The sequence below is a fragment of the Andrographis paniculata genome, unplaced genomic scaffold (assembly GCF_009805555.1).
Source record: "Andrographis paniculata isolate CXL003 unplaced genomic scaffold, ASM980555v1 Contig5END, whole genome shotgun sequence".
Lineage (NCBI taxonomy): Eukaryota > Viridiplantae > Streptophyta > Magnoliopsida > Lamiales > Acanthaceae > Andrographis > Andrographis paniculata.
The window spans coordinates 2,837,877-2,909,965 of NW_026137595.1; the positions used below are offsets into that span (position 1 = coordinate 2,837,877).

The 72,089-nt window shown below is 33.1% G+C and overlaps 6 protein-coding genes and 1 pseudogene across 10 annotated transcripts in view; 3 read left to right on the top strand and 4 right to left on the bottom strand.

The window, feature by feature from the left end:
- LOC127258810 (protein TIC 62, chloroplastic) overlaps window positions 1-464 on the top strand; it is a 5,952-nt gene extending 5,488 nt beyond the window's left edge. For both annotated transcript variants that reach the window (XM_051285813.1, XM_051285814.1), the window contains one exon: window positions 222-464. In XM_051285813.1, the coding sequence (XP_051141770.1) occupies window positions 222-290 (69 nt within the window). In that variant the 3' untranslated portion in view covers window positions 291-464. The remainder of the gene's footprint in view (window positions 1-221) is intronic.
- A 4,903-nt stretch (window positions 465-5,367) lies between these two features.
- On the top strand, window positions 5,368-7,451 carry LOC127258693 (uncharacterized). Its single transcript, XM_051285637.1, has 3 exons — window positions 5,368-5,546; window positions 5,890-5,927; window positions 7,133-7,451. Exons 1-3 carry the CDS (start codon window positions 5,474-5,476, stop codon window positions 7,244-7,246), a joined length of 225 nt encoding a protein of 74 aa, XP_051141594.1. The 5' UTR covers window positions 5,368-5,473; the 3' UTR covers window positions 7,247-7,451.
- Window positions 7,452-11,694: 4,243 nt separating this feature from the next.
- Window positions 11,695-21,404, bottom strand: LOC127258697 (PH, RCC1 and FYVE domains-containing protein 1-like). Its single transcript, XM_051285641.1, has 9 exons — window positions 20,879-21,404; window positions 19,153-19,239; window positions 18,173-18,262; window positions 17,156-17,236; window positions 16,869-17,063; window positions 14,609-16,738; window positions 14,101-14,247; window positions 12,790-13,175; window positions 11,695-12,281 (listed from the first exon to the last, which is right to left on the bottom strand). The coding sequence occupies exons 1-9, from the start codon at window positions 20,954-20,956 to the stop codon at window positions 12,149-12,151; spliced, it is 3,327 nt and encodes a 1,108-aa protein (XP_051141598.1). The 5' UTR covers window positions 20,957-21,404; the 3' UTR covers window positions 11,695-12,148.
- Window positions 21,405-31,733: 10,329 nt separating this feature from the next.
- Window positions 31,734-36,259, bottom strand: LOC127258699 (uncharacterized). Its single transcript, XM_051285645.1, has 4 exons — window positions 36,144-36,259; window positions 32,918-33,079; window positions 32,633-32,766; window positions 31,734-31,953 (listed from the first exon to the last, which is right to left on the bottom strand). The coding sequence occupies exons 1-4, from the start codon at window positions 36,178-36,180 to the stop codon at window positions 31,930-31,932; spliced, it is 357 nt and encodes a 118-aa protein (XP_051141602.1). The 5' UTR covers window positions 36,181-36,259; the 3' UTR covers window positions 31,734-31,929.
- A 1,365-nt stretch (window positions 36,260-37,624) lies between these two features.
- Window positions 37,625-53,938, bottom strand: LOC127258698 (uncharacterized). Of its 2 annotated transcripts, XM_051285644.1 has the most exons (11): window positions 53,700-53,938; window positions 53,421-53,459; window positions 52,581-53,000; window positions 52,434-52,496; window positions 52,253-52,352; window positions 52,015-52,147; window positions 51,452-51,519; window positions 50,011-50,068; window positions 49,435-49,509; window positions 37,929-38,608; window positions 37,625-37,705 (listed from the first exon to the last, which is right to left on the bottom strand). In XM_051285644.1, exons 1-5 carry the CDS (start codon window positions 53,880-53,882, stop codon window positions 52,254-52,256), a joined length of 804 nt encoding a protein of 267 aa, XP_051141601.1. In that variant the 5' UTR covers window positions 53,883-53,938; the 3' UTR covers window positions 37,625-37,705; window positions 37,929-38,608; window positions 49,435-49,509; window positions 50,011-50,068; window positions 51,452-51,519; window positions 52,015-52,147; window position 52,253. The 2 variants fall into 2 exon arrangements, with proteins under 2 accessions (XP_051141601.1, XP_051141600.1); XM_051285643.1 differs by lacking the exons at window positions 37,625-37,705; window positions 37,929-38,608 and having other exon boundaries at window positions 49,282-49,509.
- A 7,978-nt stretch (window positions 53,939-61,916) lies between these two features.
- Window positions 61,917-63,809, bottom strand: LOC127259123 (methyl-CpG-binding domain-containing protein 7-like; annotated as a pseudogene).
- Window positions 63,810-69,873: 6,064 nt separating this feature from the next.
- Window positions 69,874-72,089, top strand: part of LOC127259006 (uncharacterized) — a 4,466-nt gene continuing 2,250 nt past the window's right edge. The window contains exons 1-4 of one of the 3 annotated variants that reach the window (XM_051286122.1): window positions 69,874-70,134; window positions 70,253-70,344; window positions 71,712-71,834; window positions 71,922-72,089. The exon at window positions 71,922-72,089 is cut by the window's right edge and continues 363 nt beyond it. In XM_051286122.1, the coding sequence (XP_051142079.1) occupies window positions 71,738-71,834; window positions 71,922-72,089 (265 nt within the window). In that variant the 5' untranslated portion in view covers window positions 69,874-70,134; window positions 70,253-70,344; window positions 71,712-71,737. The other 2 variants (XM_051286121.1, XM_051286120.1) reach the window with 2 other exon arrangements.

Genomic DNA, 72,089 nt, shown 5'->3' on the forward strand with positions numbered 1-72,089 from the left:
ATATATATATTTATTATATGTAGCCCCCTGCATCAGAAAATAATTTATCGATCACCCGGCCTCATCCCAGATACTCAATGCACTTTATTGAGTAAAATGTTGATCTCTCATGCAATATGCTTTACCCCACCCCGCAATTTTTTCGACAGTATTTTTCATTACTTGTGATTCAAGAAGGTGTTGATTGCTGATCATCTTGCCTGAAAATAATAATGATGCAGGGAGATGGACCTGGGAAAGATCCACAAAAATGGCAAGAATTATTCGAAGCTGCACATAGGCCCTCCTGATCTCTAAAGTCATGATACAAATTGAAACATGTAAGCATTTTGAGTTTTTTTTTTTTTTTTTTTTTTTTTTTTCTTTTGAATGTTATGTCTTTTGGTATAGAAAAGGGCTTGTCTTTACTGTACATGCAGATTTTATTATAATGAGAAAAATCAGTCCATTGATTGGTGTGAAAAGTCAATTGTTCGTTTTTATTTTTCTTTTAGGTTTTTTTTTTTTTTTTTTTTTTTTTTTTTTTTTTGTTACGATTTTGTGTGAATAATAATAATGGGTTGGGTGTTATGTTTTGCAAGTGTTGAACTAAAGAAAAAGTTTAGTCAAAAATCTCGTGCTTTCATTGTATTTTTTTTTTTTTTTTTTATAATTTGGAAATTCGCGGCCACTATCAGAAAGTAGGTGCACTCTTAGTAAACTTCGATCGAGCCTAATAGTCTGGCCCGAATTGAAGTGAAGTAGGATAATTTTATTAGAATTCCTTATTGCGCTTTAGGTAAATTATGTGTGACAGACAAAATCTAGAGGCTTCCAAGTTCACAAGCCAGGCCATCCTTTGTGGGAGTGCTCGTGCTTTCATTGTTGAAACAATGGGAAATGGTTCGAGATATTTTATAGAAAACTAGTTCTTTTGAGGGTTTGAATTTTGTACTTGATTTGAATAATAAAAATTTTGAATTTGAAAAATTATATGATGCAGAAATAAATTGGTGTGGCTTAATATTTTGAATATAAAATTAAATTTTATTATTATATAGAAAATATAAAAAAAGAATTTAATTTGATATTTTTGAAAAAATTTGATAAACAATAAAAATTTTGGTAAAAACTTTCAATATAAGATAGTGTTTTTTTTTTTTTTTTGCAAATTATTTTTCTAGTTCGGATTTTGTTAATTTAAAGCGGAACTAAAAAATAATTTACAAGATAAAGAAAATGACAATAGTTGTATAACATAAAATTTGAAACCAAACTTCAAAATAACACATCTTTTGTATTTTTGTTATTTTTTTGTGTTTTATTCTATCGTATTTAAAGTAAAATCGATATTGAATATTATTAAATATAATATTTTTTGCAATAAATTTTAAGAGTATTTGATATTGAAAAAATTATATCTAGAGAAATCACATATATATGTGTTTGTTTTATATTTTTGGATTAACCTATTATTATAGGTAACGTATAAAAATAATATTTTATTTTAATTTGTTGATCTTTTATAAATTGATTATATTATATATAATTATGTTTGGGTTTTTTTAAAAAGAATTTTCTTAAAAAAAATCATGTATGTGGAAAATAGTTGGATGAACACATCTATGATCTATCTAGGTATAATTCATTTTTTGTTATTATTGAATGTATTTTAAAATTTTTGTTAATTTTTCTTTAATCACATAATATCCCCTCTATCATGAATTAATGGATACAAAATTCTTTTCGATCGGTTTCACATACATTTTTATTTTTAGTAAATTATATATACTAAAATATAGGAAAAAAATCAATTTTGATCCCAATATGACTAAAATTTATCAATTTTGGTCTCAATATAAAAAACTCATTAAGTTTAGCCCAAATATAAACAATTTCGATCAATTTTGGTCCAATTATAAACAATTTTAATCAATTTTGATCCCACTGTTAAAAAACTAACGGAAATTGCTAACGTAGACGTGACGAAGGTGACGTGGCAGTTGACCTGAAAAGTACACGGCCATGTACAATTATACACGGCCATGTTGTTACATGGTCATGTATATTTCAGTGTATAATTATACATGGTCATGTTGTTACACGACCATGTATAATTATACATGGTCATGTACATTTCTATTTTAGTTTAAAATTTTATTTTTTTTGTTATATTTTTTTTAAAAAAAATTATTTTGAATTTAAAATAGTTAATATAGTTAAAATGGACAAAATCAATAGTAATTATAATATAATTAAAATTTATCAATTTTAATTCAAATATAAAAAATTATAAGATACATTCTTTGAAATGTTTTGTCTAAAATTTTATTATTCAAAAAAAAAAAAAAAAAATTCTCTTACAAACATCCAATTACACAACTATTTTTTTTAAATTTTGTATATTATAGTAGTATTAAAAATTAATTTATTATTTCAATACATTAATTGGATGTTTGTAAGAATTTTTTTTTGTTAAATAGTATAATTTTAGACAAAATCTTCCAAAAGAGCATACTCGATAAATACTTATATTTGAACTAAAATTGATATATTTTAATTATATTATGATTATTATTGATTTTTTTTTCATTTTAATTACATCAACTATTCTAAATTCAAAAAAAATTTAAAAAATATAACAAAAATTTAAAATTTTAAACCGAAACAGAAAAGTACACGGCCGTGTAGAATTATACATGGCCGTGTATCAATATGGTCATGTATAATTATACACTGAAATATACATGATCATGTAATAACATGGCCGTGTATAATTGTACATGGTCGTGTACTTTCCAGGTCAACTGACACGTCACCTCCGTCACGTCCACGTCAGCAATTTTCGTTAGTTTTTTAAAGGTTGAATCAAAATTGATTAAAATTGTTTATAATGGGATCAAAATTGATTGAAATTGTTTATATTGGAACTAAAATTGTTGAGTTTTTTATATTGTAACAAAAATTGATAAATTTTGATTATATTGGGACCAAAATTGATTTTTTCCCTAAAACATATTACAAATATAAAAATTTAGTTAATCATATGACATATAATATCATACATCAAATGTACTACATTCAAAATTTCAATTTTAATTCAATACATAAATATTTTTTATTTATATTTAAAATTTTATATTTTTTTAATAAAATTAATCTATATTTGTAATATTATTTTATGAAATTTGAAAAATTGGATTATTTTTCATAATATTTTATATATAGGCATCATAGACTCAAATTATAACAACATGATAAAATCAAATTTTAAAACAACTAAATTTAATATAAAATTCAATTAACTCAAATATTTCAACAATATTAATCATTTTATTTATTTATTTATATTATGTCAAATTTTATTTTATATAAATTATATTTATACTAAGCATATAACATGTGCTATACATGGCTAATAATGTAGTGTGATATTTAAAATGTGATTAAAGTATCTAATTATATTTGAAAAAATGACAAATTACAACGGACATAAATATTAATAGCGAACAAATTAAATGGGACGAAAAAAAAGAATATAATATATATAACTATTATTTTAATACGGACAAAAATAATAAAATAAAATAATTATTTTAAACGAATGATATATAATAAAGATAATATACAACTATTATAATTAAATAAATAAATAAACCCATCATTATTTTGGGCTCAAATTAATGATGGGTTTAATTTGAAGTCATCAATTGTGATAATTTATTTTTTTAACAAATTTTAATTATTCAAAAAATAATACTATAACTTTTTTTTAATAAAAAAATTCCAAAAAATTGTGATTACGGGATTAGCTGATAACTAACTGTCAGCTGTTGGCTGATTTGAGTAGCTGTTAGCTGATTCAATTAGTTGGTTTGACTAGCTGATTCGATTATCTGTTTGTATTTAAGTGTTTGGTAAAATAACGGTTTGATATTAGTTGTTTATACGTAAAATAACAATTGGAGATATTTTATATTTTATTTTCAAAATATTTAGTTGAGTATTTTTTTTCTGTGGTAGATTTTTTTAAATTTTATTATTAATTTTAAAAATTAGAAAAATTTTAGTAAGATATTTATTTTTATTATTTTAAAAATATTTTGTAAAGAATCAATGCAAGTTTATTGAAAAATATATATATTTTTTTTATTACAAATAGTATAAATATAAAAGAGCAAAAATTATTGACATATGTATTTTTATTATATTAATTTTAAATTAATATATATTTACATTAAATTTATAATTTTAAATAAATATATTTATTTTTGTTAAAAATATTATGTGATAAAAAATGCTATATAATTGATTCAATAATATTAATATTTTTATATTATTTTTATTCTAAAAAATTTTAAAAAATTATAAATAAGATAATTGACCTATAAAAAAATAATTATTTTAAATTTATAAATATGAAATTATAAAATATTAGAAAAAAATATATCTAAATAATTAATAAATAGTGTAATAAAAAAATATATGAATATATGTAAAAGAATTAATTAATTTTATATATAATTTTTTCAAAATTAGTTTTTTAGACTCAAACTAATTGAAAACGCTAATTTATCGAACACTAAAATTACCTGATTTATTGCTTTTGAAAAAATTGTTTATCAAACACCCTCTTATTTCAGCTAGAATCATGTTTTTTTTTTTCTTTAATTAAATTTATGAACAATTATTTTAAAAATAATTTTATCCAATCATAAATTTATTACCTTTGTAGTTAGTTTTGAGTAATAGTTTAGGATGTAGTTGTTTTGTGACATATACCAAATCTAAAATTCATTATATTCATTTTCTATCGTGCAGTTGTTTGGTGAAATAGTTTGAAAAAATATTTTTTTATATAAAATAAAATTTTTTTATAGATAATATAGAAATAATAAATATATATAATATATTAATTTTTTTCAAAAAATATGTATTATTGTTTTTTTTAGAAAATGCACTCTTAAAAATTCCTACTTAATTTATTTAAATAATATTTTTTTGTTATAGTAGATACGTCTGATCAATTACATTATAATAAATGATTTTTAATAAACGAAATGATAGTAAATTATAATACTATTAGTTTATTACTACAATTTTTTTTAATTTTAAAATAAAAATTAATATATATAATTAATATAAATTTATAATATATATTTAAATTTTTTAAATAATATATTTTAATAAACTATATATACAATATTAATATTACTATGTAAAGAATAAAATTTTATATAGTACAAATAAATTTATTTATAATTAATATAATTTTATAAAAATTGTGAATTTTAATAAATTAATTAATATATATTTAAATGCTTAATTAACCTATAATTTGTTAGCTATATGCATAAATATAAATATGAGATATATTTTTGAGGTAAACAGAGCCAGTGTAAAATTTTCCTTGCAGGGGAGGGGAGGGTTGCAGAGAGCAGTCTGATACTGATCGGTAGACCCTAGATTGGGAGAGAAGATAAGAGGATTTGAGATGCCGAGAGACAGCTGTTTAGCGCGGGTCACGGCTGGATTCGCTGTTGGTGGTGCCGTCGGAGGCGCTGTAGGTAACAATGTTCCAAATTTTCTTAAACCCTAGAGACAAAACTTTTACCGATTTTTTCCTGTGTTTCCAAGTGATAATTGCTCCTTCTTATATCTGAACACAAAATCATGGTGATATTGGCCTTTGAGTGCAAAAAAGTGATAGCAATATCAAATATCTTGTTGGAAGGGATAACGATTTGTCGCCTGTTCACGAGTCCTTGAGCATGATTTTAAGGACTCTGATATGATTACCGGTTGTTTGTTTGGATTAGAAATTTTTTATTTATTTATTTTTAAAAGAATTGCCTTCTTTTATATTGGATGATGTTCTTTGAACTGTGTTCGCTGTGGTGTCATGTGCAGGTGCTGTTTATGGAACCTATGAGGCTATAAGATACAAGGTAAAGTTTTCACCTGTTTATGAGCTTTGATTCTTAGCCTTTGGCCAGCATTTAGTTTGATGGGTTGCATGAGTGAAGATAATACAATATGTTGTTTGATCCATTTAAAGTAAATCTAACCAATTTCATCGAATTCTCAATCTACTCCACTTAAAGATGTTTCCTGCATGTTGAGAGAGGGCAATGAGAATCCCTCACCCTTGTTAATACCAATATACCCTTTTTCCGTGCCTGTGACTTCAAGCATGAATCGTGGCTGGATCTTAGTTACTTTGTGGTTGATGGGAATTTGATAAACTTTCCCATTATAAATTTAGCAATCATAAGTATTTAAGTTACACTAATTTTTGTCAAATTTATAAATATAGCGGTCAGAAACTTGCATGGAAACTAGTAATATTCTGCAAAACTTCATTCGCAAATGAAAATATTACCCTGCCTGCATATTGCAATATATGCATGAAATTTCACAATCTTGGCTGTTGAGAATAGCTTTTATTTAGATTGTATGACTTGGGGTCGGGGGTCTAGTTGATTTTGTGATACATGTATAGAGAATGTACCGCGCATCAGAAATGCTCTCAAACAGATTTAAAAATAATAAATAAATAATAATAACAAGTGAGGAGCATGTAATCTAACGCTAGATAGCTCGATGCATATTTCAGTATAATTGATGGTATGGATACTTTCCATTCGATTGCCAATACTCTTGGGATTGTTTGTTTGTTTGTTTTTTTCATTATATTTACTATTCAAATTTTCAGTTTCCTTAAAAAAATATCACATCTAACACTCATTTCACCTCAAAACATTAAAATGAAAATCAAAAAATTGTGAAAAAATAATTAAACACAAGCAGTATATTTGTATGCTAGGTGTGCTGCTTCTGAGGCCTTTTAAATTTTCTTGATTTTACACGCTTCGAAGTAAATACTGATTCACCCTAATTCCTTTTTTGGGCTATAATCTACAGTTTATTAAATCTGAGAAAATTTACCTGCAATTACACTTGTTATAAGAAAAAACTGTTATAAAGAACCTTAATTGTATTTTGTGCACTTCTATTTCTTTTCTATGTAACCAGATCCTTACATTGCCCAATTCTAGTTGGGCTCAGTGATCATCGTCTGCTGAATAACAACATAGACGTGAAACTGCTATGATTGAACTATCTGGTAAAAAATTTCCTTCTCAAATTGCAGGTTCCCGGGCTTCTAAAAGTACGATACATTGGACAAACAACACTGGGAAGTGCCGCTGTTTTCGGACTTTTTCTTGGAGCTGGAAGCTTGATTCATTGCGGCAAATCATATTAGGTTCATTTACTACATTCAGGTCAAGTTTAAGCAAACTTTTAGTCATTTTGAGAAGTTTCGGAATCGAATTATATTTATTTGTGTAGATGCTGCTCATTAATTTGGTTGGCCATTTCTGCTGAGGTTCGTGTTTTGCTTTTACATAACTAAGAATGCACCGTGGTTTGTTTTGAGGTCGTGCTGAAATAATATGCTTAAGATGACATTTCCTTCTGATTCAAAACACTTTATGTTCATAGAAATTTGAAGATTGCAATGCTATATTTTTAGATTTGGATGTCAATTTCAATGAGAGCTATTAGTTATGCGTGCATATTGTTGCCCCTTTTGACTAAAAACGAAATTATTTATCTTAGGATTTGGCCACCTCGACACTAAGAATGATATTGTCTCTTCCGAATCGGTATGAATTTGTTTCTGGACTTTTCCAAAAAGCTTGGTACTAGTGAAGTTATATTCGAGGTGGAATTTGGATTTGCATCCAATATAATCTTGATTTTATAATGCGTCTATATATATTAATTAGAGATATATTGGAAAGATATATTTTAAATTACTAGTTTGTTTCAAAACCAAAAAAAGTAAAATTGTGTTGTAACCTTCGTTGACATATAGTTCTAGCGCTTTCTATGGCTTATTATTATTATTATTATTATTTCCCATTTTTAGTCAAGAATATTATCTTTCAAATATAGGGTTTAATTGTTATTAAAAAATATGGGTATGCTCATTCGTGGGTTTTGAGTTTTGGATTTTGGGTTTATGAATAGTAAAAAGTTGAATTTGAATAGTTGTTTGATGTGTTATAAATAGATATCGAATTTGAATGTAAAATAAATTTGTAATATAATATAAAAAAAAATGAAATTTTTTGATTTGATATTTTTTTTAGGAAAGAAGAATTTAAATAGTAAAAGGCTGTGTTTAAATTCACAAAAGAAAACAATCATAGGGTTTAATTTACTTTTAGATTTACCATTATTATTATTTTCACTTTTTTCTGCTACCATGATTTATATATACATACCATATAAATATATTTTCAGCCCACAAAATTTATGCATATTTTTCTATGTTTGCTCACACAAAATATACATTCATTTATAGCAATAAAATAAAATAAAATCTTGTACTTACAATGGTGTGTTTGTTTGGGGGATTTTTTCAAATTATATTATTCATTAATTTTTTTTTTTAAAAAACAACAAATTAAACATCTAATTTTTTATTTTTTAATTATATTAAAAATCAATGTTATATTTAAAATATTATATTAACACCTATTATATGACATTATGACACGACTATTTGAATTCAAAATTTTTACTATTTAAATTCTAATTCAAAATCCAAACCCCTGAAAAAAGACACCTAGATTATGCTTTCAATTTTACATTTATTTATAATTTTATCATAATTAAAATTATACTATCTCCGTCCGGCTCTAAGGGTCTAATTGATCTTTAAATATTAATTATCATATAAAAATGAAGTACAAATTAACGGAAAAAGACATATTTTTATTAGTGTCTTATAATTGATATTTGTGCAAAAAATTATACAAATATAAAGATATTTTTAATGTTAAAGTACTTAAATGGACCCTTAGAGTCGGACAAAGTGAGTACTTTATATTCAAAATTTTCTTATATTGAAATATTCTTTTTACAAAATATTGTAGTACAAAATATTATATCCAACTAGCTATTTACATATGTTATATGTATATAGAGTGAGTTCATTTTGTTTTTTTTTTTTTTTTTTTTTTTAAGTGTATTTTTTATGTTAAATATGAAAAATTATATTGGTAATATAAAAGATAATAATTTATATTGAAGTATTAATTTTTTGTAAATATATTATACTCCCTCCGTCCAGCTAGAAAGTATACATATTTCTATTTTGGGACGTCTAATTACAAAGTAACCATTTCATTAAATACCCCATTTTTTCCACAAATACCCCTACTTTACATCACATCATTACTTTTATATCAAAAAAAATAAGACAAAAATGTCATTTTACTACTTTTACCTACACACTATAATTAAAATATTATTATTCTTTAATCTCCGCACCAAAAATAAAGGTATACTTTTAGCTTGGAGGGAGGGAATATATTGTATTATCGTGTGTGTGTGTGTGTGTGTGTATATATATATTATAATATTGGTAGGAAATTTGCTATTAAAAAATTTATAGGTTGGACAATCTATAAAGTCAGCTCACTAAATTAAACAAGGCTGAGGAAGATAGTTTGGTTGGTTCTCTTAATTTTTTGTCAAATAATTTCTCATAAATATTACTATCCTTATCCTTAACTAAAATATTATTTCTATTACTGTTATATTATGATACAAATGCAAAAAACAAATGGACTAATACCTCTTTTAGTTTTACATATGAAATATTATACATATATAAAAATATTTTTAAAGTTAAATACAATAATGTAAAAAATAAATAAATATTTTGTTAAAAAACCAAAAAAAGTATTTTAAGAAAACAATATATATACATTATTATAATATATATTTTATTAATTTATAAAAAACAACATTGAGCTGATATATCAATAATATAAAAATTAATTATTTTATATTGACTTATTAATTTTTGAGAAAACAAATATATGTACGTATGTACACACAAATAAAACAAATATGCATAGAACTGAGGATGTTTGTTGCTAGCATAACTTGCCTTATGAACTTAGTTGGTAAGTTATTAGAATTAGTTGAAAATTTATCGAAAATATACTAGAAGAATAGCAACTATAAATTAAAATACTTTTAAGTATATTTGTATTAGAGCTGTCAAAACGGGTTAATGGGGCGGATTGGCCCACAATTCACCATAACCCGCAAATAGACGGGTTGTTTGCGGGCCAACCCGCGACGGGGCGGATCAAAATTTCATCAACTCAATCCAATCCACCGGCGGGTGGCGAGCTAAGCGGACTAGCAAACGGGTTTTTTTTTTAAAAAATAATATTATAAATAATTTCGTAATTAATATTTAAAAATAGTTAAAAATAATTTTATTGTAAAATCTAAATAATAAATATTTTAAAATAAATAAAAAAATTTCAATTCTAAATAGTATTAGTTAGTGTGTTTAAAAAAATTAATAATAAGAAATATTTTACAAATAAATCATAATTAATTTTATGAAACTGTAGATTTTAAAATAAAAAAATATTATAAAATAATAAAATGGAAGGCGAATTTGTTGAAAAATCGAAATAAATAAAAGTGACAAAGTTAGAAAACAAAAGCAACGTGTAGACAATATTGATTAATTTATTTAAGCTAATTTTATTGTCTTAACTAAGAATATATCTTAGATTAAAAAGAATAATATATTATTTATTAAATAAAATGTACATGATGATTTTGATATTTTTTTCTCTTTGTACGGTTATTTATAAATTAATTGTATTTATAATGGTATATTTGGAATTTAAATAAAATTAAAATATATTCTGATATTAATATTTGATTACTTTTATTAAATTTTTTTAATATGACAGTAAAAAATACTTAAAAAGATATTTAGTTGATACAGGTCAATACTAATTATTATTTTTACTTCACCGCGGGCTAACGTGTCCCACTCTCAACCGACAACCCACATGGATTGGCCTATTTAGGCCCGCATTTTAACGGGCTTACAAAATCACAACCCAATCCTCCTAAAAAGTGCGGCGGGACGGGCCAACCGACAGGTTCAATCCATTTTGACGGCTCTAATTTATTATGATGTTAATATAAAAAAATTATTTAACATAACATATATTATTTGTATTTATACCGTTTAGTAACTGGCTTCATATCTATTTATACACTATTACTATTACTTAATTTATAGAAGATTATAAAAAAAATTATATATATAAAGTGGAGGAGATTAAAAAAAATACTTCCTCCGTCCTCCATTTTCCCGTCTCAAAATAAATATACCATTTCCTAATTTAGTAAACCTAACAATACCCAATAAAGATATTTTCGTCGTTTTTATTACAACCCAATATAATAATATTAAAAAATTTACCTAAAAAAACAAACATTACTCTTCGTATGGGAGGATAAAATGATATTGCAAATAAATTCTATTTAACATATATATATATATATATAAATTCTACAAAAAACAAACGTTTACTTGTCAGGTTTTACACCTGATTTTACTATTCAAACTTTTTTTTCCTCCAAAAATATTAAATCAAAACACCTAATTTTTATTTATTTTATTACACTGAAATCTAATTTTACATTCAAAATATCATATTTATTTCACATCAAACAACTATTTCAATTCAAAATTTTAATATTCAAAATCAAAATCAAAATCCAAAACTAAAACACACCCGCCGCCTAGACTCCAACAGCAAAACAAACAGACCAAACATTTGCTCTATAAGTGTCTGTTACTTCAACACTCGGAAATGCATGAGTATGATATAATCACAATTCACATCCATCCTTCATTTACACAAACCAAATCTCAACTAATATCACATCACATTCATCTATTCAAAACTAACATTAAACCACAAATCCCACAAATCAAAAGTCTCAATATGCTATTTAGTACAAATCTGAATATGCATTTTTCTTGCCTAAAAAACTAGAGCCAGGAAGGAAGAATTTACATTTCTTACCCTCAAACTCCGAGCGATCGGTGCAACAATCAATAACAAAGCATAGCAAGAGATGTAGGACTGCTAGTCGGCTAGAAAGCCCGGAAGATAGAAAAAAAATAATCTGGAGGTTTAGAGAATCCTCTCTACTAGATCTCGGCAACCATTGTCCCACACCGGCTACCAACCTGCTTAGTCAAATACCATTTGACGAACCGGAAGGAGAAAAACTCATATACATGAAATATGATCAGCTGCTGTCAATGTGCCAAGTCCTCGCTGGCTGTCCCGACACTGGACCTGTCAACCATCCGAACATTGTACTGTTCATACACTCTTGCTCGGTTCTCTGCCCACCATTGCTCTGCTTGCCTCTCGCTGAATCGCTTACGGCTGCAATCAACAATATCAAACATGGCTCATTTGGAATAATAGGATTAATTGTGATGAAGATAAGAGAATGATGTGGTCCAATGTATATACATGTTTGGTAAAAAATGAAACCTCTAGACGTATACTCCAAATATTTCTATACAGATTTAGGCATACTTAATAAAGACGTGCGTAAAAACCCTGTATATAAGGACAGTGCATATAATGCCTTGACTTATGAAGCTACAATGCATTGATTAGATACGAAAAAAGGAATTGAAATCAGATCTGTGCAAATTTGATATTTTCAAAGATGATTGTGACATTGAAATGTGGATCTGGAAACTATAGACACGTGCTGAATTGTTAAAATATTTGTAAATCTAGATCACACCCGATGCTCTAGATTGTATGTTGCTCTTATATAATGGCTACACGATTATATCCAAATATCTCGGAATGTATAAAGAATGTAGCCAAGATGCCGCAAAAAAAATAGTAGCGAATGCTGAATTTCAAAACAACATACCTGAAGCGCACTCTCTTCAAATCTTTCAGCCCTCCAGGTAAGGAGGTCAAAGTAATATAAACACCTGGCTCATCTTGCTCAACCCATTCATTTTCGTTACGAGGTTCCGTTTCTCTTGCTCTATTTCCATTTCTCATTGGTGTTTCTGCATAGCCTTGCCTGCTGCTACCCAAACTGCGATTGCTTGCAGTGCTGGACCCATTAGAAAGCAACAGGTTATTTGCCTCATTTGATTCCAGTTCTTGGCCATTTACTTGACCATTCATTTGATCGATCGAAGTATTGGTAACATCATTGGTTATTGAAGGTGGACCAAGTGATGTGAACGGAGGAGATTTGGTGCTTCTAGAAGAACCCACAGGAAGCCTTTCAGCCATTTCCTTCAGCTACAGCACAAAATATGACATCCCAAAAAGGAGTACCATATGGTTAGATAGCATCATACAAACCCATTGGAGTGCACAGATTTCAGTGTCACATGAGACTATCAAACTAAATAAACTACACGAGCATTGACTCCAATTAGTATCTGATACCATGTTACACTTCCCACCTTGTCATTGGAAGCTGGGAAATACAACGCAGAGCCAGAAATGCTATATAGCCAAGTATTCAGGGGCAGACTAAATGGGATGGCAACTGGCACGCGTATTCTATTAGCTTTTATTATAATTAGATTGCAAATGCCTTTAACTTTAAGCGGTTACCCTCTTCTTGATTTGATTCAACAATATATATGTATATACTAGTGAATATGGAAAAACAGAAGGAAAATTTACAGAGCAATATCGAAGATGTTTCATGTTGGCTATTAAAAAATGTTGACAAATAATCAGTGGTAGTAAGAATATAAAGGCCAAAGCATAACGATAGAAGAGCATAATGAATCTCCCACCTAAAGCAATAAAACATAACCATCAAGAATTATGAGATTTAATCGAGCATACATACAAAATGAGTAAAGAAAATCAACATTCAAAACAGAAGATCCAATCTGAAACTCTCAATAATATGATTACTGAAGACAATCTGTAATGAACTTGATTTTATGTTGTTACATAGCGAGTGGTATGCTTAATAACAGAATATGTTGGTTAATATTTCTCTTCAAGATGATCAGATTTGAACCCCAAGTTTATCCATTAAGCTTTCAAATCATCTTCAAATTATAATTTAGGATCTACTTGCCCTATTGTCCTAGATAAAGCTAAAACAATCGTAAAAGTTATATAGCTGTATTGCGCACTGGATTACATAATTGATTCCACATGTTGTTAAAGACAACAGGGTGTGCATAGGGATTTTGCTTACTTGTGCAGTCAGCGATTTAATGACTTCCTTTGCAGCTTTGCATTTCGCTGTCTCCTCCCCAGCAATCGCTATTGCCTCCTTCAGCTGCTTAGTTGTTCTTTCTAGTTCTGCTTCCTGAAGTCGACCTTTGCTAGTAAGATTTTCCACCTATATAAAAGAACGGGTGATCAAGTTTGCATATAACCAACTCAAAGGCATAGAGAAAACACGGGATCAGGTTCCGGTACAACTAAACCAAAAACATATTCCAAAGTCCACACGCATGCCTCCTACAATGGCAGAGGAAACAAAACTTCTTTTTTGAAATATATGTGATTGGACTTCTCCATCAATCATTATGGCTCTGACAGCTCAAGCGTGAGACTGAAGTTTGCATTAAAGGGCACTCAAGGTAATTGTGAATCATATATATTAAACTCTCTGCAAGATAAAATATGGTGTAAAAAGAGTAAAAATAAAAAGATAGCAGGGCAGGAACAGATATAAAAACTCCGGTAGAATATCCTACCTGTGCTCTTAATCTAACAACCTCTTGACTCAGAGTATCATGAGCCATCTTCACATCATCCAGAAGAATCTTAGGTGATGTAAGTCCTCCCAAGGTGGGAGTTGGTGTAGTTGATCGTGGAGGACTAGCTCGTCTGGATACTGGAGATGTTGCTCGAGAAACAATTCTTGATCCAGGAACTGAAGCAGAGAAGAATTTTTTAGATGATCCAAATACAGGATTTAAAGACTTCGAGATATTAAGGGCCCCCCACTGAGAGTTTCCATTGGGGATTGGAGATACACGGCTGCTGTTAAGTTCCAGTTTTTTGTTCTTCTTGGTGCGATTCTCCCCTTGTTTATAGGATTCCATTGAAGGGAATCTAACTAGATTTTGATGAGATCTTGTATCCAACTTCTCATCCTTGTCCATGATGTCATTCATCCCTCGATTAACACCTCCTCTTCTACTCACAGATGAATGAGATGATGAATCAGTCTCCATAGCTTTTTTCAATTTATTGAAACAGTTATCACAAACCCGGTATGATTTATTGGGATTCGGTGCCATGGAAGCCCTCAAAGACTTCTTACTGGTACAAGAATGACAAAAAACAAGGCCACAATTGTAACAGTTGTGACGTTTCCTTTTGAAGTTAAAGGGTAGACGGCAGCCAGAACACATGGACTGATCAACACCTGATACCCACTTATGCAGACAGATAGCTGCAGTGAAATTGGTACCGCAAGCAATACTCTTTACTTGCTTGTCTTTAAGAGCTTCAACTAAAGTTGGAAAATTTCTGTCATCTGTATCCCCATGCCCTAATCTACCATTTGCCCCCTTCCCCCATGTATACACTTCAGTTCGGGAAGTCAAGACAGCCACATGATAGGCACCGCAAGCTATCTCTTCCACAAAATTCTTCCCAAGTTTTCCCTCAACGCGAGATGGAAGCTTCCCATCAGTTTGAGGCGTTCCTAGCTGCCCGTAAACTGGACTTCCCATGGTGTATACATGTCCAGAGGTTGTAAGAGCCACTGTGAGGCTGTGTCCACAAGCAACTTGGCAAAAACTTGGTTCTACAAGAGCAGCAACACAGGTTGGAACAAGTTTTGATTCCTTATCACCATGCCCAAGGCGACCTTTGTCACCATCTCCCCATGTAAAAAGTTTACCTGAAGAAAGGTTACTGGCACTTGAGTTTCCAACCATAACTTCGACAATTGCAGCAGTATGCCAAGCACCACAGGAAGCTCGTACAGTGCGGAGACCCTTCAGGGATTCCACTTCTTTCGGCTTTAAAATGCTTCGCCTATCTCCATGACCAAGAACCCCAAAAGTTCCATCACCAAAAGTAAACAGCTGCCCAGCAGAGGTCACAACAGCTGTATGCCAAGGTCCACAGGCAATCGAAGAAACATGTATCCCCTCGAGTGGCCCATTCACTCTTTTTGGCACCCAATGACTCACTTCATTACCATGCCCAAGAATGCCGAAATGACCATCACCCCATGTGTAGAGATCACCAGAGAGGGTGACAGCACAGGAATGATATTCACCACATGCAACAAGCTCAATGTTGGTATTGCTGAGTGCATCGATCAGCTTTGGTTGCATGACATCAGCATCAACACCATGACCAAGCCGCCCTCCTGATTCCTCACCCCAAGAAAATATTTCTCCTTGCTTGGTCACAAGAGCAGCATGTCGTCCACCACATGCTATGTTCTGAACATCCAATACAACTGCAGATTCTAGGGCCTTGGGTAGCAAGGCATCCATTTTGACACCAAAACTACTTCCATTTCTGTGTGGTCCACCACCCATAACACCATCACCGAAGCCTTCTCCCCAGATGAAAACATCTCCAAGAGCATCACCATCGTCATGACCAGATCCTTGACTTGATGAGCTTACAGCACTAGAAAGGCTTACTCGGAAAGCATCAACTCCCGTCCCTTTCATGTGACCATGGAAGCCATCAGAACCGCCAGACGACACAGAAAGGACAGAAGCACTAGTTGAATCTGAGGGGAAGAAACTTTTTGGAGGCACAGCATACAATATCACATCTGAGAATGCCTTTTCCATGCCATTCTTAGGAGGACTTCCATAAGGGCTGCGGAGGCGAAGTTGATCGGCGCCATCCTGATTGAGTTATGAAAGATAATAGTCCAAGTTACAATTATTGCAAAATTTAAAAGCCTATGAAAGGTTCATTTCTGGTAAGAGGAAGCATATGAATACAGGTGAGTGGAGAAATATCAAAGTACTAAACCTTCATTGTGCCATCGCCAACACCAAATGGGGAGTGCAATGGTGAACTCCTTCTTGTGTATGTTCTGGGACTAGTGGCTCCCGATGATATTCCATCACTCTTTGTATCTGCTCTCCACTTGCGCTGATGACTTCGCGAAATCAATGCCTTAAGGCCGCTAAACCACACTTCTGCTTCTTCTTTATCCTTGCATATCTACCAAAAGAAGAGATCAAGTTCCAGTAAGTCAAAAATAAAATATGGAGCTGACGAATACAAATAACTTTAAGATGATAAAGAACCCTTACCAAATCAAGTGACCTGTCATTGTATATAAGAGAAAATGATTGATATTCCTTCTCTGGTCGCGGATACCTTTGAAAAATTGGCTAGACCAGGAAACAAAACAGATCAAACATATTCTGAACCGTATATTAAGAAGCAAGGAAAAATGTGAGCCAACACTGAACAAGAAATTTATGCTCAGGCTTACTAAATTTCCTGATTATTATTAATATTGTTATTATTATTATTTTCAGAAAAACAAGATAAAAAGTTCCCATACAGCAGAAACCCATGGTTTTCACAGATTGATTTTAAAATAGATCCAATCAACTGTAAGACTAGTCAAACAGGTATCTCAAGTAGAAGTCAGTAGAGAGAGGAAAATAGCTTTAATAATTGAAAAAGTCAAACTTTAAATGGAAATAGATATTCGTGCAATACCATCTATAAGCTATCCCATGATTAACCAGATTTGCATAATCCATCAGAAAATTCTTTCGCTCACAACCAGGAGACAGTAATGGCAGAGATATTTGGTAATAATATTTGATCAATTTTGGAAGTTGATTACAGATTTAGAATTCCGAAATTAAATAAACCGTTCATTTAGTTTGAAAAGATTGACCAATCTTTGCAATATAATCACAAGAGGCATTATTGACTTTTGTTGTAGGGGTGGTGGGGGTGATGTGGAAGGTTAATTGCAAGAATTTCATACTAGAGCCATACGCGCCACAAACGAAGATATAAGACAATTATAGAATCTAAAGATCATTAACAGAAAATTGTTGGTGCACTATCAGCATAAAAGGTAGAACAATGGAAATTAACTAGCCTGCAGTAGTTAATGAAGTCACAAACAAAAAAAATGCAGAGCTATATTCAAATGCAGATATATAAGCCACATGCACATCAGACACTGTACCAGAATAACTATTTTCAGAATTTTAATATGCTGCACAAGCAGTGAATTTCCAGAAAATCCACATAACTCATAACAACATAAAAATGGAAAATGGTCTTTGGAGTAGTAAACTTACAGTCCTCTGCCCAGATATAATTCTGGAGACATGACTAAGTTTAAGATGCTTCTCTTCTTTACCTGAGAACCATATGAGAACAGACTCATCCTGAAACCAAGAATAATATCTATAAGATTGCTTCTCAAGTGTTCACATGAGAACAATAACAAAGAGACTGATGCCCACTGCCATTAAAGCAGAGTCACAGAATAACAGAATCAATATAGGACAAGAACATATTCAACCAACATTTCATAAGCTGGCATCAGATACATCACATCAAAAATGTTTAATGATCACCTCCTCTAAAATTTCAGAATTGACGAGTTTCATCATTTTGATATTTGTTTGCTCTCATATATCCCCTTTGATTGGATAAAGAATACATTCTATGTTACTTGGATTTTGATATTGGATCTTACCTTTACTCACAAAATAATCTGTTGATGAGTGAGTAAAGGTAAGATCCAATATCAAGATATGTTACTTGGAATCGTTTTGAAAAGATGTCTAGTTATACCCCCTATAAAAGTTTAAGACATTAGCTATGTATGTCAATAAATATTAAGTATTCTTAACAGTTATTGAACATGTTCAGCAAATGTAAGAAAAGCTGTCTGACTACTAATGGAAGAAAGTCAATTTAAGTGCATGGTGCTCAAAACAGAATGCTGACCCACTAAGCAAAATTAAAACCAAGCCATCCAAATCTCCTGTGCTATGAACAGTATTGTAATTTGCAAAGAGGCTTTCATAACTGGCGCATGAGGCACTACTACTAAATACCTGTAGGATCGATTAATCATCAGGCTGTAAAGCATGCCAGTATAAATAACAAGACCAATCTTGGATAATAATATGGTAATAAGATGATTTACAATTGTGGTGATAATGATAAATTCCATGTGAGTGCATTCCAAGCTCTATTTATGCATGTAAGTTGGAAAGACAGTTAAAAAACGAAAAAAGACAATGTACCAAGATTTTTATGGGCTTACATTGGCCAGACGGAATGGACAAAATTTAGGCTTTCCTCGCCTTCCATACTTCAGTAAGTACGCACCTTTCTTTAGAGCAGTGATGGCCTATTGTAATGATCAGTGAAGGTCATAAAATATATGTTCCCATAGATCAGGTCTAATCCAACAACATACTGGAACTATAAGCAGCAAACAAGAAAATAAAAAGCTTGGCTTCACATTAAATCAATCAAAATAAATCCCAGAGCAAGACAAGCACAAGAAAGAGTCCTAAATTTGGATTCACAATTAACTGCAGCAGAGTTATACATAGCAATAATTTCATAAAGCTTAAACCATTGACAACAAAATGATAAACTTGAGAGGCATGATGACTAATAACAAAATCAAGAACAAATAAAATCCAAAGTTGGTTTGCTTAAATTTGAAAAAGAATAAAGAGCTCGGCCATCCCTTCTGAAGCTACATGGACTTTGTTAGAAGCCATGCAGCAGGTTGTTGCAGCCAATAAAGAAAATGAATATTTAACATGTCTTGAAACTGAAAATATGAAAAAGAGATGATAAGGTAGTATGTGGTAATACCTTGGACCAAACACTTGGATATGAAATTCTGCAGAAATTTAGATCAATTCAAGACAGGGATACACTAACTTGAGCACATTGGTATAAGTACAGTAAAAATACAAGCATGAAATTTGTGAACATTCTTTCAGATTCTTGGCATGTTTTATCTTGGTTTACCTGTTTTGGATAGTCAAAACTCCATTCTAGCAGTGAAGACAATAGCCAATGTTTTTCATTTTTAATCAGATTAAATAGATAACATGACCTAATTTACATGGAAGCAAGCCTAAATATGGTACCAGGTTGATAATAGCGAGTATATGGAAATAATAATAAATGGAAACGTGTGCATAGGCATTTGACAGAAAAGAACAAAATTAAATGGACCAGACGTCAGCAAAAGAAGTTTGTGTAATCAAACAGAAAGTATTTAAGGAAACTTTTCTGAGATTCTAAAGAACTGGTCAATTAATTAAGAACCCCGGTGGCAGATCCTAGAATCTTAGTATAAATAAAGGTCACACAATCTCAGGTACATTGTACACGTGTCTCAATCCTCTCGTTGCTAATGCCACGCTCTAGAATATAATCCTAAATATCAGATCCTGGTGATAAATCTAGTCATAAATCCAAATGGAAGTTTCTGAAACAAGTCACATTGTCGATCGAAGCTAGAGATATCCTTTTTCAGTAGTTAATGCCGTTGTTTGCAACTTAATTTCCATTTTTTAAAGCCTTTGACAGAGAAAAGTCAATGCATCTAAAGTTCAAGCAATGCAGAACTAGAATTTTATTTGGAAAGCTACATCTACATTCTCGTATAGAGATCCCACAGACATTATCATTCACACCACTCCAGTCCACCACCACCCCACTGAGCACACCAAATTCACAATGTGTACACTAATCAGCATTTTCCAACAAGTTAAACTCAATATTTTTCAACAAGGAAAGCATTAAGCATACTCGCCAAGTCACAATTCACAAATCAAATCAAATTGAAATGAAATCAATAAAGCAAACAATGCTTCAGCATTAAAAACTCATCGCCAAACAGTTAGCAAAAAACCTAACAGAACCAAAAAAAACTATTTGCACAAAATCAACAAACAATAAAAACACTAATTACTCAATCCAAAGTCCATCACAATCCACATGTAATCCAAAGCAACTCATACCTGCTCGATGTCTCTCTCGACTGTCCCACCGCCTCTACCGACGTCGGAGCTGCTCATCCTATCGCCGCTCCCTGACATCAGAAAACAAATCCCCAACAAGCCCTAGCTCCAAACCCCCCATCCAACACACACCACCACCCCGCTCCCAATTGCAATCGGCTCCAGTTCCTGCAAAACCGCGTGACCCCCCAACCTCACACCTCCCCACGATTACACCAACAGCAAAAGAGCAGCGTAATTTCAAGAGGCGATTGAAACCAGCGCAAGGGTATCGAGATCAGCAGAAACCGAAGCGAGGATCAGCCAATGGCAGTCGTTGATCTGAGAATGAGTAGTTGATCGAGCAGCGGAAAACGCCCCAACCAAGCAGTGTGGCTGCTTGCTCCCTCTCCACTCCAGTGAAGAAAAGTGTGGACTACTGCCACTGCTGCACTGCCTGCCTGGTTCCTTCTCGACTTCAATTTCAATTTGCAATTTCCTTTTCACTTACTATATACAAAAGACACAAGATTGGAAATATGAATGATGCTGTGCCTGTGAATGTAATAAATATTATAAATATGGAAATTGAGAATATATACTCTCTATCTTATCCCTATGTTCGAGCTAATTTGTTGCGTTGAAATAAGAGTTGTAGCTAAATAATTAAAAAATATATTATAAAAAATTATTATAAGTATAATATAAATAATTATAAATTAAAATTAAAAACAATTAAATAATTTAATTAAAATAAAAAAATATAAATTATAAATTTTAAAATATAATTAAAATATATAAAAAAATTAATTTATGTAATACAAACGCATAGAAAAACGATCAAGAGGAAGAGATATGAAAAGAGTAAATAAATTATAAATTTATAATTTATAAATTATAAAATTTTCACTTTGCTTGCTTAAACTAAAAACTAAAAATTGTTTCTATATTGTAAAAATAATTTTATTTTAAAAATATATATTTTTTTTTTCTAAACTTTATATAATATTATAAATAATGATATTAGAAAAAATTGAAAATAAAACTATCTTTTTGTCTGGTGTCCGTAAAATTAGTCCATTTTTTTTCTTTTGGCTGTCTGCAAAATTAGTCAGTTTTTAAATATAGTAATAATTAGTAAATACTAATTAAAATTACAAATATAATTATGTTTTATTCAATTACTAATACCCCTTACTTTTATTGTTTGTCTTATTGTAAATTTAAAAATAGGGCTAGAATTTTGAATAATAAAAATTAATAAATATTCAATATGATATAAATAAGTGTTTATGTAATGTCTAAACTTTTTAATTAATTTTTAATATAATATAAAAAATATTTGATTTGATATTTTACGATTGAAAATTAGTTAGTAATGAGGTTTGATTTAGAATTTAATTTTTATATTTCATTAAAAAAATTCATTCATCACTACTATTATTAAGAGTGAAAAATATCAATTTGCTCAAATAATGCAAGTACCATATGAAAAAAATACTAAAGTGTCCAAATTATTGTATATCGTAAATTTTTATATGGTATGATACCGTACCGAACATTTTCAATACGACAATTACATATACTTTTAGCATTGTTGGTATAATATTTACCGAAAATATCAATACAGTTTGATATTTTAGTATTTGATATATCGGTCTATATCAATAATTTAATATATTATACTAAAATATTTAATTTTCTAATATATTCTTAAAATTATAAAATTATTTTTAATTTTTATATTTTAGCGTAAAATATTATATTCTGATACCATACATGTAATTCGATTAGAAATGACTCGAAACTGTATTCAGATAATACCGAACCATATTGTATACCGCACCGAATTTTGTGGTATATTAAAAAAAATATCGATACCATACAAAAAAAGTTCGGTATACCGAAATTTGCATTTTCGGTATTTTTTAGTACGGTATGTGTTATTTCTGTAATTCAGTATTTTTTCATCTATCAATTCGGTATATCAAATTATTGGTACAATATCTCATTACGATAAAATAGCATAATAAAAATTTTGGTACGATATATAAAATATGCATTATAAATTTTGGTATGTGATATCGAACTATCCCTACCAACAATCAAATTCGAAAACTTTGATGTTTTGTTTATATTAAAAATTTTAGTATTACGGCCGTTATTTTTGTATTTAAATTATTACCGTAGACACTAAAAATATATGTCTAAATTAAATTGAATATCATGTATTTTGTAAGAAAATAAAACTCCAATAAAATAAATATATGGTATTTATTATGCACATATGTTAATTTTTGTACAATAAATATCAACCATTAATGCAAAAATCTGCTTAAAATGAAAGATATCGTACAAATATTACGTGCATAAATAGGATCATAATGAATTTGGCAGCAAAATAAATAAATCTTGTTAATAAAGGAAGTATTATAATTAATATCTTTCGAAAAAGACAATGATATAAAGATCTTGGCGAGAAAAAAAGGCGCACAATCAAATCATTCAAGAATGAAAAATAGCATCTCATGAAAAATGAAAGATTATAAAATCTTTCTATTGGCCAATCAGGACGCGTCACGTGGCATCATTCAAAAAGAAAGCCAAGATCACCCTCTATAAATAGGAGGTATGGTCAATTCATTTGAGACACCGAAGTTACATCGAGGATTCAAGCAAAGGGGTAAGTCTCTAGATTCTCTCTGTATTGTTCTCCATGTTCTTCGTGTCCTTCGAAATGTTCTTCGTCGAAAGTCACTGATTTGGACAAATGATCCAATATTGGTTGACGAATCGATGAAGTTAACGTCCTTCGTCGTATGCTCAAGCTGGAGGAAGGATGAAAGCTCCAAAGTTGTTGAGGAATTCGTCAAAGCCAAGGGAAGGTCTCCAAAGTTCCTCTCAAAGCTTCGAGGTGTTTATCGTGTTCTTCACCAAAGCATTGACCAGGCCTTTTTCGATCCAAAAGTCAAAGGGACACGTTACCAAAAGTGTTATGGAGCACCAAATCCACCTCTTCAAGCATCAAAGCTCCAAAAAGCCATTGAAGAATCCATTAAAGCCAGGGAAGAACATTCAAAGTTCATCCCAAAGCTTCGAGGTGTTCATCGCGTTCTTCACTAAAGCATCAACTCGGCCCTCTTCGATCCAAAAATCAAAGAGACACGCTGCCAAAAGTGTTATGGAGCACCAAATCCACCTTCTCAAAAATGAAAGCCGCAGATCATCCAAAGAAGACATTAAATCCAAAGCTGGGGATCAAATCGCCTCCCACGGAGACCAAAGCCCTCCGAAAGGCGGCAAAGTCAAACCAAAGATCAAAGTCGCGGATCGTCCAAAGAAGACATTACATCCAAAGCCAATGATCAAATCGCCCACACGGACACCAAAGCTCTCCAAATGGGGAAAAAGGCAAACCAATGATCAAAGCCGCGGATCGTCCAAAGAAGACATCAAATCCAAAGTCGACGATCAAATCGCCCACACGGAGACCGAAGCTCTCCAAAAGGCGGAAAAGGCAAGCCATAAAGCCGCGGATCGTCCAAAGAAGATATCAAATCCAAAGCCGACGATCGAATCGCCCACACGGAGACCCAAGCTCTTCAAAAGGCGGAAAAGACAAACCAAATATCAAACCCACGGATCGTCCAAAGAAGACTTCAAATCCAAAGCCGACGATCGAATCGCCCACAAGGAGACCAAAGCTCTCCAAAAGGCAGCAAAGTCAAATAAAAGATTAAAGACGCGAATCGTCCAAAGAAGACATCAAATCCAAAGCCAACAATCAAATCGTCCTCACGGAGACTAAAGCTCTCCAAAAGGCGGAAAAGACAAACCAAAGATCAAAGCCGCGGATCGTCCAAAGAAGACATCAAATCCAAAGCTCACGATCAAATCGATCACACGGAGACCAAACCTCTCCAAAGGGCAGCAAAGCCAAATCAAAGATCAAAGCTTGAATCGTCTAAAAAAGACATTAAATCCAAAGTCGATGATCAAATCGCTTACACGGAGACCAAAACTCTTCAAAAGGCGGCAAAGCCAAATCAAAGATCAAAGTCTCGGATCGTCCAAAGAGGACATCAAATCCAAAGCCGACGATCAAATCACCTGCACGGAGACCACTCCAAAGGCCGGCAAAATCAAACCGAAGGCCAAATTTCTTCGGATCAAAGAAGCCATCGAAAACCAAGTTGGAAAACAAATTGACCCGAAAGGAGAATGAAATGACTCATTTAGAGAATATGATCCTCTTTAAATCCAAACCAAATATAATTTGTACAAATTTTGTATTTATTTAAAATAACACAATTTTTTGTCAAACAATTACAATTAATTTTTTTTTTTTTATCTAATTGCATAATTTACAATCAATATAATAATATTTTTTAAAAACAAAACAATTTTAATAAATAAAACATTAAATTTAAATAAAATAAAATAAAATAAATATTTCAATTTTTATTTCAATATTTTATCAAATAAAAATAGTTAAAATAATATTTATTAAATATATTACATTAACTAATCATATTAATTTCTTAAACCAAATTTTTTTAAATTATGCGCCAAAAAGAAACACGACTAATTTTGTGGGACGGAGAGAGTATTATGTAGTATAAAGTACTATTCTCTGCGTCATCCAATATACAAAATAATTTATATTAAAATTAAAATGACTAAATAGTTTAGTTAAAATAAAAATAATTATAAATTATGAATTTTGCAATGTGATTAAAGTATATTTTTTTTTAAAAAGAATGACAACTTTTGTGGATAAACGAAAATAAAAAGAATGACAAATTAAGTGAAACCGAGACAATAATATTCTAAAATTCACAGTAAAAAAATACTATTTGATTGTTTTTTTTCTTTCTCTACCTTTGTATTATGTAAAATATAAAGAATTGTATGGATAATAATTTAATCTTTTTATTTTTGTATGTATTATTCATATTTTTTTTCTCTAAAAATTTTAAAAACAAAATATATTACAAAAATTAAATTTTGTGTAAATATACGATATCAAATTTTTTTTTTTGTATTATATTAAAAAAGTATTTTTTTTAATTATGATATTCTATTTTGTTTTTGTATGTATTAATCATGTTTTTTTTTTAATGTTTGTTTGGTTGTAATTTGAAATTAATTTGAAATAAAGGTGTTGTTTAAATTTTTGTTTAAATAGTATTTTGATGTGATATTTTGTTAGAAAAATGTATATTTATTAAAAATTATGTCAAACAAATAATATTAATTTTGGTTTTTTTTTTGGATTTTATCACAAATTTTTACTATTTATTCCTAGAAAAATATCACATCAAATAATTATTTTTCTTTTTATCTTATACTACAAATTTAATTTACGTTCAAAATATCATATCAACATCTATTTATATCATATTAAACAACTATTCAAACTCAACTTTATACTATTCAAAAATCTAAATCAAAAAACTAAAACCCACAAACAAACACAATTTTTATGGTTAATTATTGAAAAATATGTTATTTAAATATTTATTTTTGTTATTTCTTTTACATATTTTGAAAAATTAAATGATTTAAAATAATGCGTAGCAGAATATGTAGCAGAATATTTAGGGTGTTTTCAGCTCAGTTTTTTGGCTGAATTACTATGCAAATCCAGCTCAGTGTTTGCATAATGATCAAATCCAAAGCTGGACTGTCGGTTTTGGGAGGACACTCCTAACACAGGCTTTGTTTATTTTTGGTGTTTTTAGTTTTTTAAAATTATAAATATAAAAAAATTATAATAATTATAATTTAATAAAATATATACAATACATATGTCATTTTGTAGAGAATATATATTTTTTATAATATAAAAAAATAAAAATTTAGAAAACATAAATTCAAACTCAACTCAAAATTCAAATAAAAATCAAATCCAAACCCAAAATTTCCAAAATCCCCTTAAAGAAACACAACCTAATGAAAGTGAGTTTGATCTAAAATATACTTAAATTTACATTTTAAATTTTTATTATTCATATATCTCAAATTTTCTATTTTTATATAGACTTTTGAAAAAAAAATTGTATTATTTATCAATAATATTTTTAAAAATATCTAATTAAATACAAATTACTTTTTACAATATATTTAATTAGATGTTAATTTTTAATTTTTAATATTTTTTAAAACAAAAACTCCACGTAAAGAAACTAAATCAATGCTATAAAAGACACAAGTAATTGAAAAAACGTAAATATACGCGCAATATTATGTTTTTGTATAATAATATAAAATACTCCCTCCGTCCCACATATCATGTCCACGTTGCTGTTTCTATCCGTCCCATATTCTATGTTACTTTCATTTTTTTAAAAATGATTACACACTTTAATCTCATTTTAAACTTTTTAATTAATTATTTTTAATTTTAATTAAATTAATTAGCTATTTTAATCTTAATTTATAATTATTTATATTATAGGATAATTATTTTCACTAATACATTCTTAATGATCTACTAATTACACCCCTCCTAAATTACTGTATCTACGGTATAGTATACACGACATGTGGGACGGAGGGAGTATTATTTACAAATATTTCACCTCTAGAAATACTAGTGAATTTAAAATATTTCAAGAAATCAAATTAAATTAAATTAAATTGAATTGGGAGAATGATGATGATGACCAAAACCACGAGGGCGCAAATGAATGAATGATATGATATGATGTGCACTTTGTGAAAAGAAAACAAGAATTGTCAAAATCATGTATGGATGTTTGGTTGTTTATGGTCGGTCCCTCTTCTTTCTTGAATTTGTCTTGTGGTCCTCTAATTATTTTTCAATTTATTTTTTTCTTATTTTTTAGACTTTTTATATGCACAATGTGTTTGGTAATTAGGTTTAAATTATTGAATTAGATATTAACTGAGTTTTGTATGATTAATTAAATATACTCCATCCGAGATATCTTATTGAGAGTGGACACGAAATTTAAGGAACAATAATATTAAAATAAAAGTAAATATAAAATATAATGTAAATAACTATATTGTCTTTGCTTTATGAAAATTGAAAAATAGATTAAAGTGATGATGACAGTGTCTTTAAGGGTAAATATGGTAGAAAAATAGATATAGTTTTGTTTTATAATGAAGACCATGATTATTAAATAGGAAAATAAGACAACTATTTTGATTTAAAATAAATAATAAAAACATCAAAGTGTTTGTTTTTTTTTAATAAGAAATTGCATTAGTTTTTTTTTTTTCAAAATATAATATATCAATATCTACTAATAAAAAAGATTCTTTTTTTTTGGACTATATTTGATGTAATAATTAATATTTAATATTAGTATGCAAAAAGTAAATATAAACTTATTAAGTGGACGATAGTAATATTATTTTATAAATAAAAAAAATTGTATAAAAATTTTGCCCCCTTTTTAATATTCTAGTTCTGCTACCGTGTGTGTGAGAGTTAGTCATAACAAGTGGTATCAGAGCGGGATTGTTCACACGAGTTACATTTGTTCATGAACAACAGAACTTGTTCAAGAACAGCAGCGCATACTGCAGTCACAGCAGGGGCAGAATTGTGTCAGGGCAGAACAGTAGCGTCAGACACATCAGGCCTATCAGATGCGTCAGACCCGTCAGCCGTCAGATCCGTCAGCAGCGTTGCCAGTGTACTCGGCAGCCATGATCGCCGACAGCACGCTGCAGATCCGATCTGACGCATCCTGCAAATTGCAGAATTCGTATTTGCATGATTAAATCATGTCTGAGGACGAAAAAACCAAGATTGATAAGTTTGACGGAAAAGATTTTGGTTGGTGGAAGGTGCAAATCGAGGATTTGCTTTGCCAGAAAGATCTGGATTTTCCTCTGACCGGAAGAAAACCTAAGGAGACGAGCGATGATGAATGAACAACCTTAACAAGAAAGCCCTATATGTTATCAGATCTACGCTAGCAAAAAATGTTGGACTCAATATTCTGAAAGAGACTACCACATATAAGTTGATGAAGACGTTGACAAACTTGTACGAGAAGCCATCTGCTTCCAACAAGGTATTTCTGATAAGACAATTGGTGAATACAAGAATGGAAGAACGTACGTTTGTTACTTTGCATATAAAAAAATTCAATACTATAATATCCCGGTTGTTGTCGGTGGATATTAAGTTTGACGATGAGATTCAGGCTTTGCTTTTCTTATCCTCATGACCTGAAAGTTGGTCAGGAATAATCACAGTTGTTAGTAGTTTAGCAGAAAATTCTAAACTTACTTTTGAAGGCATTCGTGACTTAATCATCATAGAGGATATACAAAGGCGAAACTCTGGTGAAACTTCAAGCGCCCTGTTGAGCACGGAAAGAAAAGGTAGAAAGAAAGAAAAAGAGAATGACAGAGGACGATCAGATTCCAGAATGAGGGGTTAGTCAAAGTCAATGAAGGACATTCAATGCTGGAATTGCAAAGAGTATAGGCATTTCAGAAATCAGTGCTCAAAACCGCCAGAGCAAAAGAAAATGAATTGCCACTACAAACAGCTCAGACGATGCACTCATTTGTTGTGTTGTGAATTCAACTGAGTCGTGGATTATAGATTCTGGTGCATCATTCTATGCTACTTTTAGCACGAAGACAATGAAGAATCTACGGACAGGTAACTTTGGTAAAGTTCGTTTGGCTAATAACGACTCTCTTGACATCACAGGGATTGATGACATAGATATAAAGACTCATTCGGACACAATCTGGACGTTGAAGGACGTTAGGGTAATCCCTAGTCTTAAGAAAATACTCATTTATATTGGGCAGCTGGATTATCAGGGATATAACGTTACATTTGGAGGAGGGCAATGGAGAGTCGTCAAAGGCAATCTCGTAATTGCCAGAGGCAAGAAGAGGGGTACTCTATACATGGCTGATGTCTCTAAAAATTAAGCGAATGCAGTAACCAGCAAGCAAAGTTTGTGTTTTGTGGCACAAATGACTTGACCACATGAGCATAAAAGGAATGAAGATGCTTGTGACAAAGAAAAGCTTCCAGATCTAAAGTGGGTGGATTCCGAGTTTTGTGAGCCCTGTGTGCTTGGCAAGAAAAAAAAAGTTTCTTTTGCAAAGATGGGCGGACATTGAAAGCTCAGAAGTTGGAATTGGTTCACTTTGATGTCTATGGACCAACACCAGTCTCTTCCTTTGGCGGATCAAACTATTATGTAACATTCATCGATGATTCAACACGAAAGCTATGGGTCTATTTTCTTAAAAACAAGTCTGAAGTTTTCAATACTTTTAAGAAATAGAAGTCTGTTGTTGAATTAGAAACTAACCTGAAGGTGAAGTGCTTGAAATCGGATAATGGAGGTGAATACATCAGTACAGAGTTCACCGAGTATTGTGCTGAACACGGGATCCGGATGATCAAGACTGTTCCGGGCACTCCTCAGTAGAACGGAGTGGCAGAAAGGATGAACAGAACACTAAATGGGGGGGGGGGTTAGAAACATGAGACTGAATGCTGAACTTCCAAAGGCGTTTTGGGCCAATGCAGTTAACATTGCTGCCTATTTTATCAACCGAGGACCATCAGTGCCATTGGGTTTCAAGATACCAGAAGAAGAGTGAAAATGGGAAGCAGTAAAGTATGAACACTTGAGAGTGTTCGGATGCAGTTCTTATGATCTCACAAGAGATGGTGACAAGTTAGATGCCAAAGCCAGAAAATACACATTCATTGGGTACGGAGAAGACAAGATGGGCTATCGGCTATGCGACTTTGAAAGTAAAAAGGTTTTCAGAAGCAAGCATGCCACATTCAATGAGGCTGAACTTTTCAAAGACAGAAGCACAGAAAGTCCGAAGGTTGCGAAAGAACAGGGAGTTTGATAATGGTGTTATTAGAACCAAAAAGTCAGTGGGTCCTCAAGACAGTGGGAGTCAGGAGAATGAATCCAATACTGACGAGTTTGAAGGCAATCTAGGGGACTTCTTTGACAGCGAAAGTTCGGAGGAGGAAGGACCTCCCTCTTCACCGATGCAGCCACAACCAACCGAGTAACAATGGGTCAGGAATCCACTAAAGTCACCGAACCTCCAGCAAGATACGATCCTAGCGTAAACTATTTTCTGTTAACTGAAAATGGTGAACCAAAAAATTATCGTGAAACAATCAAGCAGAATGATTCGATTAAGTAGGAGTAGGCCATGAAAAAAGAGATGAGTTCCTTGCACAAAAACAAGACATGGATTTTGACAAAACTTCATTTTGACAAGAAGCAAAATAAATGGGTATTCAGAATTAAGGATGAACCAGATAGGTTGAAAAGGTACAAAGCCCGCTTAGTGGTTAAAGAATTTTAGCAGAAAAATGGAGTAGATTACACTGAAATATTTTCTCTAGTAGTAAGAATGACCACTATCAGATTGGTTCTTAGTATTGTAGCGGCAGAGGGCTTACATCTAGAGCAGCTAGATGTTAAGACATGGTGATTTCGATGAGAATATCTACATGGTACAACCTAAGGGGTTTCAGTGTTCTGGCAAGGAGAACTTGGTTTGCAAGCTGAAGAAGAGCTTTTATGATCTAAAACAAGCCCCCAGGCAATGGAACTTGAAGTTCGACAACTTCATGGTGAGAATAAGGTACAAGAGATGTGAAATGGACCATTGCTGCTATGTGAAGAGGTTTAAGGGTTCCTACATTATTGTACTTCTCTATGTGGATGGTATATTGATAGCCGGTGCGGACATAACAAAAATCAATAAGTTAAAGCAGTAGATGTTTGAGGCATTCGAGATGAAAGCCTTAGGTCCAGCTAAACTGATACTTGGGATGAGTATAATCAAAAACAAAGATGACACTCTGACACTATCTCAGGAGAAGTATATCGGGAAAGTGTTCAACATGAATAGTAAGAAGACTAAGCTGAGAAACACACCTTTGGGAAGCCACTTCAAGCTTACAAAAGATCAGTCTCCGATAACAGACAAAGAAAAGGCAGATATGGCTAAAGTCCCTTGTGCATCTCCAGTTGGTAGCTCATGTATGTGATGGTGTGTACGGGTCCAGACATTGCTCATGCAGTCGGGGTTGTTAGTCGCTACATGTCAAATCCGGGGAGTGAACATTGGGAAGCCGTCAAGTGGATATTAAGGTATTTAAAGGGTACTTCTAAGATGAAGTTATGTTTTAGAGGCAAAGATGCGATTCTTAGAGGGTATTCAAATAACATGTGATGTAATTATGCATAGCACAATATATTATTGAAGCATATTTATATTATATACATTAAAACACAATGTATAAACTACATATATTATACTGTGCTAAAAATATGCATGTCAATTAGCATCTACCGATTTGACCAAATTAGCCATCTAACCGCAACCTTAAGTAAAACATGAAACATCTAATCAAATAGAAGTTACGAATTGAATCCCAAATTTTTATTTTAACAATTTCTAATCTTATCACAAAAAACTCAGCCCAACCCTATCTTTTTTGTGGATTAAAAATGAATTTTGCTTTATGAACGCTCAGAAAAAGAAATTCAAGAAAGATTCAGCCTTTGCGATTTCCTATAAAATACATTATCTTTTTCTTGTATAACATCAAATTCAACTACTATTTAAACACAAATTAAATACAAACCAAACACAGACTAAGTAGTTGAGTGAAATAATGTTGTACAAGAAAAGTACTGAGGCAAGAAAATATACATAAATAATTCTGTCTCAATAATGCAAAACAATAAAACCAAAATCTGTTCAAAACCTCACCTTAAAGAGGAGATCTGATGCTGCTGACGCCAATCTTTGGAGTTCTTTACTCCACAGAAGAACTTGTTTCTGCTGCCCTTTTTGCCTTTTTTTCACCACTAATACTACCTCCAATCCCGGGTTTGCCACCAGACCTACAGAAATAAACGTAACCCGAATCAGGGCAATGAAAATGCAAAAGCTTTTTCAAGATTTGAAATCAGTAATGCAATTTGATGACAGTGCGTGTGGGGTCGAATCTTATGGCTGGGTCGGTTGCATAGCAGTCGGGTGCCACAGCAATACCTTTGGCAACAATTTCAAGTAATCTATCGGAATAGTAACCAGGGTAAGTGCTTTGCTTGAATTTTTGGTGCCCGATGATGTCCAGCCCATCAAATCCTTGAGGGACCTTAAAACTTGCTCTATCCATTTTCAATCTGAGTGATGGTCCACTGGAGCCAATCCCTGCAATATTGAGACCAAAATAATTGTAATTACTCATATGACGTGTAATCTGACTTTCATGCGGAACAAAATATGAACAAAAATTAACCAAGTGGGTTTTCGGAAAATGGTAAATACAGAAGTCGCGAGAATTGATAGAATAGTTCTTGTCAAAACTGTGATTGTATTTGTGTATTTTAGGAAGTTTTATATTTGCTGTGTTGTACTCCTATAACAGTGTATGTTTCCATTATTGGGTTTATGTATTTAGGATCAATCCCATAATCACAGGGATTTGTTTTCTTAGAATTAGCTATCCTAAAATAGACTATAGACTCATGTATATATAGAGGTTAAGTAACCTCATAATAGATATAAGAAATTATTTCTTCCAAATTTGAGATGGTATCAGAGCTTGGCTAGGTCTCGAGTTCGAGTCCCACTGTCACTATTTGCGCGCATATGCATGTGCAGGTTTCGCATACCTCCACTTGCACCTGAGGGGGCGTGTTCGGGCTCCCATTTGCGGATATATGATTAATGGCTGCGTTCTCCTAACAGTTCAAGCTTTTAGGTGAGACGGTCATTCAGTATCCGACATGGTATTAGAGCATTCGATCCTTGGGAGTCTCTTACCGTGATTATAAACCTAAGTTGCAGCCTTCATTGTTGCGCTACCTTTAAGCCCTGTCGCAACCTTCATTGCAGCGCAACTCTGTTTACCTTAATTGCACTTGGTCATGGCTGAGGTCGTGAACCTGGAAACTGGGGACAAACCCCAGACTGTCGAAGAATTGCAGAATGTTCATTCTGCTTATCGGCTAAATGGGAAGAATTATCTCAAATGGTCTGAACTCATTAGGACCATCTTGAAAGGAAAAGGAAAGATTAGTCATCTGACTGGTAATGCACCCTGGTAATGCACCCAAAGAAACAGATTCCTTGTTCAAATCATGGGACGAAAAAGACTCCATGATCATAGCGTGGCTATGGAATTCAATGGTCCCAGAAATCAGTGGTACCTGCATGTTTCTTAAATCAGTAAAAGAAATTTGGGAGGCAGTAGAAAAAACTTATTCTAAGGCCAAGGATGCTGCTCAAATTTATGATGTAAAGGTGAAAACCGTGGCTGCCAAACAGGGAAATAGATTTGTTATAGAATATGCCAATCAACTCAAGTCCTTATGGATGGAATTGGACCACTATAGAGTTATAAAAGCAAAGTGTTCAGAAGACTCAGCCATTCTAAAGGAGTATATTCAACAAGATAGAGTCTATGACTTTTTGGTAGGCCTACATCCTGAATATGACCAGGTCCGAATTCAAATCTTGGGAAAAGAGAAAGTCCCAAGGCTTAATGAAGTGGTAGCCATTATCGGGAGTGAAGAAAGCAAGAGAGGACCAATGCTGGAGACCTCAACCGTTGAAAGCTCTGCAATGATAGCGGAATGAGGAAGAATCATTGTTGCTAACCAAATGAAATGTTGGGTTCCCAATATAGAGAAAAAAACATGAGGAGGTTTGGTGTACCCATTGTAACAAGCCGTGCCATACAAGGGAGAAGTGCTGAAAATTACATGGAAAACCCCCAAGCCGAGAATGGAGGCCGAAAGGAGGCCCTCCAAAAAAAAAAAAAAAAGGCAAAGGCAAGCACACATTGCTAATGGACAAAGTGAAGAATCTGTCCAGCTGAATCATGAAGAATATAACGGGTAAGATCCATCCTCAATAAATTGGAGAAATCCACAGGTATATGCTCCGTAACATATTCGGGTAAGTTTCCATTTCCTGTTGGGCTTAATGTTTCAGATACACCATTTACACATTACTGGATATTAGACTCTAGAGCCACTGACCATACGACCCCTCTACCCAAATACTTCTCCACATATTCCCTATGTCCTATCAACAAGAAAATTTCCACAGCAGATGGAACCTTTATAACTGCAGCAGGACAAGGAGAGGTTAGATAAGCCCATCCATGACATTAAAAAATGTCCTTCATGTCCCTAAACTATCTACCAATCTGATTTCTATACAGAAACTCACAAAAGACCTCCCATGTAATGTTGTTTTTTATAGCAACTCTTGTGTACTGCAGGACAAGAACTCGGGGAGGACGATTGGACATGCTAGAGAATGGAATGGCCTATACTACATGGGGGATCCTAATCTGCCTACCAAGAGCCACTCTCTCATATCTAAGTCCACCATGACCAATAAAGAGAAAGCCCAACTTTACGATTGCCATCTAGGACATCCTTCATTTCGAGTTATATAGGTGTTTTTTTCTTCCGTGTTTAAAAATTTAAATGTGGAGAGTCTCCATTGTGAGGTGTGTGAGTTTGCTAAACACAAGCGTGTACATTTTCCTATTAGCACCAAGATGAGTTCTTTCCCTTTTTATCTTGTTCACACGGATGTATGGGGTCCTGTTCATGTTCCTAATATCTCAGGTGCTAAATGGTTTTTAACCTTCATAGATGATTGTACCCGGGTGACTTGGGGTTTTTTTATTGAAACAAAAATATGAGATTAGCTCCGTGTTTGTTCAATTTGTCTCAATGATTAAAAATCAATTTGGGGTCGGTATCAAAAGAATTAGGTCTGACAATGCCAAAGACTACTTTAACCTTGTCCTAAACTTTTTTTGCCACAAAGAAGGGATAATCCATGAGTCGTCATGTGTGAACACACCTCAACAAAATGGGATTGTAGAAAGAAAAAATGGGCACTTATTATATCAAACTAAAGCCTTACTTTTTCAAAACCATGTTCCTAAGAGATTTTGGGGGGAAGCCCTTCTTACTGCCACCTATCTAATCAATAGGTTACCCACTAAAATCTTAAACTCAAAAAGCCCAATGGAAGTTCTATCCTCATTCTACCCACACTTGGATCCTACAAATAAACTCCAACCGATAATATTTGGGTGTGTATCCTTTGTGCATGTTCATAGTAATGAAAGGAGAAAATTGGACCCTATTGCTATCAAATGTGTATTCTTAGGGTATTCTACCACACAAAAGGGATATAAATGCTTTCACCTTTTATCAAAAAGATTCTATGTGTCAAGAGATGTCACCTTCAACGAACAAGAGAGCTACTTCAAGCAGCCTCATCTTCGGGGTGAGAATGTAAGAAAGGAAGATGAGACTCTCATGCTTCCAAATATGACATTTAGACCTGAAATTGGGACAAATGGCATCGCTGTCCCTAAAATTGAAGGAAGACCTGCACCTGAACCTGAAATACCTGTACCTGAACCTGCACCTAAACCAACAGAAATACCTGCACCTGAACCTGAAATACCTGTACCTGAACCTGCACCTAAACCAACAGAAATACCTGCACCTGAACCTGAAATACCAGTACCTGAACCTGCACCTAAACCAACAGAAATACCTGCACCTGAATTGGCACCTAATGGTGGAAAATTTGGGAAGAATCTGGTATATTCAAGGAGAGGAAAGGCCATTCCAGAATCTGGCATTGTCCAAGAATCCAACCCATCAGAGGTAACACCTTCAAACCCTATAAATTCCAATGAGACTAATAAGTTTGTTTCTGAAAATATAGAAACACAGGTGGACCAAGCTCTAGACCTACCCATTGCCCTTAGAAAGGAAACCAGAACCGGCACCCGACAACCACTTTGCCCACTATCAAATTTTTTATCCTTTGAAAAATTCTCACCTACCCGTAAAACCTTTCTCACAAACCTCAACTCCATACACACACCTTACTTTATATATGAAGCATTGTCTGACAGGAAATGGAAACATGCCATGGATGCGGAAATAAAGGCCTTGAACAAAAGTAGGACCTGGGAACTTGTCGCCCTACCACCTGGAAAAAAACCCATAGAATGCAAGTGGGTATATGCAGTAAAGTACAGGGCTGATGGGACCATCGAACGTTACAAGGCAAGGTTAGCGGCCAAAGGCTTCACTCAACTTTAGGAAGTTTTATATTTACGGTGTTGTATTCCTATAACAATGTATGTTTCAATTACTAGGTTTATGTATTTAGGATCAATCCCATAATCACAGGGATTTGTTTTCCTTAGAATTAGCTGTCCTAAAATAGACTGTAGACTCATGTATATATAGAGGTTAAGTAACCTCATAATAGATATAAGAAAGAATATTATTTCTTCCAAATTTGAGAGTTCTTCAGGAACAAATAAAACTTTTAATACAGTAATAACAAAACAATCTAAAAGTTAAAAGGCGACTATTGCATCTATGCCCGTGGAGGAAACTAGAAAGCCAAAAGAGGCGGCAATCAGAAAAGACAATTATTCAAGCATGACAGATGTCGAGATCCATAAAAGCTTATTGCACTAAAGGGCAACATCTAGAGCATGTAAACAATCATCAGAGAATTTATCATATTCAGATAGTCAAACACATCGACGGTCTCTTTCACACAAATTTCATCGATATTATTTCCCTATTATTGCACTAAAGGGTTCCATAATATTTCATGATTATATAGTTTTATCAAAAGCTCCAAATAATTAATGATAGAAATGAAAAAGAAAATCATTCCTAAATTCACTTGCCTTTCCAAACTTGAGGTGCTCGTGGAGATTCAAAATACAACCTAAAGCAGGTGAAATGCCTTCTCACGTACCATAGTTTTCTGGTTTATGAAAATTAGAGGTTAAAAAAAATAAGTAACTGAGGCTGGAGCTTTCAGATATAGAAAAGGTGTCATTGAAAGGAAACATGCAACAGTTGTGCAAAACTTGAGATGCGTCAATAAACAAAGTATTATTTCCATTGATACCTTAAGAACACCATCACAGATTCAAAGAAAACTAAGAATTTAGCATGGAAGACAAGTAAACATACAATGAACCTACCATCAACTTGAACCTGTTTTGATTTGAAGGAACCAGGAGGAAGACTGTCAAAATCGACACCGAGTGGTGGACCATCCTCCGTATAGAGGCTTCCCAGCTGCTTCTTGACAACAGTTATCTCATGGTTTTCAGACGTGCACTTCAGCAGCTTTAAATATCCCGCAGGGCCTGACCTAGGTTTTGCAGCAGGCATATCCAGAGAAGATTTTGGCAGTAAGTACCCGGAAATTGCCAAATAAGTGGGCTTTACTATATTATGTCCAGGCAGGCTCTTCAATGAAGAACTACTCCCGGACGATGTGTCGTATATGATTCTTTTGTTTCTGGAAAATGCGAGTTCCACACCGAATGTTCTGGAAGAATTACTCTACCACTTTCGACTTTCTTGGTATAAAAAATTCCTATTATCTCCTAGTTTTGTACTGCCGCAAAAATCTGGCCTATGCCTGCTGCCATGATCTTGCACTACTACTGCACTCGAGTGCTCCAACCCTCTAGCTACAGAGCTAAAATAAAGCTTCTTGTCTTTCAACCTTCGGTGACAAAACCATCCATTAACTTGCTTCTCGGTCAAGCCTGTTGCCTCAAAAATTTCTGCTTTCATCGTGTCTGAAACTCAACAAAGCTCCAAAGTTTTCATAGACTTTGGTGAATCATGCTTCGAGGTTATGATCTGAATCCTGATAGAATCTATCCAGAATTCAGAAATGACCCAAATATCTGGACTATCATATCTGCATTTTAACTACTTCTTCAACACTGATGTTACATTATTCCTCTGAGCATCAAACAATTCTAATGGCAAGTAATCAAGTCATCTAAGAACAACATAAACCTAAGAACCACAAGGAATAACTACACACAAATCTACATAATATAAGCACACGAATCATTCCTTGGAAATTTGTATCTACACTCTTTTTGCGCACCAACCTTTATTTTTTATTAAGAGCTTTTATTAGTTTGTTGTGACGGATTAGGGTTAATGATCGAATAACAAACATAAAACGTAAAGAAGATGCAGATTTACGTGGTTCACCAACAACGTGTTGGCTACCTCCACGGGTAGAAACGGAGAACAAATTTTATTGAGGGCGGCTAGGTCACTGGTTACAGATTTGAGCCGCTTGGCCACTTATCAGAATGGGAATACATGTCTATTTATAGCATAAGTCTATGCCACTACTATTCAAATCATATTTTAAATCTAGGATATAATATCTAATATCCAAATCATAACTCTAGATTTAAGGCATATTAACAAATCTCCATCTTGACTTGAATCTCTCAAGTCCAAATGCATCATTACAATGCTAGATGAACATGTGGTAAATTAGCTTCAAGGCATATCAACAAATCTCCACCTTGACTTGAACCCACTTTTAGATGCATCATTACAATGACAGATGAACAAACTCCTCCATTCTTCCTCAAATTTGCCCTTCATCGGGCAATTACCAGTTTGTGACATTTTGCAAGTTCAAACAATGTCGAAACTTTCTATGAGTTGCTTCAAAAGCTACTCATTGGTTAGAGATTTCGTCATGTACAAACTCTCCAAATTCTTCCAAAGGCTAACAGCAGTTTCCTAATCGGAAACATCGATGATTACATCATCGGACAGACACAACATGATTGTCGAGTGGGACTTCTCCTCTGCGGTATTCCACTCTTCTTTATCTACGTTTTTACCTTTCGGTTTTCCAGATAGCGACGCCCACAAACCTTGCTACTTTAGCAAAGATCGCATCTTGATCTGCCATAAGCTTTTCTCCCGCGTTGAAAGCAGACATTGTTGATCGACTCACGAAACCCTAACAGTGCGGAAATAAACAAAACCCTAATCGAAACAACCAGACTCTGATACCAGTTTGTTATGAAGGATTAGGGTTAATGATTGAATAAAAAACAGAAAACATAAAGAAGACAGAGATTTACGTGGTTCACCAACAACGTGTTAGCTACCTCCACGGGCAAAAATGGAGAACAGAGTTTATCAAGGGCGTCTAGGTCATATGTTACAAATTTGAGCCGCTTGGCCACTTGTCAGAATGAGAATACATATCTATTTATAGCATAAGCCTATGTCAATACTATTCAAATCATATTCTACATCTTGGATATAATATCTAGGATATAATATATAATATCCAAATAATATCTCCAAATTCAAGGCATATCAACAAATCTCCATCTTGACTTGAATCCAACTTCCAGATGCATCATTACAATGCCGGATAAAAAAATTGGTAAACTAGCTTTAAGGCATATCAATATAATTTTTGCACAATTGTAAAAATCAAATGTTAGAAATAAAAATCACCTAAGATTTCATGAGTCTAATCAATCAAAAATCACACCACCACACCTCCATCAATAACTCTACACACAGCAAAAGAAACAACATCGTTTACCTTCTTCCATGACAGTGCACTATAAAATTTTTTTTAGTGTTTTCAATTTCCCCAAATCTTCTTCCGCCGATTCCTCTAACTACCCACAAAACTTTGCTCAAACCCAAATTGGGTGGAGAAAACAATAAACTCTTGAGATAGAGAGAGCGAAAAAGAGAGAGAGAGTCGTTGTGAATGTAATGAAGATTTTAGGTAGGCATATATAAATCAGTATGCCACCGCTCCGCGGATGGATTAGGGTTCATGTTTATTGAGACATAATGAAAGAAACGAACCCAGGGCTCAATTGAATTTGAAATGGCTAGGTAAGGGATTTTTTACTAGGAATCTGCATTATATAACTTGTTAATACCTTACTTATAGTATACACAATTATATAATTTTATATATAAAATATTTCCATCAAAAAACAAAGTATATGAAAAAATAAAATAGGGAATTTAGTCGAGAAGATAAATAAATTCTATAAAATAACAAAAGTATATACAAATAAGAACAATGTTACATACAAACATTTCACCAACTTTAACTTAATTGTCTGCTTAGCCTTCCTAGTCTTGTCTTTCCTTTGCATTCCTTATTTCGCTTTCTTTTTATTTTGGGGTAATGGATTTGGGAAGAGAAATGAATTCTAGATATTTCTTTTTTTTTGTTTAATTTGCTCAGCGCTACCACAAACAATCAACGAGTCCTTTCACATGGTACGATAGCATTGTCAGAAAGATACATGTTTTTTGCGTCTAATCCAAGTGCTATAGAGTATTCTTCAGCATAAAACTTAATTCAAACTGCTATCCAATTCTACACAATCGAAATTCAATTTCAAACACATTAACAATTGCCCACAAAAGATGCTAAGGTAGCTTTATTTCCGGACAATAAAAAAAATTCCCAAACGGGGTGAGTTGTATAGCTTTCAATTGTTTCTTGTTCATCACAGACTTCAGTTGAGCTATCTTGTTATGGGAGAAATGTATAGCAAATCTGGCGGTAAGCCTTTTGTATTTTTTCTCGGGTTTAACAATATCTAAAACAAATACTTTGCATGATTATACATAACACTTAATAAATTTATCACATAAGTATGTAGGGAAGTACCTTTTTTGTAGGGGAAACATCAATTGAAGCTTAACACCTCTCATTTTTATTACTTTTTCAACGAATAATCAAAGCACAATGGTAAAAATGAACAAAATTTCTACAAATTCAACAAAATAAATACATCAATAACCAACACTTCGTAGCAACATCAGCAAACACCTTCAGTATTTAGATATGAATCTTGGTAAGATTAGCATAACACAAAAATAGTTACATCAAACGGTGACCCATGGTTGTCACGGCGTTGCTATGGCAGGCGCTATGCAGATGCCGCGGTGTCCTGGCGCTTTTTGGGAAGCGCCAGGCTTCACTGCCCCGTCTTACGACATATGACGGTATGGCAACGCCGCGGTGTGTCCAAATCCTTCTAATCTTGAGCACAATCTAATCAGCCAAGCCCTAATCCAAACCAGCCCATGCCTACCTGAACGGCAGGTCGAATTGAGCCAGTCTAAAATCTAAAAACCCTTCTTCAATCAATTCGATTCGAACCGTTGCCTCCTTCTTTTCCGCCATTGCCGCTTGTCAATCTCCTCTGCCTGCCCGCCGGTCCATTCAATCGCTCCATCCCACCGGTCCGATCATCTTCTTTGTGTCGATTTTTGGTGAGTTTTCTTACGAGCGATTTTGAATTCTGATTTTTTCACAGAATCGAGAATGACAATTGCATATTGAAATTTATTTGCTTTATTTTTTATATTATTATTTTATTATTAGTTTATTACTTATTAGTATTAAGTGTATAATGTATATATTATATTGTGTCTTAGTGATACTTATCTACATATATTTTAGAATTATTTATTTTATTTTGTATCGTATTTTCTATATTTTTTTACTTTATAGGAATTTTTTGATTTATTTTGTATTATGCTGACATATTGATATAAAAATATTTATAGGATTAATTTGCTATGACCGAGAGTGAAACATCTACGTTAGACCCATCCAAAGATCTCAAATGAAAAGCCAAATCAAATGATCTGGATCGAAAATATACTTTTTGGCCGGATTTGAAAAATAAAGATTTGATAGAATATTCGCTTTGCCACAAGCAAATACGATCGGGAATAAAGTGATTAAAACAATATTTGCTAAGCAATATCGGAGATGTAGAAAAATGTCCGAAGACTACCGAAAATATCCAGAATAAAATGCAGGAATTCTTAACCAAAAAGACGGTAGAAAAGCAGCCTAGTCATATTGAGTTAGAGGAAGCGTTCACAATCTGTTTTAAATTTTCCATCATGGTCGTCATAAGGTGGAATAAAAAGCAAATCAGTTGCATCAATGCTTAGAAAAACCCCGGAAGAAGTAATTGAGGAAAAACACAACAAAGAGAGTAGCGACCTTCAAAGAACATTAGAAGCATGTGCAAAGAGCAACAAAGAGATCAAAATATTTCATGAACACATTTCCGATTTTTATTTTTTTTTTTATGAAAATGACATACCATTTAATGTGGCCAAATCTCGAAGTTTTGAGATGATGATTGAGTCCGCGGGACAGATGGGACCGGGTGTAAAAAGTCTAAGTTATCATAAATTACAAGTTTTTCTTTTGGAGAAAACGGTGAAAAAGACACAAACACTGAAGGAAAAATATGTTATTGCTTGAAGCAATATGGTTGTTTTGTTATGGTTGACGGGTGTACGGATAAAAAATCGCGGCATTTGATTTATTTCCTTCCTCATCAATAGCCCATAAAGTATATCTTTTTTTAGTTGATTGATGCATCAAGTCATACTTAAGTTGCATCATTATTGACGGATTTACTTCATACGAAAATTGAAGAAATGGGCAAAGAATACGTAGTTTAGGTAGTAACCGACAATGATGCTAATTTCAAGGCAGCGGATGAATTATTGGAGCAACACATACCCACTTTATATTGGACTCCTTGTGTAGCTAATTGCCTTGATCTTATGTTAGAAGACATAGGGAGATTGTCTGTTTTCCGAACAAAGATCGACAATGCAATAAGAGTTACTACCCACATCTATAAGTAGGTGAGGCTTCTTACGCGATGCGGGAGAATAGAAGACAGAGATCTTGTAAGCCCTGGGCATACCCGGTTTGCTACTTCATTTTGACTTTGCAGAGCTTATATAAGTATAGGGATGCTTTGAGGAGCTTGTTTTTTAATGAAGATTAGACTAATTCGAAATTGGAAAATACAAATTCCGGGAGATTAGTAGCAAACACAGTATTCTTCTCCCTTTTGGAAAGGCGTTTAGTACGGTATAAAAGCATCGCACCCACTTCTAATTGTTTTGAGGATCGTTGACGAGGATGAGAAGCCAACGATACTGGAGATTTTTGTAGCAGTGAATGAAGCTGAAAGGAAAATCAAAGAAGATATTGAGAAGTACCAAATTTTTTAAAAGAAATTATGCATATTATCGATAGCCAATGGGAAGATCAAATGGAAGTTGAACTATATAGGGCTGCATTGTCTCTTAATCCTATCAAGTACTTTGATCTCAAGGTGAGTGATAATGTATATGCTCGTAACACACGAGTTATGTTTATGTTCTTGAAAAAATGATCATGGATAATTATTTGCAAACAAAGATATGTGATCAAGTCGATGATTATGATAGTATGCGAGGAAGCTTTGGAAAACAATTGGCTATCAAGCAACAAAAGTTATATAGTTATCATAAGTGCTTACTTGTCATTACTTCTTATTTATTTATTATTTTTTTTCAACTTTCTTTAAAGTTTGAACTAAATATTTTTTTAATTGTTTTACTATTTTAGTTGATTGGTGGAATGCTTTTGAAGGCCTTCATGTTCGTCTTCTAGGTATGAACGCAGTTGGAGCTCATTCGAATTGATAAGTACTTAATTACTTATATAAATATATTAAATATTAATGCTATTATAGTCACATAGTAATATATTATCATTTAGTATTTTTTAGATCCACACGAAAAAAAAAGATTATAGCATAAAAGAGTGAACAATTTAGTTTCCGTTCAATACAACTGAAAAATTGCGAGTAGATTACAAAAGCGGCGTGAGGAAGGAAAGAACTTCAATCCTTTGGTGTTGGATGAATTTGAATGGGATAATAAATGGGTTCTTGACACCAATGATTTGGTTCATTCGGAAGAGGATCTTAGATGGAATCATGTTGATGAAGCCATGGGTGCATTGGCCAATTTTGAACGCCGCAATACTCATAGAAGAGGAAATATCAGCGACACATCGGATTCATCAATACAATTATACTCTAGACGTCTCAAGAAAGCCTCAACTTCAGTATTGATGGAGCAAGATGAAGATATATCATTAAATTATGATATTAATGATGATGATTTGGATAATATTCCTCGTGGTGGTGGACTTGATATATTTGATTATTGAGATTTGAGATGATAAAGTTGATAGTTTAAAGATTATGGATAGTATTTTGTTTTGTTTGATGATTGAAATTATATTTTATAGTATTATACTTTATGTTATGATTTAAGGAACATGAAAATTTGAAGATTAATAGTAAGTTGATAATGTATAATTTTTAAATATTTATAATATATATATTTTGATGATGTAGAAACCCACAACTATATATATATATTTAATTTTGTAGATATGCCAAAGAATAGTTGAGTTATAATATAAATATGTTAGAAGAATCAATTTGTAATTCAAATATGTTAAGAGAATTAATTTGTAATCTGTTAAATTGAGGGATTTAGTCAGTCCCTTAATTGAGGGAATCAATTAGTTTGTTTCCTTTTTAACTTTGTGTATTATCGATTCAAATCATAGTGGAAATACAAAATCTTCTTTCCTCTCATCTCTGATTTCCCACATGGTATCAGAGCTTTATGAATTTTTCTAGTGTTTTGTAGTTTTCTTCAAGCAGCCTTCATCGCTGTGTTTTGTTCCAACTTTAACTGCTGTAAATTTTTCTTCTTTCACTAAGTCATGTTTGAAACCACCATCACCAACAATTCCAACCCTTCCGAAGAATCTAACTCTATTCAGAAAATTGGAGAACTGCAGAATATCCGGGCATCAAATAGGTTCAATGGGAAGAACTATCTCAAATGGTCCAAAATTGTCCGCACATACCTCAAGGGCAAAGGGAGGCTTAATCACCTCATTGGAACCGGACCAGAAAAAAATGATCTAACATTTAAAGCATGGGATGGGGAGGATTCCATGATTATGTCCTGGCTATGGGTTTCCATGGACCCATGTGTTAGTGACACTTGTATGTTCTTAAATACAACAAAGGAAATCCGCACATACTCGAAGGCCCGTGATGCTGCCCTTGTGTATGAAATCAAAGAAAAAACCGGAGCCACCAAGCAAGGAGACAAATCTGTCACAGAATATGCAACTCTATTGCAAAATCTTTGGCAAGAATTGGATCACTACCGGGTAATTGATATGAAATGCCCTGATGATGCTGCCACTTTGAAGAAGTTCATTGAGAAGGATCGGATATATGTTTTTTTGGCATGATTGAATTCTGAATATGATCAAGTTAGGATCCAAATCCTCGGCAAGGAGGATACACCATCTCTAGAAGAGACAATCTCATTAATCCGAACAAAAGAAAGACGGAGGAGTGTCATGCTAGAACCACATACTATGGATGGGTCAGCTTAACAGCAAAAGCAAATCAGGAGAAGTCAAAGAATGATATGCCCAAACACTTTGGTAGAGATAACCAAGGGAAAGAAAATAAAGACAATCTTTGGTGTACTTATTGCAAGAAACCCAGGCATACAAGAGAGAAGTGTTAGAAGCTGAATGGTAAACCTCCAAGCCGAGAGTGGGGCTACCGTGGGGGGCAGCAACGAAGGCCTCAAGCGCATATGGCAGAGCAACCCAATATTGAGAAAAATCCAGCAATATGGGGGTTCAACAGTGAAGAAATTGAGAGATTGAGAAGTTTGTTGGGGTCTCTTGAGAAGCCTTTTGGAACAAATTCTATACCAACTCTTGGATCATAGACTCCGGTGCTACAGACCATATGACCCCCACATCTCAACTCTTCCACACCTATATCCCATGTCCAAGTAAAAGAAAAAATTGTTGTGGCCAATGGCTCCTTAGCCACTGTTGCAGGGATTGGAGATATACATATCCCACCTAGCCTTATACTTAAAAATGTTCTCCATGTGCCCAAACTGTCAACAAGCCTAAAAGCTATGCTGTTTTTTGCTCTTCTTATTGTGTTTTTCAGGACCAAGACCCGGGGAGGAGGATTGGACTTACTAAGGAAAGGAACGGTCTTTACCACCTTGAACCATCCAAAAAACTTAAGAGTAACTTGCATTCTTCTTTCCTTAAGAGGATTCAACTACTGTTCTGGAAATTCCCTTTGCTATTAGAAAAGGAACCAAAGAATGCACTCAAGGACCACTCTATCCTCTATCTCACTATGTTTCTTTTAAGCGCCTATCGCCAGCACAAAGGGGATTCATTGTGAGTTTGAACACCATTACCATCCCTCACAATGTATCTGAGGCATTGTCAAAAAGGGAATGGAGGGATACTATGAGAGAAAAGATGAATGCATTAGAAAAGAATAAAACATGGGAGATCGTTGACAAACCAAAAGGGAAAAAACATTGTTGATTGCAAATGGATTTTTACCTTGAAGTACAAGGCTGATGGATCCCTTGAAAGATATAAAGCAATGTTAGTAGCCAAAGGATACACTCAAACTTATGGGGTGGATTATCAGGAAACATTTGCTCCAGTTGCAAAAATGAACACAGTAAAAAATTCTGTTATCATTTGCTGCTCACTTTAATTGGCAACTGCTACAGTATGATGTTAAGAATGCATTCCTCCATAATGACTTAAATGAGAAAATCTACATGAACATCCCACCGGGATTAGAAGGGGACACTAGTAACAAAGTGTGCAAGCTGAAAAAAGCCCTTTATGGGTTAAAACAATCTCCTAGAGCATGGTTTGGCAGATTTGCAAAGGTGAATTTGGGTACAAACAAAGCCAAGGTGACCACACTCTTTTCATTAAGCATTCGGCTGTAAGGGGAGTGACTGCTCTTTTAGTCTATGTGGACGACATCATAATGACTGGAAATGATGAGAAAGAGAAGCATGAATTAAAGATGAGACTAATGAAAGAATTTGAAATAAAGAAATTAAGGAAATTGAAGTATTTTCTCGGTATTGAGGTGGCATATTCTAGACAAGGGATCTTCATATCTCAACAAAAGTATGTGCTTGATTTATTGGCAGAAATAGGGAAGATTGGGTGTAAGCCGATTTCTACTCAATAGATCCAAACTATAAATTGGGAGAAGATAAAGAAGAACCAGTTGTGGATAAAAGAATGTACCTGGTTGGCAGACTTATATACCTTGCTCACACTAGACCAAATATAGCATATTCTGTAAGTTTGATCAGCCAATTCATGCATGATCCAAGAGAACCTCATCTTTAAGCTACTTACAGGGTACTGCACTACTTGAAAGGCAATCCAGGGAAAAGAATCTTGTTCAAAAGAAATGGCACTCTTACTTTGGAAGCCTACACCGTTGCTGACTATGCTAGCTCCCTAGTTGATAGAAGATCAACTGCAGGGTATTGTACTTTTCTTGGAGGTAACCTAGTGACATAGAGGAGCAAGAAGCAGAATATAGTGGCAAGGTCATAGCAGAATCAAAATTTAGGGTAATTGCTCAAGGATTATGCGAATTACTTTGGTTGAGGATCATTTTGGATGATTTGAGAGTCAAATGGGAGAGTCCTATGAAGCTTTACTGTGACAATAAGTCAGCTATTAATCTAGCTCATAATCCTATACAACATGATAGGACAAAACATATTGAAATTGATAGATATTTCATCAAATAAAAACTGGATGAAGGGTTAGTATGTATGTCCTATGTTCCATCAGAGAGACAATTAGCCGATGTTCTAACAAATGGGCTGAATAGTTCGAGTTTCCATGATCTTGAGTCCAAGCTGGGAATGGAAGACATTTATTCCTCAGCTTGAGGGGGAATATCAAATAATAGCTGAGTTATAATGTAAATATGTTAGGAGAATCAATTTGTAATTCAAATATGTTAAAGAGAATTAATTTGTAATCCCTTAAATTGAAGGATTTAGTCGGTTCCTTAATTGAGTGAATTAGTTAGTTTGTTTCATTTTTCCTTCTTGTAATCTCCTTTTTAACTCTGTGTATTATCGCTTCAAATCATAGTGGAAATACAAAATCTTCTTTCTTCTCATCTCTGATTTCCCACACATAGTGCGCCGCACTTGCCATTTTGTCACAATGGCGGACGCCACGTCTCCATAGCAGTCCATAGGTGCCGCGCCGCAAAAAGGGTGCCGTGACAACTATATTCAAACCCCATATTGGCAAAGCAGGCCTTACAAATCCAAAGTCCCATTATCCAAATCAAGCTCAAAATCCTAGGCCAACTTCTTTGCAAGTTCATTCCGAAAAATTTAAGTGAAGAAAACTTTCAACTAAATTCCATTGAGACAGTAGACATATACACAGAGGGGCATTTAAAAATCATTTCACATAGATTGTTCAAGCACAAATAAACCCATACAAACATACATGCAATATAATTCACGTGCTTACCATTCTAGGACACCAACCAAGTTTGTCGGATGATACTTGTTTTTCAACTTGAACAAAGATTATAAAAAAAAAAAAAAAAAGCACTTGTGTAAAACAACAAATGCAGTTGTAAATTGTACCTTAAAACAATACATAATCAATCAAAACAGCATAGTTACCCGTTCTTCGTCCTTATGTGCATTAAAATAAGTTTTTTCTTGAGTTGTTATATATTATGTCTTGTACTTCCTGATACATGCAATTATGCTCAACCAATTAATAGAGTTAGTATTGAAGCAGAAACAAGAAGGAAGCTGACAAAAGAAACACATGACAAACTATGATTATTTTAAAATAATAATAAGACAAACAAGCAGAGCTAAATCGATGAAGTAAAAACTCGCCCATCTAACCTCCCCTAAGCTTCAGCTGGTAGGATATCATCTTCAAGCTCTTGAATAAACTGCTTATCAGATATCATGCCCTCCCTAAAAATGTTAAGACAACTACCAGTAAAACAACTTAAGATCTAATATTGCAGTAATATCAGCTAGGCATACTGTGGAAGTTGCACAGCAAACCATCAGTCGCAAATGCAAGCAGCATGTGTTGCGAGTCATAAAAGTTACTACTATCCACCCAACGAACAGAACTATTCCTTTTTGGTATAAGAAACATGAAATGCAGTTAAAGATCCTTACCATGCATAACTTTCCTAGTAAAAAATAAGTTGAAATTTTTTCAATATGCTTAGCAGCACTTAAAAGGCTTGACATGATAAGCAGATGACATGTCTCAAGTACAGTGTCACTCAAATATCCCCACCCTTTAAAAACATTTTGGTCTACCATCATGGCGAGAAACTAAAAAAAGACAACTGCAACCCATTAAGAAGTAACAGTGCTAGCATGAACAAACCAGATGCCCATTCAGAAAAGTGAATCCATTTATGTACTTGGAAAGATATTCACACATTGAATGATGCATACCTTTGGGATCCTCCCATATTAAAAGCATCAGTAAAACCACCACGGCCGGAGTCCCAATCTGCAAAATGGAATATCATATGCAAATGATAAGGACAAGGAATTGCCACACAAATTCACTTTTAGAAGTATCCCATCCTTCTTTTCAGAAATTACCAAATAAATCAGATGGGAGAGATGTTTGATGGCAGAGAACAAAAAATTATTTCGAAGCAAATATACATACAGTATGATAGTATTACAACACTCTGTGACCCTATCACTTGGTACTATTTGTAAATTTTAGTAGTTCCATTCTTCGCAGCTCATAGATGTATGGCACCCTAAGGCAAAATTGTACTCTTTCTCAAATCTCAATAATATATGATTTATAGTTTTTTTGTTCAATGGTTTATGTTCTAAATATATAGACATTGAACCACATAAAACAAAAGTGTACAACAATCACCATAGATAGTTTAATTTGACTGTTATGTTTAGATTTGCATTACAAGGTTTAAAAGAGGATCTAAAGAAGAAATCTTAACTTAACAGTTACTATGCAACTTCTGAAGCATCATACAAATCATACAGATAACTCATTGTAGCTAAGCAATCATGAATTGGTCTGTGGGAAAGAAGTTTTGAAAGTGCAATAGACTGCTTACAATATAGTGCATGACTTAAATAGCATGCCAACATCATATAAGACTAGGGGTGTGCATCGAAAATGAAAGTCATAATTCGAATACTTGAAGTTGGTCTTGGGGTATTTTTTAAAAGAATTCCAATCAAATTCATATTTTCCAATGCAAAAGTAATTCGAATTCAGTATTTATTGAATTGATCGGATTCAAGTTGAACACAACAGATTTGAATTCAATAAACTTTATTTTTTTACCAAATTTAGTCAGGTAATTTTAAAACTATTAACTTAATTAAAATATCATAATAATAAATTAAATATAAATGAAACCAATGATGATAGGCAAATATATGTATATGTAGTAGTATATATAAAGAAAATTTTATATTTCTATAGAACAAAATAATTGATTTTCAATTGATAGAGGAAATAAACATAAAATGAAACAATTTATCAATTCACCCACATAAAAAATTATAAAGAACAATAAAACTGATGATTTACAAATAAAAAGACCAATATACCACACACTTGTATATACACTAAGAAGAGTATTAATAGTATCTCCAAAAGTACGTATGTAAATTGAATCTCAGGTTTCAATAAGTAGTTTGATTATCATGCTGATTGAACACATATACAATAAGGCAAGAACACATATTTGACAACACGTAATAAAATATTTAATAGCATATGATGTAATTATACATAGAACAATATATTATTGAAGCATAGTTATACATCTAGCCTGACCCGCAACTTGTTGGGAGTAGAGGCATCAAAAGATGGAAGCCGAAAAGGGAGAGTTGATGTTTTTACGCTTTTGATTTTTAGCCGCTCACTGAAGGGCATGCACGTCAAATCAGCATCAGCTGCCTAACCGCAGGCTTCAGTAAAACATGCAACATCTAATCAAATAGAAGTTACGAATTGAATCCCAAATTTTATTTGAATGATGTTGAATCTTATCACAAAAACTCAACCCAACTCTTATCTGTTTTGTGGATTGAAAATGAATTTTGCTTTATGAACACTCAGAAAAATAAATTCAAGAAAGATTCAATTTTATGATTTTCCTATATAATACATTATCTTTTTCTCATATAACATCAAATTCAACTACTAGTTAAACACAAATTAAATACAAATCAAACACAGCCCGAGTAGAAAAAGTGAAATAATGTTCATTGAGGCAAGAAAATGTACATAATAATATCATAACAACAAAACTATACAACAGGGTGTCTGGTGAGTGTATCCCACCCCACCACCACAGCCGCTGCCGCCGCACGACCACAATTTCTCACAGTCATATATACACATAAATCATTCTACCTCAATAGTGAAAAAACAAAAACACTAAACTCTGTTCAAAACCTCACCTTAGGGAGGAGATCTGTGCTGCTAAGGCCAATCTTTGGAGTTGTTTACTCCACACAAGAACTTTTCTCTGCTCCACTTTTCGCCTCCTTTTCATCACTAACACCACCTCCGATCCTGGTCTCACCACCAGACCTACAGAAAAAAGCATAGCCCGAATCAGGGCAATGAAAATGCAAAAGCTTTTTCAAGATTTGAGATCAGTAATCTAGTTTGAATCCAGTGCGCGTGCAGTCGAACCTTATGGCTGGGTCGGTTCCATTGCATGCAGGCGCCACAAATGTTTCTTTGTTGATGGTTCCTGCTGCGGAGGAAGTCCTTCCATAGGCCTTTTTGAAGCCTGTGGATAAGAAATTTGTTAAAGATAAGTATCAAATGAAAATAATAGTATCATGGATTCGTGTAAATTCCTAGAGTGTACAGTGATATTGTTCTTCTTGGGAATCTCGACCTTGCTGCCACCGGTTCTGCCTATCCTTGCATCCTACATTTATTGAAGAAAGTGGAGTTACCACAGAAGTCTCGAATGTACAATTACAACGCTGGGAATGTAAGTTTGCTTGCAGACCTTTGCACTCCCTCTGCATGGAAGTGCGAGAGTCCAGATATTGTCACATTCATTTGTGCAATTGGTGGTTGAAAGATGTTCAATATATTCTCCCGGAAATTTATTTTGGCTTGCTTCACCGTGCTTATTGAATCCAGATTCTTGCACCCCTTTTAATTTGCCACCGATAACAGAACCTACTTTTGTCTCTTCAACCCCATGACTGTACCTCATTGCAAAATCATATCTACTGTCGCTTCCAGTGACACCTTTAGTAGACATTTCAAGTGATCCATCAGAATAGTAACCAGGGGAAGAGCTCTGCTTGCATTTTTGGTGCCCAACGTTGTCCAGCCCATCAGATCCTTGAGGGACCTTAAAACTTGCTCTATCCCTTTTCAATCTGAGTGATGATGATGCGCTGGAGCCAATCTCGAATCCCTGAAATATTGAGATCAAAATAAACGTAGTTACTCATATGACGCATAATCTGACTCTCATGCGGAACAAAATATGAACAAAAATTAACTAAGTAGACTGTCGGACAACGGAAAATAAAGAAGTCGCAACAATTGATAGAATCCATAAAAGCTTATTGCACTAAAGGGCAATGTCTAGAGCATCTAAATAATCATCAGAGAATTTATCATATTTAGATAGTTAAACACGTCAACGGTTCTTTCAGACAAATTTCATCGAGGTTAATTATATTACTGCACTAAAGTGTGCCATAATATTTCATGATATATAGTTTTACAAAAAATTCCAAATAAGTAAATGAATAGAAATGAAAAAGGAAATCATTCCTAAATTCATTTGCCTGTCCAAACTTGAGGTGTTGGTGGAGATTCAAAATACCACCTGTAGCTGGTGAAATGCCTTATCTCGTACCGTAGTTTTCTGGTTAATGAAAATTAGAGGTTACAAAAAAAAAAGTAAATGAGGCTGGAGCTTTCAGATATAGAAATAGTGACATTGAAAGGAACCATTCAACAGTTGTGCAAAACTTGAGATATGTCAATAAATAAAGGATCGCTTCCCTTAATACCTTAAGATCACCATCACAGATTCAAAGACAAATAAAATATGCGAAAAAATTAACATGGAAGATGACTAAACATACTAATTCGATGAACTTACCATCCACTTGAACCTGTTTTGATTTGAGGGAGGAAGACTGTCAAAATCGACACCGAGTGGTGGACCATCCTCCGTATAGAGGCTTCCCAGCTGTTTCTTGACAGCAGTTACCGCATGGTCTGACGGGCGCTTCAGCAGCTTTAAATAACCCGAAGGGCCTGACCTAGGTTTTGCAGCAGGCATATCATGAAAATTAAAACTTGTTCAAGAAGATTTCAAACATAACATTTAGATAGCAGTTCTTTGTCTGGCAGTTATTGGTTTGTCTAGGGACTGTTTATCTATTGTTTGGACAGTTCCGTTGATATTTGCGTTTGCATTTATTGTTGTTGTTTCTAGAATCGTTTTTGTATTTCTATATATTTCGAGTTATGTAATTTTGATACAAGCAATATTTGTCTCAATTTTCCTTCTTCAAACAAACGTTGAGTGTGCACACACAACACTAACCAAGCAATCTATAGAGGATTTGCTAACTTGTCTTTATTATCTGCTCCTGTAATATCCAACAAGTGGTATCAAAGCCTAATGGCGAAAGGCAGCCCAAAGACGGATATGGCGTCCAGCAGTTCCCTTCCGGTGCCCAAGTTGACGAAAGATAATTATAGGATGTGGAGTATACAAATGGAGGCATTATTAGGATCTCTTGATGTATGGGACCCGGTTGAATCTGGGTATGCAGAAGCAGAAGGTGAAGAAGTTAATGCAGAGGTACATAAGGAGTTGAAGAAAAGGGAAAAGAAAATTTTGTTCACAATCTATCAAGGTGTTGATGAAGCAGATTTCAAGTTGATATCCACTGCCCAGACATTGAATGAGGCATGGGACAGATTAAAGAAAGCTCATAAAGGAATTGATAAAATGAAGAATATTCGACTGTAGTCCTAGACGGTTTAGTTTGAGGCATTGAATCATGGTGAGACATAAAGTATTGCAAATGACTTCTCTAGTGTTATAGCTATTGCGCATCAGATCCGAAGAAATAGAGCGAAACTAGAAGATGCTAAAATTAATCAAAAAATATTGAGGTCACTACATCCGAGGTATGATTTCGTAGCAGTAGCCATTCAAGAGTCCAAAAATGCAGAGGAGATGACGGTTGATGAGTTGCTGGGTTCGCTCCAAGCCTATGAGCACATGGTTTTGAGAAGATGAGGTGATAGTTCTTTGGAACAAGCTCTCCAAACGAGTCTCACATTCAAGAAATTTGATGCATCCAGATGAGGCACACAACGTGGAAGACTTCAGCCACGAAGAGGAAGAAGAGGACGAGCTACGTATAGGCAAGCTCAGGAGACTGGACATAATGACCAGAATTGTGCTCAAGGAGAAAATCGAGGCCGAGGAAGATGGCAAGGACTTGGCCGTGGAAGAAACTCTGGATGGAGGTATGACAAATCTGAAATTCAATGTCATGCTTGCAAGAATTTTGGTCATTATGCTAGAGAGTGTCGACAGAACACTAATTCTGTAAAAGAAGAAGCAAATCTGGTTGACCAAGAAGAAACCAATGGTGGTCAAGCACTACTTATGGTGGCAAAACGAGAACTGGAAAGTGTGTAGGAAAGTACATGGTTCCTTGACACTGGAGCATCGAATCACATGTGTGGGAGAAAAGAGTTTTTCATAAAACTCGATGAAAGGCAAATGGGAAACATCACATTTGGAGATTTATCAAAATGCCCAATTGAAGGAAAAGGAGATGTAGCCCTCGAATTGCAATCTGAAAGACAGGTACTCGTTTCAAATGTTTATTATGTGCCTAAAATTAAAAGCAATTTGCTCAGTATTGGGCAGTTGCTTGAGAAGGAGTAGGATATCAGAATGAATAATCTGATGATGAGCTTATGTGATAAAAGCAATCAGATTGTTACAAATGTGAGAATGACCAGGAACCGAATGTTTCCCCTGAAGCTAATGGCAGCGAGCGATTCATACTGTTATAAGGTTGCAATTCTGGACAGCAGTACTTGTGGCACCTGCAGTATGGGCATCTTAATTTTGGAGGACTGAAATCACTCGGTAGCAAAAACATGGTGCTCGGATTGCCAAAAAGTGAACCAGCAAGCAATCCATGTGAAATTTGTGTCACGGGAAAGCAGCAGATGCAGCAATTCAGCAAGTACGGAGCAAAAAGAGCCAAATCACAGATCGAGTTGGTGCATTCCGATGTTTGTGGACCAATTACACCAACCTCATTTGGCGAAAAAAAGTACTTTTTGACATTTACAAATGATCACAGTGGCAAAACATGGGTGTATATGATGAAACAAAAGAGTGAAGTGTTTACCAAGTTCAAGGAGTTCAAGAATCTGGTGGAGAATTAGAGTGGAAAATACCTAAAATGCTTAAGGACAGAACGTGAAGGAGAATACACCTCAAGGGAGTTTGATAGATTCTGCAAGGAACACGGCATACAACATCAGCTGACTATGCAACAGACGCCCCAACAGAATGGAGTTTCGGAGAGGAAGAACAGAACCATCATAAACATGGTTCGTTGCATGCTGAAATAAAGAACGGTGCCAAAAAAGTTTTGGGGAGATGTTGTAGCCTGTGAAGTCTATTTATTGAACAGGTTTCCAACAAAGAGAATTGGTGACATCATTCCATAAGAAGTATAGAGCAAGCAGAAACCGAATGTCAATCATCTCAGAATCTTTTGAAGCATTGCATATGCTAAGGTGCAGGAGGAGAAAAGAACAAAGCTTGAAGACAAAAGCTAGAAGTGTATTTTACTTTGCTATGGTGAAAATTGCAGAGGTTACAAGCTGTACAACCCAATTACCAAGAAGATTATTATGTCCAGAGATGTGACATTTGATGAAGAAAAATGTTGGGACTAGAGCAGCAAATAGCAGAGCAAACAAAATCCAGTAATTGAAGTTGGTGAGGAAGAAACAGAAAATGTTCGGGCAACAACACCTAACCGTGGAGGAAGCGAATCTGATAGTGATGATTCCAAGAGTCCATCAATAAGGAGAATGAGGAGTATTCAGGAGTTGATTGACAACAAAGAGGTTGTTGAAGATTATATTGATGATGAATACAACAATTTTTGTTTATTTGTTGGAATAGACCCACTAACATTTCAGGATGCTGCGGAAGATCCTAGTGGCAGAAAACTATAGAGGAAGAAATTCAAGCAATTCAAAAAAACAAAACTTAGGAGCTTACTTCACTTCCAGAAGGTCACAAATCCATTGGAATCAAATGGGTGTACAAAACAAAGAGAAATGCTAAAGGAAAAGTCGAGCGGCATAAAGCAAGATTGGTGGTGAAAGGGTATAAGCAGAAATACGGGATTGATTATGAAGAGGTTTTTGTCCCCATAGCACGACTTGAAACTGTGAGATTACTGATTTCCATTGCTGCCCAGAGAAATCAGAAGATCTATCAGATGGATGTCAAGTCGGCATTTTTTAATGGAAAACTTGAAGAAAGATATATATTGAGCAACCCCTTGGATTTCAAATTGAAGGTCAGGAAGACAAAGTTTACAGATTGAAGAAGGCTCTTTATGGATTAAAGCAAGCACTAAGGGCATGGAACTCAAGAATTGACTAGTATTTCTTAGCAAATGGCTTTGAGAAATGTCCATACGAGCACTCACTTTATGCTAAGATGAACTCTGCAGGTGTCTTGTTATTGATCTGTTTACATGTTGATGATCTGATCTTTACACGCAGAAAAGATTCTATGATTGAGGAGTTCAAACAATCGATGAAAAAGGAGTTTGAGATGACTGACTTGGGTTTGATGCGATATTTCCTTGGAATTGAAGTGCATCAAGATGCAGCGAGCATATTGGTGTCACAAGAAAACTATGCTAAGGAAATTCTGCAGAAATTTGCCATGACAGATTGTGAGCCTGTGGACTAACCAGTTGAGTGTGGGACTACTCTGACCAAAGAAGGAGAAGGCAAGCCAACAAATCCAACATATTTCAAGAGCCTTGTGGGATGTTTGAGGTACTTGACATGTACCAGGCCTGATATTTTATATGGAGTTGGGCTTGTTAGCAGATTTATGGAGACACCAAAGGCATCTCATTTGAAGGCAACAAAAAGAATCCTGAGATATATCAAAGGTCCTATCGATTATGGATTGTTATATTCAGCAATAGAAAATCCTGATCTTGTTCGGTTCAGTGATAGTGATTGGGCCGGAAATCGTAATGATCGAAAGAGTACTACAAGATTCGTGTTTTATTTTGCTGGTTGTGCATTTACTTGGTCTTCGAAGAAGCAGTCCATCGTTGCATTATCTACTTGTGAGGCAGAATACATTGCTGCAGCATCTTGTGTTTGCCATGCTATTTGGCTGAGAAAATTGCTCGGTGAATTGAAGTTAGAGCAGAAGCATCCGACCAAGATCTACATTGACAACAAGTCTGCTATTGCACTTGCAAAGAATCCAATTCATCATGAACGCTCAAAGCACATTGATACTTGTTTCCGTTTCATCAGAGAGCATGCAAAGTCAAAGGAAGTTGAATTGCAGCATGTGAGTACAAATAATCAAGTGGCAGATATATTCACAAAAGCTCTGAAGGCTGAAGTTTTTAAACAATTGAGAAAGAAACTTGGTGTGCAAGTTCGAGGAGGAACAAGTTTTAGGGGGGAGAATGATGAAAATTAAACTTGTTCAAGAAGATTTCAAACATAACATTTAGATAGCAGTTTTTTTGTCCGGAAGTTACTGGTTTGTCTAGTGACTGTTTATCTACTACTCGGACAGTTCCGTTGATATTTGCGTTTGCATTTATTGTTGTTGTTTCTAAAATCTTTCTTGTATCTCTACATATTTCGAGGAGTCTTGTAATGGTTTTGATACGAGCAATATTTATCTCCATTTTCCTTCTTAAAACAAACGTTGAGTGTGCACACACAGCACTAACCAAGCAATCTATAGAGGATTTGCTTACTTTTTTTATTATCTACTTCTGTAATATCCAACATACCCGGAGGCGATTTCGGTGGTAAATACTGTGAAGTTGCCATATAAGTGGGCTTTACTATATTACGGCCAGGCAGGCTCCTCAATGAAGAACTACTCCTGGACGATGTGTCGTATATACTTCTGTTGTTTCCGAAAATTGCAAGTTCCACACCTGCATGTTCTGGAAGAATTACCCTACCACTTTCGACTTACTTGGTATAAAAAATTCCTATTATCTCCTAGTTTTGTACTGCCGCAAGAATCTGGCCTATGCTTGCTGCCATGATCTTGCACTACTACTGCACTCGAGTGCTAAAGCTTCTTGTCTTTCAACCTCCGGTGACAAAATCATCCATTGACAAAACCACCCATTGACTTGCTTCTCAGTCAAGCCTATTGCCTTATAAATTTCGGCTTTCATCGTATCTGATGGGTATTTATTTTCTGGACTATAAGGATCATTGAATTATTATTAGAGTAAAGGACACAAAACCTTGATCGAAATTATAATACTATAAGTTACCCGAATATAATTTCTCCAATGCTTCAATCCACGCATGTGTCTTTACCGTTCTCTTCTTGTTCTTCTCAGCCAGGACTTTATCATCTTCCAAGTGCATCTCAGATGATTTTCCCTCTTTGTGCCCTGAAACAAATGAAAGCATACAACAATTTGATCACCTGAAAGATGTGAAAAATCAATGAACACAATGGGGGGTAACAGTTGCTGGAAACATTAAACCTTCCACTATAAACATGACAACACTTCGAATACACAGGTTACCATGTATTATTATCTTTATTTTAAAAACACGTGTATTCTCAAAAAAATTTGTCTCAGTTATTTATGTTTGAGATCTCAACAATAAATTACATACTCACCCGTTCATTAATGCCCGACAAAGGATTATACTAAAAAGTAACATACATCATGGCATTTGACACAAGATCCAAGTAAGAAGTCAATACTTCTAGCACGAATTTGTCCATGACTAAATGTTTGAAGGATAACATCCATTAAATTCACATTTCAACAAATGCAATCTTACAGAAAAAAAAATGGTTAGATGAGATTTGATCGATATAATGTGAGTTGGATCATACAAAACAAAAAAAAAAAAAAAAAAAACACATTTGCGGATGTTAGTTTCATATCAAATAAATCATTTGATAGTTTTGTATATTATTTTTATAACATTTTTAGTAAAAATTGCATAATTAATATAGATGTCCAAGCAAGTTAAAACTCTATTTTCATGGGTTATGTATATTCATGATCCTACATTAACTTTAGTGAAGAAATTGTTCGTTGTCAATGGCTGATGTACCCCTCGAGCCATTTCGATGATCCAACACTTCTAGATGAAAATGATCATATTGGATTTATTCCAACTACTAAAAAGGATAATGAAGAGGATGATGATGATGAGTCAAGAACGGGGAATGATGGTTTTTAATTCAAATAATTACAAACTTAATATGTTCACATTGTTTTACTTTTTCTACTTATTATCATAAATATTATAGTTTGATTATGGTATGCGGTATGATAATTTAAGATAATAATTTATTGGTATTTTATAATGATTGTGATTGCACTAATTATGATGAACGTGTCTTGGGGAATGAACTAACCAACAAATTAACTTATTTTGGAATTAAGTCTTGCAAAAATACTTTCGAATATTGCTATATTTATTTTGAGAGAATATAATATACAATCTTAAATATTATCATGATTGTCGATACAAACTATAGCCTCGATTTTGCTACACTTATTTTTAGATAGAATGTAGTATATCATATTGGATTTTATCATGGTTGTATGAGACAAAATATCATCTCAGATATATATTATCATAGTTGCTCGAGACAACATACGGTCTCAAATATTGCCACAACTTTTCGAGATATAATATAATCTCGGATATTGTCATGATTTTTTTAGAAAAAATATAGTCTCGGAAGTTATCACGGAAATTTAAGACAAAATATAGTCTCTGAAATTGTCACAGTTGTACGAGACAAAATATAGTCTCGATTGAATTTGTGAGTGTTCTCCAGACAATCTATTGTCACCATATTCTCTTGGTCAATTTGAGGAGACAATTTGTCTCGTCATTCTGTGACTTTCCAGATTGTCACAAGAAAATTGCCACAGAAAATATTTTGAGACAATTGACGAGTTTTCTCATTTAATTTTCTCGTATCTGTAAAGATTTTGAAACAATTTTTTGAGACAATTTTATACTTCTCTAGTAATTTAAAGGTGGATTTGTTTGTGGGATTTTGGTTTGAGTTTCAAATAGAAAATTTTAATTGAATAATTATTTGATGTGATATAAATATATATGTTGATATATGTTTTGAACAAAAAAATTAAATTTTGATATAATATAATAAATAAAAAATAAGTATTTAATTTGATGTTTTTTTAAGGATATATATATTTTTGGAACAGTAAAATCAAAATGAAAACCTTACAATCTCCCTACAATTTTCTTCTCTACCATTTTGGCTGATATAAGTTCACTTGATACTTGCAGTTTTATCGGAGAATATCTACTTTAGTAGGAGCAACAAACACACTCCGAATATTTTTACAAGTTTGTATTTAAATTTAATATATTTCTATATTTAATAAGGAGGGTCGGCTAAATATTAATCTACATTTTATAAGGAAGGTTGGCTAATTATTAATCTATGGTATTATTGGTTTTCATTTCATATTCTGTCATTAATCCGCCTAGTGTACTTATTATCTACTCCTAAAATATAATTCAATACTCCTATTATTCTTATGTATAAATATGTAGTACTTGGCTTTACCTCAATTGTTCCTCTAGTGTGTTTGTTTGGGATTTAGATTTTGAATTTGAGATTTGCATAATAAAAAATTTTGATTTGAATGATTGTATGATATGATATATTGAATCTTGTTAAGCTATAGTTTTGAAAAATATTAATTAACTTTAAGTTTGAATATATTAATATTAAAGGACATTTGTTATGTTTAGATATGATGTTCCGTTTGCGATCTATAATCTGAAACAGTAAAAATAATAAAAGTTCATTGTTGCTATGTGTTTATATAGTATAGTTATATAAAAATCTTTGATGATTGCATTTTGTATCTCAATAGTATATATTTTGTAATATTATTGGAGATGCATTGAAGAATTATACTTTTTTATTTGGTAAATTAACAAGAGAGAAGTAGTCCAAAATTATACTTTTTTCGTGAACGAGTGAGTCTTGTTTTCGACTCTAGCTCTATTAAGATTGAGAGAGTCTTATTTTCGACTTAAGTTTCATTGTGAACAAGCGAGTCCTGTTTTCAAGTTTAAATATCTTTTTAAGTGGCTTGTTTTCCTTTATGTCTTCGAGGGCTTTAGATAACTAGACTTGTCCTCGTCCATATCCACCAAGTGTCTCTCGACAACAGCCAAAGATCGAAACTTCAGTCCAGTCGCGGGTTCGTAGTAATACCTGTCGATAAAAACTCGAGCGTCTACAGGGCACCTCTTCCACTATCCAACCATCTGGAAGCACATAAGGTGCACTACAAGCAACATCCTCATAACGGCTTAGTTCACCGTCCAAAATACAACAGCTTTCCGCCAAGTGTCTCTTGACAACAGCCAGAGATTGAAACTTCAGCCCAGTCCCGGGTTCGTAGTAATACCTGTTGATAAAACTCGAGTGTCTACGGGGCACCTTTTCCACGATCCAACCATCTGGAAGCACATAAGGTGCACTACGAGCAGCATCCTCAGAACAACTTACTTCACCGTCCAAATACAACAGCTTTCCATTAGAAACAATAATCTTTCGTGGACCCTTCTGAAGAGAAATGAATTTTCTCTCATAACAAGAGCTTCTACTTCGTATCGTCAAATGCCTTGATGATAATCGACAAGGAAAATCTCCTCTATTCAGATATCTTTGAACTTCTCTAATCGACCTGAATTTCCTTCCCGTTCCAGGTTCGTTATAATACCTATTGCAGTGAGAGCTGTTCTGGCAGGACACCTCCTTGACTCCCCAGCTGCGGGTTTCGCAATATGTCTAAAAGTAAGTATTATATATACCGACTTTTAGATGAAATAATGCATGTATTCTTTATTTTCAATATATATGGTTGGTAATAAATTACATCCATATTTATTAATTGTACTGACACATGATCTTGCATGACTGTGACATACTAGAGTGCATTTGTTTTTCAACTTGATTTTAGATAGTCGGTTAGTGGTTGTGCATTTTTGTTAATAGTTGCGTGAGATTGTACAAACCCATGGAGATTTTGTAAAAATGTTAATGTTAAACGGATGACATTAGGAGTAATCCAAGCAAATGAGAGGTAAATTATGCCAGAAATAGGAAAATAAGTTGGCAATATTGTACATGGCCCTAAGAATGCTATAGTGTTACCAATCATCAAGATCATCATTTAAGGTAGCATGATATGAATGTAGCGCCTAACAATCTGTATGCAGAAATAATTCATCTCACATCATCTGTCCAATCCGGACAGCCAAAGAAATGATGATTTGAATTTTAGCAGGTAAAATAGTCTAAAAATGTGGTCATTGTGGTCTTCTATGACACAACCGACGAATTTACAATGAGACTTTATCGTATGTAATTCTTGTGTGTTTCTTGTGGTTAGAACTTCATTTTGCTTTTGAAAGATTATAACATAAATATGTGTACTACACCACTATTGACCGATTTTGAAATTGGATAGCATACTCTGTACATTACCAGATGTACAAAACTATTATTATAAAGTATGCAGTAATCCTAATTACGTATTCCAAAGTACAAACCAAATGTATGTGAGATAAAAATGACAACACATTACAATTTATTATAATTATATAAAATATGATATAAAGTAAATATCATTGCACATAAATATTTTATTATTAAAATCCAGATAAGACTTGTGTAATTTAAGTCCCCTAAATAATCATATTGCTATAACATAACCCATATTGTACCTGCTCGTTAATTGAAATATATTAACATAAATCGTATTTATTTATGCGGATATTTATATTTTTAGACAGAGTTGTTATAATACTTTTACGAGTATTTAATGGAGTGCCGAGAGTATATTGATTTTCTTTTTTTTAACAAAAACCTATATGCTTACCTGGGCATATTACAACACTCATCAATTGAGGTTTACAAAAATTATTTTAAAAATTCATTTTGAAAATACTTATGTATGATGTAAGAACTGATTGTGTGTGAAATAGATATATATTAAAATTAAATTCAAAATCAAACTTGTAAATATATTTGAATTATAATTATACCATTAATAATATATCCGCAACAAGCTTTATGCAAGAAAAAATGCCCTGAAAAACTGAGAATAATCTGAATTATTTTTTGAGCACTACCATTGAAGAAGGTATATAATATTGTTCCTTGTTTTTGTTCTTATGTTTAGAGTTATTGATAGAGGTGTGGTGTTGTGGTTTTTGACTGACTAGACTCATGAAATCTTAGGAGTTGTTTGGTCTGCAACATTTGATATTTACAATTGTGCAAAATTAACACAAGTTCTTATAAAAAAAATTGAACGATGAGTTGTCGGTGTTTGGCGTTGATGGAAGTTGATGGAAGCGTTGTTTCATATGAATGATTCGTGTGTTTATATTATTGTGGGGAGTCGTGCCTTTGTGGTTTTTAGGTTTATTTTTTTCTTGGATGACTTGATCACTTTCGATTAGAATCATTTGATGCTAATAGGAACGATGAAATATCCGTCTCGAAGAAGTAGCTAATATGTAGAAATGGTAGTCCAAATATTTGGCTCATTTGCCATCTAATCTGATTCAGGACCCTAAATTCGAAGCATGTTCACCAATCTCTTGGAGCTTTATTGAGTTTCGGTTGTTTTCATTATCTTCTCTAGCATATTATGAGGAATGTGTGGAAAATCAAAATTAGATTGCTTCGGTGATATCAAATAATCGTATAAATACGGTATAACAGTTGGTCATTTTCTCCAAGGTCAAGATATTAGTAAGATTATAACGGTTAGTCATTTTTTCCAAGTTCAAAATATTACTAAGATTCCATTTTATCATAAATAAGCAACTAAATGATAACGGTAGAACATTTAATCATTTTCTCTGAGCTCAAGATATTACTAAGATTACATTTTATCGTAATAATCAACTAAATCATAACAGTACAACAATTAATCATTTTCTTTGAGGTCAAGATATTAGTAAGATTCCATTTTGTCGACAAGTGAATTTAATTGATGTTATCCTTCAAACATTTAATCATGGACAAATTCATTTTGGAAGTATTGCCTTGGTATTTGCATCTTGCATCAAATACCGTTTTGTATGTTAATTTTTTAGTATAACCCTTTGTCGGGCATTAATGAGCGGATGAGTAATTGAGTATGTGATTTATTGTCGAGATCTCATACATAAATAGTTGAGGTAACTTTTTTGGGCATATATATATGTTTTCTAAATAAAGACAGATTACACGAAAACCTATATTCGAAGTACTGTCATGTTTATGGTGAAAGGTTTAATGCTTCTAGCTACTATTACCCGCCATTGTGTTTGTTGATTTTCACATCTTTCAGATGATCAGATTGTTGTATGCTTTCATTTGTTCAGGGCACAAAGATGGAAAATCATCTGAGATGCACTTGGAAGATAATAAAGTCCTGGCTGAGAAAATCATTTGTGTGTGTGACAATCAACAAGTCAGCGATTAAGTGGTTACATGCATGTTTAGTGACATTGAATGTGGGATGATAATTAAGTTATTTACGTGTGAATAATAGATTTGTCCAAAGATGGAGTATTGTTTGACACATTACTTTATTGTCAACATTCGATTGTCAAAACAAGCTTATTATTGGTGAGTCAGTAATTTGTCCAAAGATGATTTTTTATGTTGCTCGGTAACTTGTGATAAGATTGCTAATTTATTTTATAAATTCACATACAAAGAATTCAGTAGTTTATAGACATGTGCATTTAGTTGCTAATAAGAATTCTTTTATTTTTTATGGAATCAAACTCGTCTACGTTGAACGTGATTCTTATTATAATTTAGTTTAAGAAAATTATAAATTCATTAATAATGCTTGTTGTGTTTTGACAGTGAATATCAAGTATTTGATATTGCTAAAGTAACATCTCTTATATGAGATTTTTACTAGATAACATAAGTGTTTATATTTGTATTTTAATTCATGTGATTATTCTTAGGCCCAAATGCAGTTGGTAATTGACATAATGAAATATACATCCACGATAATATGTATGAGATAATTATATGGTTTTAACTTATGTGAATAGTGAATCAGTCCAAATATTGGTTTATTGTTTGACATTACTTATTATCCGTATGTGATTATTGCAACAAGATAACTGCTGGCAATCAATGTTATTGATCCAAAGATTGATTATTGATGTTACACTTAGTGTCTTGGGATGATAATGCATTATTTTTTAGCTTCATTATGCTTCATAAATATTTATGTGTATATTAATTCAATCCCAACATTTCTGGGAACAAGTGTAAGTACTGAAAAGAATAAGTATTGATTCATTTGGGTTGCATGAATCTTGACTTAGCATTAAGAGTAGACCAACCCACTTATATGGCGAAAAACATTGCAGATGAAAAGCAGTTGTTTGAGAAGTGGGATAAGTCCAACGTCTAAATTTGATGATCATTAAGAAAAACACTCCATAAATTTTTCGAAGTATGATATCCGATGATATCACTACTGCCAATGAATTTTTTGTCGAAATTAAGAAATGTTTTATCAAAAGCGATAAGGCGGAAATGAATACTCTTCTTAAGAGTCTCATTACCATGAAGTATAATGAAAAACATAACATGAGGGATTACATTCTGAACATGTCTAATATTGCGCTACTAAATTGAGGACACTTAAGTTAGACCTTTCGGATGATATGTTTGTCGTATTGGTCTTGCTCTTGAAATTATTTTGATTTTAGTTTGTAGACACACCTAGGGGGTATATTTTGGTGTAAGAACTTTAACCAGTCATTGACAATTTTAGATTATTATTGAGTACTGGTTACTATTTGAATTTGGATGAGACATTTTTATAGTACCATCTTTAGACGAAATTTAATTTCGATCTCTATTTTAAACAAATTCAGTTATTATTGTTCATTCGAAATAAAGTTTTTTAGTCCATTCCAGAATTTAAAATTGGTTGGAACTAGTACATTATTTGATGATAATAATAATCGTCATTTGCTTAATAGTCCGGCTTCATATCATGAAGTAGTTATCGAATATATTTATATAACTTCCATGATTACGGATCCACTTAATTGCTAAAAGGTTTCCATATAAATTCTAAAGTGAACATGTTGCTCGTATGAGAGTAGAATCATATTTTGATATTTTGGTTTAGTGGGAGCTAATTAGTAAAGTTCAAATACAGTTAAAGTTACTTTATTTTATACAGCAATATTCAATATGCACTGTCCAGTATTTAGTATTCAGTTGTTCATTAAAGTTAGTGTAAATTATATAATGCCCCCTTGTATTTTAGTAAAAATACACAAAACACTATCTGTTTTATTTATTGCGTGAACCCCCTTGTGTTAATGCAAAGTTTGTATGATATATCTTCCTTGTCCAAAATTGATATTTGATTTTAAATAAAAACCTAAATTACGCAAGTTTTATACAAATAAAAAATGCAAAATATCTTAAATAATTTTTTTTGAATAAAATAAATAAATAAATAATTAATTAATCCTTCATTTTATAGTTTTTTTTAGACAAATTGTTATATGATATTTATAAAAACTATAAAAATAAATGATTATCAATTATTTATTTGTTTGTTTATTTTATTCAAAAAAATTATTTAAGATATTTTACATTTTTTATTTGTATAAAACTTGAGTAATTTAAATTTTTATTTAGAACTAAATATCAGTTTTGGACAAAGAGGGTATTTCGTGCAAACTTTACATTAATACAAGAGAGTTTCACGCAATAAATAAAACATAGGTATTTTGTGCATTTTTACAAAAAGACAAGGGGATGTGTTATGATTTATCCTTAAAGTTAAAGTGGATCAGTTGAAAATAAACATGTTAAGATCACATTACATAAAATTTTCATGTTGTGCATCCGCACTTGATCGAATATTAGGTTATATTAATGTTGTGACCACTGATCGGTCCTATTGCGATAAATGCAGTGACGAACGCTTTGATCCGTATTAATGTAATTTATAGATAAGATTGCTAAAATACATAAAAAGGATATGATTAAAAATTTCTCCTGAGCTCATAAGGTTATTCAGTGTACATTTACCTAAATGAGAGATTGTTGTATTAAAAATCCAATAGTGGGTTAATGTAATTAATTAGGACTATCAGTCGGATTAAGCCTATATTAAGTGATCTATTAATTTATTGAGCTTAATATGTATTTAGTAAGTGCGGACCTCCTATGTGCATGCAGAAACTCTGTAACTTATTAATTTAGTGATGAGACAATTAATAATAAGGGATATATATTAAGACTGTGATCCCAAGTGTAAACGCAACAATTATTTCTTTCCATATCTCATCATCGTGGTAGTAACGACAGAAACCCTAGCGAATTTTCTCAGAAGGGGAACACAAATACCCTCGATTAATTTGTAGATCTAAATCCGACAATGCTAATAGAATAAGTTAGATTTGCTTTATTTTATTATCTCAATTCTTTCAATAGGATAAAGCTTTATTTTATTATCTTAATTTCTGATAAGTTTCAATCAGAGTTCCAGCTGGAGCGGTAATTGTCGGAGAACGGACGGAGGTTGGAGGCGAAGGATCAGTTAAGGCTTGTGGCGTTCTACGCCGGGGGTCGAAGGATATGCTTTGGGAAGGATTTGGCGATCGGTGGTGGCGGGGGAGAAGGAGTTGTTGCTGCCGCTGTTCTAAATACAAAATCTAATTTTTACTATTACAATTTAAATAGAAACAAAAAAAAAAAAAAAACTACATTTGTCCACTCACACTACGTTTGTGAATATAATTTTTACAGGGTCAAATCGTCTGTTCCATTATTTCCCTCTTCCCATGTTTCTGCAAATGAATTTACGACACATGCTGGGGAGGGAACAGATAAAAATTTAGGATGTGTTTGTTGGAGAATTGATTTTAAATACTTTAGACCAACCGCAATGGGCGCATCTCCACATCAGCAATTTTTAAAAATAAAAATAAAAAATAAATAAAGATGTTGCTTCCCAACATCTCTGCACACATGCTGGCAAGATGTTGATTAATTGCCATGTGTTCCAATTTGTCCCAATTAAATTGGGACACACGACATTTATGTATATATATTATATATATTTTGTTTTTGTAATTTATATTGAATTTATTATTATATTTAAATTTTGTAATATTTTTATAATTTATGATATTTTGTATTCTACAAACATGATACTAATATTGAATATATTTTATTAATTTAAATTTTAAAATATATAAATACAAATATTATATAATTCTATTAACAAATCAATATTAATAAATTTAATTTAATTTATTAAATAAATTTTAAAATTTAATTTAATTAAATAATAAATAATATAATTTTTCCATAATTTTTTAATAAATCAAAATATTGACAAATAATAATATAATATAATATAATAATTAAATAAATAATTAATATTACAAATTAAAACTATAATTTAAAAATAATATATATAATATGAAAATAAAAATTTATTAAAATATTAGAATAAGTACCTTTGTTGTGAATATAAAATAGAAGAAAGTATCTCGGCTGACGTGGCAAGAGAGAAAATGACTTGAATTAAAAAAAATAGTACAAATAGAGATACCAAAAAACGGATATTTCAATTACGGATGATCTTATTCATATCTTTTTTTTTTTTCTTCAAAGAATCAAATATTTATTTATTATAAATATTACATAATAAATGGTGGAATTGATGGTATAAAATTAAAATATTAATTTAATATTAGATAAAAAAAAAATCAATTCAAATTTAATTGTATAAATGTTTTAATAAAAACTAATAAATATATATGTACTTTTGTAAAAATAAAATTTTAAATGTTAAAAAAAAGATATTAATGTATTATTAATATAAAATATTTAAAATAGTGTATAGTTATATTTTTTTTTATAATACAATACATGTTTATTATATTATAATATGCCCCGAGAATACTCTGAATTTCATCAGCAAAAAATCAAGAACAAGTTTAGAAATTTGGAATCGATGATTTGTGTGTTCTCTGAAAGAGATCGATTCAATTTGGCGATTGGGAAGTATTTCTGCAGAGAAATTACGATAATCCGGCTGAAGAATTTCTATGTTTGCAGTGATGATTGGGTAAGGACAAACGCGAAGATGAGGAGAAAAAGGCTATACCCTAATTCAGATGCAGCGGGTTAAGGGATGGATGAATATATGGTAAGTAATCAGAACATTAGGAAATTTGATTCATGAATATACCCAACCCCAACCAAGCCAATTCTAATTCGAATCAATTGAGCCCTTTTGGGTTCGAATTGTTCACCACCTGATTCAGTAAACAGGAACCCTAATCATCCCTGGAGCTGTGGGTGGCACACGGATTTATATATGCCTACCTAAAATTTTCATTACATTCACAAAAATTCGGTGGGTGTGCGATCTCTCTCTTTCGCTCTCTCTATCTCAAGAGTTTCTTGTTTTCTCCGCCCAATTTTGGTTTGGGCGAAGTTTTGAAAAATCGTTAGAGGAAGAGTTGGCGAAGTAAGATTTGGGGGAAATTAAAAACCCTAGAAGTTCTTTTTTATCTTGCACTGCCATGGAAGGAGGTAGATATCTTGATCCTTGTTTTTCCCTTAGTGTAAAGTTATTGATTGAGGTGGTGTGTGGTTTTTTATTTGACTAGGACTCATGAAATCTTAGGGTTTTTTTTTTTTTTTTAATCTGCAACATTTGATTTTTACAATTGTGCAAGATTGACAAAAGCTCTTGATGAAAAATTGAAAGTTGGGTTGTCGGTGCTTGGTGTTGATGGAAGTTATGGTGGGCATACAAAGAGTAGATACAAACGTCTGATGAATGATTTGATTCATGAGTTTATATTCTGTAGATTTTTGTGGAGTTGTGCTTTTGTGGTTTTTAGGTTTATGTTGCTCTTGGATGACTTGATCACTTGCCATTAGAATTGTCTGATGCCCAGAGGAAGAATGTCATACCAGTTTGAAGTAGCTAAAATGTAGAAATGGTAGTCCAGATATTTGGCTCATTTGTGCGTCTGGCTTCGGCTTCTATCGGGATCCAGGATCATAACCTCGAAGCATGATTCATCAAAGTCTATGAAACCTTTGGAGCTTTGTTGAGTTTTAGCTGATTTCATTATCTTCTCTAGCAGATTATAAGGAATCTGTGGAAAATTAGGATTAGTTTGCTTCAGTGATAGTGAATAATCATATAAATGACAACGGTTAGTCATTTTCTCTGAGGCCAAGATATTAGTAAGTTTACATTTTGTCGAAAATAATCATTTATATATGATAACGGTATAATAAATCAAGGTCAAGATATTTAGTAAGATTAGATTTTGTTGACATGTGAATGTAATTGATGTTATCCTTAAAACATTGTCACGGACAAATTCGTTTTGGAAGTATTGACTTCTTACTTGGATCTTGTGTCAAATGCCATGATGGATGTTACTTTTTAGTATAGCCCTTTGTCAGGCATTAATGAGCGGATGAGTATGTAATTTATTGTTGAGATCTCAAACATAAATAGCTGCGATAAAATTTTTTGAGCATAGATATTTCTGTAAATAAAGATGAGAAGACATGGTAACCTGTTGAGCATAGATATGTTCTTTAAATAAAGATGAGAATTCATGGTGACCTGTATTCGAAATACAGTCATGTTTATGGTGGAAGGTTTAATGCTTCTAGCAACTGTTATCCGCCATTGTGTTCGTTGATTTTTTTCATCTTTCAGCTGATCAAATTGTTGTATGCTTCCATTTTTTTCAGGACACAAAGATGGAAAATCATCTGAGATGCACGTTAAAGATGATAAGGTCCTGGATGAGAAGAACAGGAAGAGGACAGTAAAGACGCCTGTGCAGATTCAAGCATTGGAGAACTTCTATTCCGGTAGCTTATACTTTTATAATGTCGAATCAAGGTTTTGTGTCCTTTATTGTACTAATAATACAATGATCCTTCATCCTTGTATTTCAGAAAATAAATACCCATCAGATATGCTAAAAGCAGAAATTTCTGAGGCGACAAGCTTGACTGAGAAGCAAGTCTATGGATGGTTTTGTCACCGGAGGTTAAAGGACAAGAAGCTTTATGATAGCTCTGCTGGAGGGCTGGACCACTCGAGTGCAGTAGTAGAGCAAGATC

Coding starts and splice junctions, on each gene's coding strand:
- LOC127258693 (XM_051285637.1), top strand. CDS start 5,474: ATGCCGAGAGACAGCTGTTTAGCGCGGGTCACGGCTGGATTCGCTGTT. Junction 5,547..5,889: donor TGCCGTCGGAGGCGCTGTAG/GTAACAATGTTC, acceptor TGTCATGTGCAG/GTGCTGTTTATGGAACCTAT. Junction 5,928..7,132: donor ATGAGGCTATAAGATACAAG/GTAAAGTTTTCA, acceptor CTCAAATTGCAG/GTTCCCGGGCTTCTAAAAGT.
- LOC127258698 (XM_051285644.1), bottom strand. CDS start 53,882: ATGCCTGCTGCAAAACCTAGGTCAGGCCCTTCGGGTTATTTAAAGCTG. Junction 53,001..53,420: donor AGGCATTTCACCAGCTACAG/GTGGTATTTTGA, acceptor TCAATATTTCAG/GGATTCGAGATTGGCTCCAG. Junction 52,353..52,433: donor CCAAGAAGAACAATATCACT/GTACACTCTAGG, acceptor TCTTATCCACAG/GCTTCAAAAAGGCCTATGGA.
- LOC127258697 (XM_051285641.1), bottom strand. CDS start 20,956: ATGTCAGGGAGCGGCGATAGGATGAGCAGCTCCGACGTCGGTAGAGGC. Junction 16,739..16,868: donor TTGGCGATGGCACAATGAAG/GTTTAGTACTTT, acceptor TAACTCAATCAG/GATGGCGCCGATCAACTTCG. Junction 14,248..14,608: donor TTGTTAGATTAAGAGCACAG/GTAGGATATTCT, acceptor TCTTTTATATAG/GTGGAAAATCTTACTAGCAA.
- LOC127258699 (XM_051285645.1), bottom strand. CDS start 36,180: ATGAGGCTGCTTGAAGTAGCTCTCTTGTTCGTTGAAG. Junction 33,080..36,143: donor AGCTCTCTTGTTCGTTGAAG/GTGACATCTCTT, acceptor TCAATATTGCAG/GGATTGGCTCCAGTGGACCA. Junction 32,767..32,917: donor ACTTGAAATTGTTGCCAAAG/GTATTGCTGTGG, acceptor TTATTTCTGTAG/GTCTGGTGGCAAACCCGGGA.